Source organism: Tetrao urogallus (genome assembly GCF_951394365.1).
Source record: "Tetrao urogallus genome assembly, chromosome: 16".
Lineage (NCBI taxonomy): Eukaryota > Metazoa > Chordata > Aves > Galliformes > Phasianidae > Tetrao > Tetrao urogallus.
The window spans coordinates 10,997,380-11,059,717 of NC_136829.1; the positions used below are offsets into that span (position 1 = coordinate 10,997,380).

A 62,338-nucleotide genomic window follows, 5' to 3' on the forward strand; every position below is an offset into this window, starting at 1 on the left:
GCACTGCTCCATCCACCCCAGACTCATCAGCCTCGTCCCACGTGGCCTCTGGCAGCCGACTGAAAGTTTGATGCTGGTAACACAGAAGGGCAGATCTCTACTCTCATTTCAGAAGCAAGCTCAGAAACAGAAAATGCAATGAAATAAATGGGTTGTTACATGGGACCAGCTTTGTGTGTTATTGCCAGGGATCCTGGCTGAGCATCTGGAGTGATGATCTGAGGTGGTTTCTCTCACCTTGGTTTTGCTTAGGCTTTGCTCCTGGTTGTTTTTCCATGAGGAACGCAGCTCAGTGGCTTTTCACCAAGAGGTCAAGGCTGCAGCTCAGCTTTTACCCTTCGTGCTTCTTCCTAAGTACACACAGCACTTAACATCAGGCTGCATTTGATCCGGGGAACCTTTCAGAGCTGATCACCCAATGAGGGAAGGCAGGAGAGGCGGGTGGGCGAAACATTCCCTTTAGTCTCCAAAGCCCTCCTGGGATTGCTGCAGGATTGCTGTAGCACTGCTCAAAACCCATTGCCCAGGCACAGCCACCAAGCCCGCCTGTGCCAGAGCCCTCGGTGGCAGCAGTGCTGCTCCTCAGTGCTGCTCCTCAGTTACCCACCGTCTGGAGCTGAGCACACCGTAGAGACCCACGAGGCCAGGAGGCACCGGCTGCGGCCACCTCACCTGTCTGTGATGCAGAACAGAGTGAGCCTGCACACAGGTGGCAGTGCTGTGCCCGCGGGTGCAGCTCCCAGTCCCGCTGCTCCCCTCTCTCCCCGCTCCATCTCCTGCTCCCAACGATTCCCATCAACTCGGCGAAATGAATCTCTTCCAATAAAAGCTGTTATTTTTAACGGCCTGCCTCTAGGTTTTGCAAATTGCCACGCCAAACAGCCATTTGTTTGCTCGCCGTTTGAAGTGATTTGCAGCCTGCTCCTCTCCTCAGCGCAGCCCCAGCTCTTCCCTCTCCTCCTGCAGACGCTTATTACCCGCTGGCTGATCCTCCCCTCCCACCCTGACACGCATTCCCTGGCGGGGAGCAGCCGAGCACGACGCGCAGAGATGAGCAGAGCCACTGCTGCCCGTGGTGGAGCAGAGCTTCCAGCAGAGCCCCACGGCTGGGGCTGCACACATTTCTGCCCCGACAAAGTGCCGCTGTGTTTACGGGCTGCGGTGCTGCTCACTCGATGCGATCGCATCTCCTGTCCGTGGCGAAGCCCCCAACTCCAGCTGCATGCCCCCGGTGCTGCTGACACCAGGCTTCTGTTTCTTCAGTGCATGACAAATCGTTTAATATCAGCACACCGAGAGGGAAATGGAGCTTCACGGCTTAATAAACAGCAGCAGAGCCGAGCTTTGCCAACAAGAAGCAGGAAAGAGTTCCTCCAGACCACAGGGCAGAGCCCACCCAAATGCCTTCTGCTCCAGCGCCCACCCCAACCCCTCTGCCGCTCCCGGTCCCACAGTGCACAGCAGCCCCAACAAGGCTCAGCTGTGCTGTGCTCCCTTTTATCCCCCCCCAGCCCTTCCAAGGACAGAGACGCCTGCAGGATTCGTTAAGGAGCTTTATTAGCTGCAGGTGGTGCAGGCTGAGAGGGGGGTGCGAGGGCAATAGGACCCCAGGCCCTCTCCCCTCTGCAGCCCCCTCCCCAGCGGCGGTGCCCCATGGTGGGGTCCCAGGGTGCGGGCAGTGGGGTGGCAGTGAGACCCCCCCCCCCCCCCCCCGCACCGTCCTTCCTGCACTGGGCTCAGGCCTCGGCACACTGGGGCAGCTGTGGGGCAAGCAGGGGAGAAGGCAGTATATACAGTCCCTAAAATGGCCGCTGGGATGACAGACGGGCTGTGAAGTGGGGTGAAAGGGAACAAAGCAACTAAACGGGGCCTCCTACGGGGGGTGCGGATGGGGTCCGTTCTGCAAAGCACGAAGGGGAGCAGAGGGGGGGGGCGCGAAGCCAGGAGGGGCAAACCGGAGCGAGGGGGGGGGGTTGGGGGGAGCCCAGCATGGAGGTCAGTCCGTGGGGCAGCGGCAGTCCTACAGCACGCAGGAGGCGTCGGCCGCGCGCTTCCTGAGCTCCCTGCCGGCCTTGTGCTGGTGGTGATGCAGATGCGGGCCGGGTGGCTGCGTGTCCTGGGGATGCCCGGCGCTGCGCGCCGCCTCCACGCGCAGATACGCCTTCACCTTGTGCTGCCGCGCCGAGCCCTCGCTGGCGTCGATGACGCGGCACTCGTACGTGCCTTCATCCGCCGGCTTCACCCGCGACAGCCGCAGTTTGTGCGAGATGTTGCTGCCGACCACCTTCACCACCTGCGGCGGAGCGCGGCGTCAGGACCCCCCCCGCGGCCCCTTGGGGACCCCCTGCCCCAATCCCTCGCTGCTGCCCGGAGTTTTGCGCCGGGTGAGACGGACGCTCGGCCGCGCCGCTAATTAGCTTTTCTACCAAATTGATTCGCTCGCGGTATTTATCGCCCAATGAAATTTAAGACTTATTCACCAGCCAGCGCCGCGGCTGCCGTGGGGTTGGGTCAATAAATCAGATTGATGGCCCGCCCCGAGGCCCCCGGCTCCGTTCCCTGTAATCACACGGGACGGCACGGGCCGTTTTTCTACTCGCTGCCGTGTGTGTTGGCTGAGGGCTTCGTGTTTGGAAATGGGGCCGGAGCTGCTGCCAAAGAGCCACAAGTGCCCATGGAATGGGAGCAGAGAGGGGTGGGGGGTCCAGCATCACGGCGCAGGGCTCCTCCAGCACAGGGAGGGATGCTGCGGGCTCCAGGCATTAATTCTGGGAGTGTTGCGTGGTCCATCAGGAGGAAAGTGACAAATGGGCCTCAGAGTTCAGGAAGCCACGCGGCGAATCGATCAAAGGGGATATTGTCTCCCCGGGGCGTTCATTACCAGCAATGGAATTTACATGTGCTAATCCCCACTGATGAGGAGGGACAGCAGTGCCCACACGGTGCAGGTTGGGCTCGGCGCCGCCCAACACCTTTTTGCCCTTTTGCTGGGATGATGCAGCAGGGCCAGGCAGCAGCACACAGCCAAGCACGTGTTTAATTGAACTGATTGGTGTCTCCTCATTCTGATCCCATGAGCACCACTGGATCGGGAGCACCGGGGAGGAAATCCCACCGCTCTGCCCAAAGGATGGCACCCAGTGTGGCACTGCTGGGCCCCGCATGGGGACAGAAAGAAGCCCCCGGGTGCAGCAGCCCCCCGCGTTCCGTGCAATGGGTGCCGGCGTTGGGGGCTGCGGTGCCCCCAGGCACAGACCTCATCAGAGCCGCGATTGGAACTCACGCTGATTTTTGTTGCGTCCTTCCCAGCCTCCTCCTGCTGTGATGCTTTTAGCTGCTGGGAGAGAGGGATGGGGGGAGAAGGGAGGACATCAGTTGGGCTGGAGCACGGGGAACCATGAGCCGATTCCCACCCCACAAGGAGCCGGGATGGGAGCGGGGCCAGGAGTGACCCCCGTGGCCTCAGCACATGGCAGAGCCCGCACAGCTCTGCCAAACGCACAATAATGAGGGCTCATTAAGATACCGAAAGCCGCCCTCCTTTTATTGGGCCCTTATCTCTGTGCAAACAGAAAGGGAAACGGAGACAGCCGTGTGCCAAGGCCGATAGACATGGAAGTGGGGGGAAGAACGGAAGGCCGCGCGATGTGCGTCCCCCCCCCAGCGCCGGCAGCGGCGTTACCTGGCCAGAAGCCCACGTCTGTTTGTCCGTCCAGTCCTTGTGGGTGCGGACGTACCACCACTGGATCTCAAGGGAGTACGACGGGGAGCCGCTGCCGCGGAAGGAGCACGCCATCTCCACGTCCTCACCCGCCTGCGCCGTCACATCGTGCGGGGTCTCCGTGAACAGCGCTGTGTGGGCAGAGCGGGGCTGCGGGCACCGTGGATGTGCTGTGCCCGGAGCCCCAACCTGTGCCCCCCATCCCTGTGCCCCCCGCCTCTGGGACCCCCCGAGCCCTCTGCCCCTGCGCAGGACCCGAAGGGGCGATGAATGAACGCAGCGCGATCGCATCCCCGCTGAAATGGGAACATAAATGAAAAACAAATCCTTGTTTAATGCGGCCCCCAAACAGTCTCCCACATGCCATATGGTTTGCTTTCCTCTCTCAAAACAAATATTGTTCAGAGATGTAATTAGAATTCTTTTCATCTCCTCTGGAGAGATCAGCGTTCCTCTGCATATCGGTCTCACTGCGGGGGTCACTGGGAGACGGCGCAGCCACAGCACGGTGTGGGCATGGGGCACCCAGGGCTGGCACGGTGCTGTGCCCCCTCCCCACAGGCACTGCTTGGAGTTGTGGCAGTGCTGAGACCCCCAGCTCAGCTCCACACCCGGGCCCAGGAAGGATCTGTCCCCACCAGGGGCTGCTGTGGCTCCGGCGGCCATTCAGTCCCATGGTGCCCACACAGAACTCCCTGAGCATCAAGCAGCCCTGGGGCTCCTTACCGAGCCTGATCCCATCAGAACACGACTTATTATCAGCATGACAGAAAAGTTAATGCCTCTAATATCGCTCCGTCCCCCCGGACGCGTGGCAATCCTATAGACTTATAGCTTTCCTTTAATCCATCTTAGCAGGGAACAGAGGAACGCACGCGGTGTGGGAGCTGCCTGTGCCCCGTGTGGGCTCAGCACTGCAGCTGCAGTCCCTCCATCCCTGCTCGGCAGTGGCAGAGGTGCATCCCTCCACACTCCGACTTCCAGCAGTGGGCTGGGAGCAGGAAGGTCCTTCGTGAGCAAACCCCACAACAGCCCCAATTCTGCCACCCCGGTGCTGCTCTCCCCATCACCCCACAGGGCCCTGCTGTAATGGCACGGTGCAAGGTGCATCCCCATCCCCATCCCAACCGCCTCCCCGTCCCCTTCCCCAGCCAACAAGCAGCTTGCAGGGCTTGTTGGAGCTATGGCACTACAGGGTGTTGCAATGGGGCAGCCCCCCTCAGTCCCCAGCCCATCCATGTCCCTGACATTGCACCGTGTCCTCACAGACGGAGGGAGGGGGGGCTGCAGGGCCCACGGCTCTGCTGCTTTATGGCCGCTACCTGTCATAAACTGAGCAAATCAGGATCGATAAATCTTCCAGGAAACAAAAATCAGGGGAAATAAAATGAACTCAATGGGGAAACACAGATAAACGGAATTGAAAACGCCTGCTGGGACGGCTCCGTGCGCTCGTAAACCGCAGACAGAGCGGCTGCTGCCCCCCCACCGTGGGGCAGGATCGGCCCCCACAGCCCCCACAGCCCCCACAGCCCCTACAGCCCCCTGCCCCATGGCCACGGCCACACCAGTGCCTGGAAGCAGCTCAGGGCTCCTCTCAGGGCCCGCAGCCCCAAGCCTGGTGCTCACAGCAGCGCACATCCCGGTGCTCAGGGCCGTGAAGGGGCAGAGGAGCTGCAGACCCCAGACCTTCAGTGCTGGGAGTGCTGCGGCTGACACTGCTGTGCTGTTTGTGTAAACACGCACCGAAGGGCGATTAAATATGTATTGGACATTGGCAAAAGCATATTAATTACTGTGTTAGTGCACCAGCTCGCTTCGTGAATTATTTACCCCTCTGAAACAGAGCAGCCCCCATCGCACCGCTGAACTGCCAACGCTGGGGATAAACCCAGCCCTGCTCCAGCCCTGCAGGGTGTGGGGCTCAGGGATGGAGATCTGGGGCCGACGGATGAAGATTTGGGGCTGATGGCTGCAGCTCTGTTCTGCAGCCCCTGAGCTGGGCTGGGCCTGCAAGGAGAGCCCACAGACACCTCCTGAGCCCCCATGTGGGGGTCTGGGCACCACCACCCCCCATCTGTCCCCCAGTGCAAAGCACAGAGGGCAAAGAGAGGGGGAAAAGGGGTTTGTGGAGGGGGAGAAGTGGCCCCGAGGGTGCGGCAGGGTGCGGGGTACAGGGGGTGGGGGGAATGCAGGGCATGCACGGCTGCTGTGAGAGCTGCTGCCCCCCTCACCCCCCTCCCAAGCTCTGCTATTGTGTTTCGGGCAGCGATCAAGTGTGGCTGATCCTTTCTCTTCATAAAGCTCCAAGTCATAATTCACGGTTTATTATGGCTGGGTGAGTCAAGACACTCCGAGCACTAATTGCCAGCAGGGCCACGCGCTCCGCTCATCCTGCCCCTGCCTCCTGCCCCCCTCTCCTCCCTCCCCAAAACCCCGCAGCAGAGCGCAGGAAGGGCAGCACAGGAGGGCACACAGCTGTGTGTCCCCCGCTTTGTGTCAGCACCCCGGTGACGACCGACCCCAACCTCAGTGGGACCGACAGCTGCAGGGGCTGCGGCGCAGCCGTGTCCCCGAGCAGAGCCAGGTGCTGCCCCGCACTGCAGGGTGAAACCGCCCTCCTGCTCCCACCCACCAAATCTCCTCCTGACAACTCTACAAGCAGCAACGGCCACCCCTGGGTCACCCAAACAGTGAGGAACCAACACCATGCAATGACCGCTGCACCCGCCCAGAGACCCCAGAGCCCCTCAGCCTCAGCCATGGCCATGAAGTGAGACTTCTTCCCGCTGCACGGCCGTGTCTGGCCCAGCCCTGCAGCACCGGGGCTTCACTGCTGCAGGGCACTGCTGCACCTCTGCCATCGCCGTCCTGCAGAGCTCGCAGTGCCTTCAGGCCGAGCCAACCCAGAACCTGGGGGGATTTCTGCCATTGCAGCCCCACTCCCACCCGGCACTGGAGCTCCCTGCTCCCACAGCAGCCGTGTGGGGCTGAAGCTCTGGCCGTAGCACTTTGCTCCCAAAGGGAACAAGGAGGAGCAGTTATTTGATAGTAGAAGTGGCAAAAAAAGAATTAAAAAATGGGCCTGGTCCTGTGGCTCCTGGAGGGACCCCGGCAGCATCTGGCGGCCCGTCCTGCACACATCATGCACTCCTGGAATGCATCTGTCTGTTACGGGGCGATTTCCCCACTGAGGAGAGCACAGCACAGCAGGATCCACCCGGGGGTCCCTCAGCACAAGCGCTGCAGTGGGGAGCTGCCAGTGGGGCCGAGGCGAAAGTGTGCAGGGAGGGGATGTGGGATCCACAGTCCTGCATGGAGCCCAAAGCAGCCGACACAGAGGCGGTGCCCAATGTCCCCAGCACAGCCCCGGCAGCAGCGAAGCCCCCGGCCCTGAGGGGGTCCCATCCGCAGCCCCACCTCCTGGCACCGTTGGCTCAGCTTAAAATCAGCCGTCGGCGTCCTAACGTAGTAATTCCCAGCGCCTGGCCGTCGCCTGCCAGCATTCTTCAAGGGAAAGGAACGCGCAGACATTTGATGAGGAGAGGTGTCAGAAGTAATTGCGCTGAATGACTGCACGAGCAGCAGCAGGAAAAACACATCGGATGGAGAATTCCCACCAGGAAGCATGAAAAAATCCGGCACAATGCAAAGTGTTTATGAAAGTAATTGATAGAATAATCATTGGCGTGTGAGACAAAGGAGCGGGGCAGCACCCCGGGGAGCCGGGCCGGCGCTCCCGCAGCCCTCAGCCATTCAGCCAGCGGTTATTGATGGGAGCCGCTACCGCTTGCAAATGATGCAGGGAAGGAGACGGGGCTCTCCCGCCCGCAACGCGCGCTGCTTACCGAGCGGCTCGGGGCCGGAATCACCACCGGGCAAAGCGCGCTGCCCCGGGGCCACGGAGCCTTCGCTCAGCCCCTCCTGCGCCGCCTGCGCCCGGGCCGAGCCCAGCGCTGACGCCCCCCGGGTGGCGCCCGGAGCTCAGGGGGAGCCGAGAGGCCGCAGGGAGCGATCGCAGCCCCCGGTGGCGGGGACCCATCCGCCTCCCTCCTGCCGAGCGGCGATTGATACGGCACACGGCTCTCCTCGAATTGGTATTCACCTACTGAACACGGATGGCTTATTATCCATGACCCACTTACTCACTGCTTTTCAGTACCGTTAATAAAGGTTTCTGTTGTGATTAAGGGAGTCGCTGCGGAATCGCTCACAGCCCAAAGCCGTAACGGGGCTCCGAGGTGCGCTCCCCATCTCCACGTCCCTCCCCTCGGTCCTTTCTCCTTCGCGGACACCATTTCATCGTTTTTTTTTTAACGATTGCTGAATTTCTGAGCGGTGCGGTGCGGGACCCGCATGCCGCTCACCCACCTCACCCAGCCCACGGGCCGCAGCCCTTTGCCTTCACCCCACGGAGCGGGGACAGATCCTCCCCCAGGGCCGGCTCCGGCCCCGGCCCGGCCCCACCAGCGGCTCCCGGGGCCGGGAGGGACCCCCGACGGCCCCGAGCATCCGCGGTCGGTTGGGGTCTCAGCCCCCCGCGGCGCGGGGCAGCGCCCGCTTCCGTGATGCCGCGATCCCACGGAGGTCCCGGCGCCGTCCTCCGGGCGCTCCTCCGGCGGATCCGCGGGGACGGATAACGCGAGGGGACGGAAGGAGCCTCGAGGGGAGACGGCGCTCCCGCTGCGAGAGGCGTGCGGCGGAGCGCGGGATGCAGACGGGGCTGCACCGCGCCCGGCGGCGGAGGCCGAGGGAACGGAGCGGCGGAGCGCAGCCCCGATCCTCCGCCCTCGCTCCGCGGAGCCGCCGCCGCGACGGAGCGCTCCGTGCTGCCGAAACCCGGCCCCGCCGCGGCCCCCGGGACCCCTCCGCCTCCGCCGCCGCCGCCGTTCGGTCGCGCTCCGCCGCGCCCCGGGCAGCCGCACCGCCGGGACCGATCCCCGGGCGCGCCCCACCCGCCGGCCATCCCCCGCCCCGCAACCGTCCCCATCCCCGGTGCCCGCCCGGTGCTCGCGCTCACCGCTGCCCTCCGCCGGGGCGTCCCACGGGGGGGGCCGGGAGGCGGCGCCGAGCTGCAGGTAGAGCCCCAGGTAATGGAAAATCCCCACGGCCAGGCCCAGGGCGCCCATCGTGCCGCCTCCGTCCCGGGGGGGAGCGGCGGCGCCGCCGGGCCGAGCCGCGTCCCCGGGGCTGCGCCGCGGTCCCGGCGCCGCCGCGCTGCGGAGCTCTTCCCTCGCTTTGCGGAGGGCGCCGCTCGCCGAGGCGGTGCAGCGGCTCAGCCCGGAGCCTCCCCCGCCCGGCGGAGGGATCCCGACCCGCGCACACCCCCAAAGTTTTTTTCCCACGGTTCATTCTTAAAGTGCGCGGGGCGGGGCTGAGCGAGCGCGGAGCGGAACGCGGGGTCACGGCGATCCCCGGCACCGGGACGGCGCCCGGCGGCAGCGGGAAGGGCCGCGATCGCCGGCACCTTTCGCTCTCCCGAACCCCCCGCCCGACTCCGTCCCCCCCTGGACCGCAGCGGCGACCCCCGGACCCCCCCCTGGCTTCTCGCACCTCCGCCCGCTGCTGCGCCCGCACCCCGGGGCTGCACCGGGTCGGCCCGGCACCGCCTGCGCCGTTCGCGTTCCTGTGCTGAAACGTTCAGAACGCGAAGAGCCCGAAGGCGGCGGCCCCGCAGCCTCAGCCCCGCACCGCTCGGGGAGGGGGGCACAGCCGCACGAGGGGAGCGAAGCCGCCTGAAGGATATTTCCTCCGCGATAAACAGCGGCAATCAGATCGTTCAGGTGTTCCCTGCACCGAGATGACAGATGCTGGCTGCAAAGAGATTTCTTTACACTGGACTTGAAAATGCAATGGAAACACAACACTCCTCGCTCCCTCGCGAGGATCCTCGGGCAGCGCCGCGGTCGATTTTTCCATCCCGGCCCTGCACGGAGGGCCCGGGGGACGCAGCAGAGCCCCGAAGCCGCTCAGCCGCCACCATAAAGCAGCGGCTGTAAAACAAAACAAAAAAAAAGTTCTGTGCGCTGCGGTGCTTTCCGCGTGTCAAAATAAAGCCCACATAAGAGCAGAACAGACAGCATTGATCTCTGCTCGAGTTCATTACTCCCTCTAGAGTTACACGCTGGAGGAAAGAGGGAAAGAGCGAGGTGACGGATGGGCCGGGGCGGCGGCTGCTGCGTGGATGGGGGGCTCGGTGTGCAGCGCTGGGGGCTCACACACACAACCCCACCGTGGGACCCACCTCAACCCCTGCCAGGTCCCCCCGTGCACAGCGCTGTCCCCACGGCTCCACGAAGCACCGAACCGCCGCAGGAGAGCCATGGGATGCGGCTGTCCTGGCGCCCCCAGCACAACCAAGGCTACCTACTGACCCCCTGTGCTTCCCTTCCCCTCCTGTCATCGCACACACTTAAATCACGCCCCGAGGAAGCAAGGAGAACATCGATTTCTCCCGGAGCTGGGAACGTCTCCGTATGCAGAGCCAAATGAAGCCCCAATTCCAGCCGATTCCTGCAGCTGCAGCGGGGTGAGGAGCTGACAACGACGCGGCCGCGCAGAAAGGAAGAGCCGCGCGTCCTCGTATCTCGTGCACACGTGGAAGGTTTCATTTTCCTCCTCAATTTTAATTCATCAGCGATCAGGGCCAAAGCAGATGCTGCCCGCTATCGCTGCCGCGCAGCCCCACCGAGCCCCACACACCGGGGACGGCCGCTCACTCCGCAGCCGGGAGCAGAGCCGGCAGCTGCCCGGTGGGGGGATGCTGCACAAAGAGCCCTTATCTGCCCACTCCGAGCCTCCAACGCAGCCGGCAACCCGCGCAGGGCTCCCGCTTCAGAGGAGCACGCCCAGGGCCTCGCTCTGGAGGATGAAGCGTTTCTTATCTCCGCTCCTGCCAGCCTTTCCGCTCGCTGTTTCTTTTTGCGGACGCCGTTCCGCTCTGCACGGCCCGGCCACCCACCCCGGCTCCGGGTGCCATCCGCCACCAGCGCCGCAGCACCAGGCAGGCGCTGAGGGGGAGCAGCGCCCCACACCTCGCACGGATCGGAGAGGAGAAGAGCAGCACGAGGAGCGGTGCCTCCCAGGTTGGGGCTCAGCCCCACTGAGGGCTGCCTGCTGGGGGAGCAGATGGGGCCGTTCATCTCGCTGGCGGGCAGAACAAACGGAACAAACGCCCTCAGCATCCGTACGAGCGCGCTGCTGATGCTCGCTCGGAGATTTGGCAATCCTCGTATAAAAAGGATTCCCTTCCGCTGCTGAAGTTTGACAGCCCTGCATTATTAGATTATTTGCAAAGGTCTGCGTGCGCTGCAGGAAAACAATGCCACCGACACCCCAAATCACAGCCTCCTCCTCCACAAATCGGCCGGCAGGCGCTGAGCTGCAGACAGCACGTGCTGGAGGAGCGCAGAACTTAAAGGCAGCGGGGGGGGGGGGCACAGGACACAGCTCCCAACCCAAGGGGAGCCCCACACCAGGCACCGTCACCCCAGGCAGCAAAGGCAGAAGAAAATTACTTGGCAAGAATTATTACTTTCGAGAACAATTCACGCTCATTTCCAGCCCATTAACTCCTTCCTCCTCTGCAGAGCCACCGTGGGCTCCCAGTGCACAGCAGTGCCGTCACGGGTGCCAATCATTGCTGCAGCGCTCCCAGACCACTGCTGTAAGGACCAAAGTATTAAACGTGCAGGAAGAAATAAGACCCCCTTTGCCCCCCTCCTTGCTATTTACTTCATTCATCTTAGATACAAGAAGCTAGAAATGAAACAAGTATCTTCAGTGACTTTTACTTGTGCTGCTGAAGGCTCACTGCCCAGTTCTGACAGCATCTCCTCAATTCAGTGCCTCCTGTTTCCTCCCCCACCTGGAGCCCAGGGGAGGAGCAGGGCTGTGGGCCGGGGCTCGGTGCCACTGCTGGGTACCACAGTGCTGCGCAGGGCGGGGGTGAAGGTGATGCTGCAGAATCTCCCCCCTCTCCTTCCTTCCTGAGCACGGACAGGGCGGTAGGAAACTTGCAGAGTGCCTCATCAATCATGTTCTTTCTAATTAACTTCTAATTTACCTCTTTAGTCAAATCTGTTTACAATCAGAGACAAGAAAACACGGCCCAACGAGAGGTGCGGTGCAGATGGGGCTCCCTGCCCTCATGCTCTGCTGCCTCCATCCCGTGCCTGATCCCCTGCTGTGAGCCAACCCAGCCCCAGTCCTGGGTGCCTGAGGCTGCAGCCCACGTGTGGGGTTTTGCCTTACAGGGGCCTGGGTTTACAAGCAGGCAGAGCAAGAAGTTGACATACAGAGACTGCCCAGCAGAGGATCCCAGTGTGTGCGCAGGGGGTCTGTGCCTCTTAACCACGATGGAGATAGGGAGAATAATTTATTGCCTGTTCTGTAGAAGCCTGGTGGAGCACACTGACTCCTGTGAGCCATCCACAGACCGAGAGGCTCAGGTGGGGTGGATTGAAGAGCTGACAAATGGCAAAAAGGGGGGAAAAAGCAGTGACAGAAATGCTGCCTTGCAAAGCAGGAGCACCACGGCAGCCTCACTTCCTCCAGCAGTGCTGGAGAGCTGGCAGCCCGGCCATTAGAGCAGGGAATTATTTCCAGTCTAGCCTCCATATTAAGTAATTCAGCTAATGCATCTGGAATGGAAAACACTGAGGGGAAGGGAAAGGAGCTTTCTGAAAGCAGAACCCAGCAGAGCAGCGAGGGGAGAAGCAGCCACAGTCCTGCACAGCCTGCGAGCCAGGCTGACACGGGCAGACACAGAGCGATGGCACTCACAGCATGCTTACAGCCAAGCCAAAAGCAAACCCCACAACCTCATCGGGCACTCAGGCACCTTCATGACTATTTTCAACAGCTCCCCACTTTTTCCTCACCCAAGGTACGTCCCCCACTTTTCCATGTTGCTTCACGTTTGCTAAGTCCCTCCTGTTCTGCCTCAGAAGCGCCTCCTCACCTCCCTTCCCTTCTCCTCTGCCTTTCAGGTGTGGTGGCACAACACCGGAGTGCCTTCCAGCAGGGAAGGCAGCAGCTCAGCCACACACAACGCTGCATGGGAGGGAGGAATCCCAGGAGTCGTGCAAAGTCAGAAACTGAACAAAGCTGAAGGGTAGAAGGAAAAAAACAACAAACCAACCTCTTTAAGGAAGAGGTGAGGGGTGAAAATGATATTAAAAAACAAGGGATGAAAAAGAAATGAAGAATTCAAATGATTTCGGCACCAAAAATGTGTTCTGCAGCTCCCCGTGGCTGCTGGAGCCACTATTTCCATACTGATCCCCTGAATAACAGCATTTGATGCCACCCGGGCCAGCAGTGCCTGCTACAGTCATGATTGAAGGCAGCCTTTAAGCTTCCCTGACAATGCATTTTTCTTGGAGATAAAAAATGAATGCTGCCAGCATGCAAATCTCCCTAAATTAGGCAGGGCCCAGCTTGCTGGAGCAGCGATGTTTTGTGATGACAGTCATTAACTTTAGCAGAAGGAAAAAAAAAAAGATGCAGGAAAATAGTGTCAGGCACTTCTCATCCCAGCTGGGAGCTGCTGCTCGGGGAGCGGTGGGACCTGGCAGGCCAACGTCTGGGATTACACTGCAAGGGCAGCAGGGCAGCACAGAAACAAGCTGCAGGCTGCCATCACTCAGATCATTCCGTCCTCCCCCCGTTGCCCCCCGGTGCTGGTGGGGCTTTTCAGGCTCTGCTGCTGCAGGAAGTCAGACTGCCACTCCCAGATTCAGAAGGCTGACTTTTGTAGAGCGCACACAGACGAGACCCAGTGGCTGCTGCTCTGGCAGTGCACCGAGGAGCGGCCAAACTGCACACAGACCCAAGCCCTGTTCCTCCCCATCTCACACCGGCGCAGCTCCCTGCCTGGTATCACACTCCTTGCAAGCAGATGGTTGTGTTCCTCCACGCTCTGGTCACAGCAGTCTGATTTGAAGGAAAAAAGTCCTAAGCTGCCCTACAGCAAGGTAAGCAGCTGTAACCCAACTCGCAGCAGACGCCTTACAGAACGGACAAGGGAATAAAAAGAAAAAAGCAAACTGATCTTTAATATCTCCAACATCTCACGTAGAATAGTTTCATAGAAACATGGCTTTCATCGTGCAATCGAGGCTGGAAGAGAGCAGCAGCAGGAGGGGAAACAGAGGCCGTGGGAAGCGCAGAGCTCAGCCCTGAGCCTCAGAAGTTCTCCAGCAGGTCCACGATCCGCTTCTGCTCGCTCTCACGGAACTCCTGGTTCTTCCCATCCCCGATGTTCTCTGCATACTCTGCAGGACAGAAAGCAGCACAAACAGGCTGTGAGCGACACAGGCAGCGACGGCCGACCTCTCCTGCCAAATCCGTGTGCACCGCAAAAGACCCGATGGGAATTTATGTGAGATGATTTTCTTTCCCCGTCTCCAAGAGTTAAAGCTTTGCCTAACAAACATCCGCCGACCCTCACTAAAGCTTTTGTAGCAAAGAGAGACTTTAAGAGGAACACAATGCTCTCGTCATTCAGCAGCACGAGCAGACAGAGGCACTGGGACGTGCAGCGCCCCAAGGGCAGACTGTGAGGCCGCCCCACCTCCGGGGAGGAGCAGTCAGCAGCGCCTGTGAAGTGCAGAGCTGTGGGGCTGGCTGCTTTCAGCCCGAGAAGCCCAGCACAGAGCCGGTCTCCTCTGCCACCAGCAGTCCCCGGGGAGGTCAGGCTGTTACACATTTGTTAAACTCCCCTAACTTCAGGTTTGATGTGTCCATTTTCCAAGCAACCTGAAGGAGGAGTTCTGTAGAACTGGTCCAAAGGAGATCAATTCCCCAGCCTACGAGTGTTTTTAACCCTATGGAAGGAAACAAACCAATTAAGATTCAACTATAAAGCAAACGCCTTGCCTTCAGCTAGATCCTGATCAAGGCTTTGCCAGCCCACATGGCCAAAAACAGCACGACAAGAATTCCCCTGCAGCTCTCTCCTGACATCCACCTAAAGCTCCTCGCTCTCATTCCCTCCCCAGCTTGCTCCTTTCTGTCACCAGAACCTACACATTCAAAGATGGCTTAAAAAGGAAAAACGAAAAGCAGGTTTGGAGCTGTAAAAAAAGCAGGGATCTGCACAAATCTCAGTGAATCAGGTGCAGCCTGCCTGGTTAGATGGTGTTTTCCAGCCTCCGCCCTCTCTTTTTCTTTCCCTTCTTCCTAAACAAACTGAACAGCTTGTATTCAGCATCTGAATGGTAAGTTGCTGGAGAAAGTTTGCTTTAATATTTATACGTTCAGCACTGCTACATGCCTCTGAGCTCTATCAAAGCCTTTATTATAGGAGCACTGAAAGGAGTGAGGACAGGGAGAAGTTAGCTGATGTGGGAGACTTCCCTCATGTGTGCACTCTCTCTCTCTCTCTCTCTCTCTCTCTCTCTCTCCACATACAAAAAGCAGAATTCTTTGCCAACGCCTCAGGAAGAAGTCCTTTTAATATTTATCAGCTGCTACAGTACCTGTAACAAGAGCAGGCAGTTCCTCTACACTACAGCTTGCTGCGGGTGAATCCTGCTTCTTCTCAGTCCTGGAGAAGGGGATGAAGGCAGGGAAGTCTCCCTCCAGGTGATGGAGCAGCTCGCCGGCTCGCTAACGAAGCAGCAGCAAGCTCCTGGCTGTGCTCCCTATAGCCACCTGCTGAGCTGCCTGCAGGGCAGCCCAGGGGCAAAAGTTTGGCTGCACAGCGCAGGTGGGAGCCGAGCCCCAGCACAGCACAGGATTAGGAGCCTAGGAGATGAGGTGAGCGCTGGGCTCAGGCTCCCCTGTCCCCTTGGGGCGGTTATCAGAGCGCTCTGTGTCACACAGATCCCCAGGGGGAACAGGCACTGTCCACAAACACTTCTGTGCTTTGTCACTGTAAGTGCCTCTGAAACAGATGCAACTGCCTTTGTTTATTGCAGCCCAAGGGCGACGCTGCTCCTGGCTGCTGCTGCTGCTGCTGAGCGCTTGGAGGGAGGACAGCGTGGCTGCCTGGTGCCTGGCTGCTCCCGGTGGCAGGGAGGCTGCCTGCAGTGACAGCCACCAGCTGTGGGGGCACGGCACACTGGCAATGGGGCTGCTGTGTGCCCCCAGCATCAGTGCTGTGCTGCTGGCCCGGCAGGCACAAGCAGGACATGGATTCCCTTCGCCTTCTCCAGTAGCTCCACATTTTTCTTCCTGAGCATTTTGGTTTCATGGGCCCACGAGCCCAGCGACTCCCAGGGCAGGCTGTTATTGGGGTACCAACAGTGGTTGATATTGATTTGACAAGAGCAGATAAAACCCTCAGAACTGGGCTTAAAAAAGAAAATAAAATCACCATTGAGATTTTCTGTATTTACTTGCTTATTTAAAATTCCATCACTTCAGTGAGACAGCAAAAATCAGACATCAGCTCCCTTTGCCTACAGTTAAACAGAGCTTACACATTGCTGTAGCTACACAAAGGGAAAGGACCTGAGATCGGTTTCTGCTTCATTAGACAAAATACAATGGTTACAGAACAGTAAAAATCAATAAGGAAATATTGAAGCTTGTAATGGATATTGGAAGCCATAAAGCCTGCACATACAGAGGGACCACAGGCCAAATTTAGCATTGTCCTTACAGCATCCCTGCCACCCCTTGCTGGTTACACACGCTAACAGGTTGGCTCAGCTCTCCATAGGCCCCAGAGGTGCCCTGGGGTTTGCAGGGACTGCTCCCTGCCCCAAGCAGCCCTTCCAGCCACGGCATGCACTGCTCAGCCACATCTCCAGAGGATGAGCTGACTGTCCTGCTGCAGGGATGCTGATCTTCAAGGGAAAGAAACTGCAGGGCAAGTGGTCAGCCTGCAGGAGTGCAGCTGATGAGCCTCCAGCACTCCCTGCCTGCTCCTCCCCCTGGAAGTCCTACCATACAGAAACAGTCCTGCTTCCTCGCCTGCATCATAAGTAATTCTGAGCAACCCCAGGGGATCCATCAGCTGTCAGGTTGCCAGAGAAACATGGAGAATATGTAGGCCATAAAATCAAACTAAAAACCAAGCACCTAATTAGTATGCAAAAAATAGAAAATAAAACCTGAACGGAAGCGAAACACCGAACGAAAAGTAAAAATAAACTGGCCCTCACCTGTCCTGAGAGCAAGCTGCAAACCAGCTCAGAAACGCTTCAGCCAAGAGCAAGGCTCCCTCATTTAGAGCACAGCCTCCTCTGTTTCACTTCCAGAAGCTGCTCAGTGCCCCCAGCAGGACGTGCTCGCAGCCCCCAGCCAAGCTGTGCCCAACGGATCAGCTCTTCTGGAGAGGCAGGGCTTTGACTGTGGTGTAACCCCAACTACAGCTGGCCCAGTCTTTGCTGACAAGGTACTCCATAACAGGGCCGTAACTACTAACAAAAGCTAAACGTGACCAGCAAAGATGGCAGATGAGCTCTGTGCAACCCCTGCCTGGCAGGAACCTCGGGGCACCCCAGCCCTGCGCTTCCCAAGGACCCACCAAGAAGTTCCTTCCTAAAGTTACTGACAACTGTGACGGCACGAATCTCAAAGCTCTGCCAAGTGTGACAGCTGGGGAAGAGCTGAAGAGAAAGCCCCAAATAATGCACCCATCATTCCTATTATTAACGTGCCATTTGAGGTCTCTATAGAAAGCAAACACATCCCTGCTGACACTGCTGTACGATCTGTATTTCTCTAAGCAGCTCACCAGACACGATAACACCATTACAACAGTTTCACAATGCAAGTCACTGTCTGTGAAAGAAGGAATGGGATGAAGTGTTCATGCAGCTGCCCCCAGTCAGCATGTGAGCCAACAGGCACACAGGGGAACACGGGGTGTGCTGGCACACGAGGTGCAGTGCAGGGAAGGCTCTCAAGCACCTGTGGCCTTGGTCACACATGAAAGGAGAAATGTGCCATGTTCCAAGGTGCAAATGGGCATTTGGAGGCAGGAAGCATCAAACGTTGCTTCTGGGGAACTTTCTGGGGAAGAATGAGGCCAAAGAGCTGCCTGTAGCTCCAGGTAATCTCATGCTGTCAGAAAATCACTTTTTTTTTTTTTTTTAATTTTTTTTTATACCTGCTATCATTGCTATTCCCAAAGAAAGCAGAGAGACTGAAACAACACGGCCCCAAGCCCAGAATCCCAAGCATGCTGACAACTTTTCTTTCTCTTCATGAGAGAAATCCTCCTCTCCAAGACCTGCACAGCCCCTCAGGAGCACAGACCTCTGCTACATGGGGAGAGGCACCCCCAGGGGCGATGGATCAGTGCTGGCAGCTCAGGTTGGGCTGCAGAGAGAGCCCTGATCCCTGTCCCCTCCCCCTCAGTCTCACTGTCTGCTTCTGCTGAAGGACAGCAGGCGACAGATGAGAGACACAGCTCAAATAAGCACTGCTCTAATTCAACATAAGCATTCAAAATAACAAGCAGTACTTTAGAATCAGGACTGCAAATCACAACAGCTACATTTTAAAGCTACAGAGGATACTTTAATGCTATAATCCATATTAATCTGACACTAAGAACAAGACAAATACACCGTGGATACCAATGTGGTGCAGATGGTAAAGAGCAGGGCCATGTTAATGAAAGATGAGACTCCACTATTCTTTCCTCTAGCATGTGTATGCACTTCTCTTAAATATTTACTCTAGCATTCTAGCATGGGCCAGTCAGTCTGCAGCTGACAGCAGCATGAAGTGCTGTAGCATTACGTGACAGCAGACAACAGCAAGCATCTTAACTCCAAGGCAAGGCTCTTATCAAGGATTTCAGCCCTGGTCAGATCTCACATCATAACTGCTGCTCAGAGATGCTCCTGAAATGTGGGAGAATGGTGTGTGAAGGCTCATCCTACAGAGCCCTGACCAAACTGTCCCTGGTACAGAATGAAACACGCACAGGAATATCTCAACTCACCCTTCAGTATGTGTCGAACGATTTTAATGGAGCTGCCCCTCATGTTCAGAATCTGATGGACTCTCTGACGGATCTGATCAGGAAAGAGAAGGAAGGAATCTTCATCAGAACACAAAGCCATGCACAACCCCACTTTTTCCACTCTTTTTGAATGGAAACCACAAGAACCACAAAACCCAGTTCAGCCTTGCTGGTCTGCAGTCCCAGAGCACTTAAAACATTCAGGAAGGTACAATGGCATACTTGTAAGTAACCACAAGATACAGCCACAAACCCCAACACAGCCATGCTGAAAAAAAATGCAGTATTTCACAGAGGTCAGGAAAAGTCCCCATCTGCAGTCTGTGTCTCTGAGAGGCCTTCCAAGAGATATTCCCTTTCAGCACTCAAGCAGTGGTATAAACAGGGCCTTCCAGTTTCTAACTGTGACCTTGTTCATGGCAGTCTGCATGAACTCAGTGGTAACCATCAGCTCCTGTACCTACTACTGCCCTCCTCACTGCTGTAACTTCACAAAGCTGCACGGACACAGGGCAACAAGCAAGATTCCTCCCAAAAAAAGGAATTAAGAGGCAATATTTGCAAAGATAGCCTTGCTTGTATCATGCAATATTTTTCATTATTATATCATGCGACCAATATTTGCAAGGATTAGTCTCATTTGTATCACAGATGGAAACACGGCGATCCATCAGCTCTGTACACAGCTTTACCTGGGGAACATTGGCATTACAGATTTCTGCCATGATGTAGGAAATGAGCTGCAGAACAAAGAGACCAGCATCCAGGCGGCGGAGATAGAATTCGTCTTCCATGTCATCATCTATTATCTCTCCTCGGCGCACCATGTCCTGGAAAGCAACGCACAGAAAAGGGGTCAAGGCTGCCTCTCAGAGAACTTCCCATTACTCACAGTGATGAGTGATGCTGGTGATATTTGCAGTTCCTTAAGAAATGCTTTGTTCTCCCAAAACATCCATACACTTCTTGCCACAGAAGTACTCCTTTTGATCACGTATTTAAATCCACAAAACATTTCACTCAATTCTGAACACGCTCTTGTCTCTGCTGGTGTGAAGTGTGTCCATCCACAAGCTAACGTTTTAATTTCAACACAGAAATTACACTTCTAAACCCAGTGATCGGAGACTGTGAATAGGAAACAGACCAGTCCTTTGTCAAGGTGGAACAAAGCCCATGCTCCTTTACTGGCCATCTGAGGGTGCTGTTCAGCAGTGCAGAACGCGACTCCAGCAGCTCAAAGCCCTACAGACCTCCTAACTTCATCACTGACTGCCGGATAAGAAATCAGGTCTCAACTTCTGCACGGTACAGTTTCACTACTCACAGCCATTCTCCTCCAGAGCCGTTGGCTGGGCACAGCGATGGGGCTGAGCCTCCAGCTGCAGCCAGCACAAGAGCTCTGCTTCCACTGGATGGTTCTTCCTTTGCCTGCACAGAGGGTGCTTTGCTAGAGGCCACAAAGAGCCCGAAGGCAGAATGCAGGAGGCTGCTCCATCCTCAGACAGAGCACTTGCTGGTTCACAACAGCAGCAAAGCAGCCCAGCAATGAGCCCTGAGCAGCTCCCTGCAGAGAGAGGCCTTCCACGTCACAGGGTGAGCCCACCCTGACTTTTCTCAGCGACCAACAGAGTGCAATCACTGATGTCACATACGACCTTTTGCATTTCGGGGGTTTGGTTTTTGTTTTTGTCTTTGGATAAAGGAAGCAGCTTGTCACACCCTGCGAGCTCGCTGCAGCCCGTGTGATTTATTATGCAGCAGGCTGGCAGGTGGGCACGCACCAGCAGAGCAATATTTCCTCATTAGAGCCATCACCAGTGAGAGCACTGTACCTGTAATGCTCACAGAGCTTCCTTCACGCACACACGCTCCAGGCAAACACACACAAGGTCACCAGCACCAAAGCTGATTTCAGCCACCAGATCTTCTCGTTTCGTCAAACCAAACCCTTCTGTCCGATCACAGGGAGAGTCTTCCAGGCACGGGAAGGAACATCAGCCCTGCACACTGGGCTTCACCATACACACATCTGATTAAGTGACTTTGAGCTGCCATTTTTATTGCTGCCTCCCAAAATTGAACATAGAAAGCACAGGTGATGAAACGCTTTCCCATTCCTCCTAAGAACCCAGTTTGCCAATGAGAGGATGAGGCAAGTTTAAGGAACAATGCCTAGATACCAATGCTGTAAAGCCAACTGCACAGGCTGCACCTCAGGATGCCTCAACACTGGTATCTGCACGACTGCCATTCACTCCAGACTCTCAAAATCACAGGCACAGGCGTGACTGGGCAAAACCTGCAGGCAAGCTCCTGCCAGAAAAGAATAAATCCAATTTTGTGCAAGCAGCAACTTTCCTCACCCTAGGATGCCAAACTGAACGAACCTGGCCAAATCTAGGCTCTAAAGCTGAAGAATGTTGAGTTTGGCAACCAGAGGTAGGCAGCTATTCAATGAAACATCCAAAAACCTTGTTCGAGGAAAAAGACAAGGCACTCACTCCCCAAACCACTGCTTATGCTCTCAGTGCACACAGGCTCAATGGCTGTTCTTCTCAACAGCACTAAACTCCTGAACAGAAAAACATCGAGAGGCAACGAGGATTCTGAATCGCCAGAGCAGGAAACAAAGGCCATTTCTGCTCTGCATTCTGATCCCAACACTGTGATCACAGGAGCAGAATCCAGACAAGCGCCGATTTGATTACGCAGGGAAGGCAGCAGCCTTAAGAGCCCCTCTCAACAGAGAAGCAAAATAATTTTGTGCCAGTGAATTAAGCAGATACGAATTAGAACACAGGTAGAGTTTTAGGTGCTTTTTTCCACATCCTTTTTATTATTAAAAACAATAAAAAACCACCAGCAGCCTCTAAATGCTAATCTGCCTCCGTACAGTACCAAATAGCCACCTTTCCACTTTGTCTCTCTTTCAAAGCTGTCAAGTCGCTAACCTCCAAATGAGCACTCAGATGCCATTTCTAATCTGCCAGCAATATGTGCTGAGATGCCCCTTGCTGATGGGAGAAGACAGCAATGAGATGGGCTTCTGTGAAGCTAAAATGAGCTTCTCTCGCACTAATGAGGCAGGACTGACAGGCCTCAGGGTGTCAGGTAAAGACTCAAAAACTGAAGATACAATGGATCAGCTGCTGCTGCACCAGGGATCACATCTGCTCCACGCAGCCAACGCATCAGGGCCCAAAGCATTCTCTGCATCCTCCTCCTTCCTCAGGCATCAGCCACCATTCCTCAGCAAGGCTGAGAGCAGACTTTGCTCGCAGCAAAGCAATCCTTCTCATAGCAATTAGGCTAATCGTGGCCTTATCTTCTCTGATCGCTTCTGAACAGGTCCCACGGAAGCAAACAGCCGGGTAACAGGAGACGAAGGGATGCTCCCCTGCTGGACCACGTTCTGTCTCGTCGTCCAGATTCATGATGCCGTTTTACAACAACTGCTCTTTGCAAAAAGCTAGCTTAAAAAATTCCTCCCCTCCCTCCTACTCTCAGCAATTCCCACGCCTTCACTGCCAGTCTGAAGGGCTGAGCCATAAACCAGATCACTAAAAGAAAGGAAAGGGAAGAGAACTGCAAGGGCAGGAGCTTCTTATGCCGGCTGCACTACTGAAGATAAAACTCCAGGTATGATACCTTCAATCATTCTTTGTATAATCAGGTTTCCACTTCTTGTAATGCAAGACTTACACCAGGATACTCTGTCCATCAGACTCAAATCTCTCTTTCTCTCTCTCCTCAGGATAGGCTGAACCTGTAAAATCTCATTGTCTCTCTTTTTTTTCTTCTCTCCTTTGGGGCAGCATAGGATCCGTATTCCTGGCTTCTGGAGTACTAACAATGTCCTCCACCACCAGAGGAATGTCAAAAGCCCCCCAAGTGACAAAGCCTAGCTTCTGCAGGACTGTGTTCACACATCCACTTCAATGATTCATGAGCAACAACTACAAACACTAAAGCAGCCCATAAATCCTATCAGAGGCAGGCAGCTCCCTGGGCTGATGGGCAGAATGACAGCTTCTGCCCGCCTCTGCCTGAGGAATCCACCAGAGCCTCTTCAAATCTCAGCAGACCATTTCCCACTGACCATTTTAGAATGCTGAGTACCAAAGAAATCCATAACCCCAGGAGTGTTCCAAGTGAGAAGTGAAGCTCAACATCATATTTCATGAACACCGTGCCCAATATTCTAACCCCACTCAGGATGTTGGGAAGAAAAAAAAAAAGGCAATTTATTTCTGGAAAGCAGAAACATACTTCATAATGACTGCAAATAACCACTAATGCACTCTGAAACCCTGGGCCCCAATCAGAACTGGAAGGCACACAAAGCAGAGCAGATACATTTCTGACCCCTTCTGATGGAGGAGTTCACCAGCAGCTACCAGAACAGGGCGATTCTAAGTTCCTGGTGCTTTATGTTATTGTCTTACAAAGGATAAGAGTTATCAGGTAATATTTAGACAGACCTTATTCTGTACTATTCAGAGAGCAGCTTATTCACCTGCTGTTTACTGCCCTGCCAGCGCACACAAAACAGAATAATAATAATAATAAAAATCTAATGCTGCTTTGGCACTTCTCTGTCACTGGGGACCTGTGCGTCGGAGAGCCCAGAGAACATTTGTGCTGATGCACTCCCTGCTTAAAAGACCTCACAAAGCAGCTCTAACAATAATAACAAACTTTGAAAGACTCTGTTCCGTGCTGGAACAGACGAAGATGTTAGTTCTGCTGGGAATTACTTAGTTTGGGGAAAAGTGGAGCAGTGGGACATGTGATGATAGTACTGGATGTAATTCAAGTTTATGGACCTGTCACCAGAACACAAACAACACGGTGCACATATTTTAGGGCATTTAATCTCACAACTACTCTGAGAAATAGGAAAACATTTTATCTCCCAGCTGTGGAGTGGGGACACAAGTGAAAATAGTAGCTTGGTGACACGCTATCACCTGTGGTGCTTAGAGGTGATCGGGATTGGAACTGGACAAACTTCCAGTCTAGTCCAGCCCAGCCTCCATGCCTTCTAATCTTTACCACCAGGCTCTGAACAGTGCTTTGAAAACCAGCGTCCTTCACATGCTGAGTACAAATCTGCTTCTCAGGGGTGACATGCAGCATGAGCAAATCTCAGCACAACACTTTGATATTTTCTGTTGAAATATATTGCAGAAGGTCAAAGCACATGTGGGATGTTTCTGCCAAATCCCATTACTAGCACTAATAGGAGCAAAGAACTGAGATCCATTTATGGCAGCCAGGCCAGCCCGCAGAGCCCTGCAGCAGGGCAAAAGCACACTGGCTTCTGGATACGAGAGGAAAACCTGAACGCTTATGTTTTCCCTTCTCCTGTGTCCCACTAAACATGAATGGAACATTATTATTAATCAAATAGTTTCTATACAAGCTGCTTCACACCCAAATGACTCCCTTCAACCCAAACCCCCTGCTCTGTGCTGGCTGTTTGCTACAGGTGTTAACATCTGTAGCTACTTCAGGACTTCCTTGGATACAGAGTACACACACACTCGCTCTGCGTGCTGCCTTTAAGAGCTCTGTACAGCAGCTGCCCAAACACTGTGAGATTTCAGCCAGAAGAAAAAAAAAAATAGCTCTGCTTCTTGAGTTCTAAAACCCACACAGCAACATCGAAACACAGAGAATAAATAATTTCTTCTGTTTTGAGGTGGATGAATGGAGAGCAGAGGGATAGCAGAAGAGGGTAAAGGCCGTTTGTCTCCAGGCCACCGTCTGTTTGCGAGGCTGCAGCTGTCCATATGGAGCCCAGGCGCTGGCAGCAGCAGCTCCATTCATCTCTCAGCCCCGTGCCTTTTGCTGCTGAGCTCCGGTGCCCCCCTGCATGTCTGCTGGTGCTCAGAGCAGCAGCCTTGGCAGCGTGGGGACGGCTGTCTGTGAGGCTGCTGGGGGCTGCAGCCGGGGCACGCCGAGTGCCCACAGGGGGACGGCGCTGCGGTGATTATCTCCGTCAGCACTAATCAATCTCATGCCCTCCTCTGTGCTGATACAGATAATCTTGTGGGAAGCATGCCAAGCTCGCTAACAGCTCTGCAAGCTGCTTCCTGACTCCAACAGCTCGTTCTCTTCCACCAAGTCTGCTCCAGACTCAGTTCCAAGAAAGTACTGTGCGATACCCAAGCTCGTGTCATTCAAAACGATTTGCTGCCGGTGTGCTCAGAGAGCACCAGGCTTTGGCTCTGGCCTCATCTAGCTAATCAAAATAGAGGTTTCCTTGCAGGCGATCAGAACTCTGCAGACCAGGGTAGGAATCCTCGCACATTACCATGTAATTGTCTCTCTGCATTTCACTTACTCTCCATCTGCCAAAACAAGCAACATCTCAGCCAAGTAAAAGCGAAGGCACAGCAAAGCACAGACTTAAGCCCTCCTAGTAAAATTCACCCTAAGAAATGGCAGAAACACTGCTGAGAGTGAATTCCCAGCCCATCTCATCTGAGGGAACCAGAAGCTGGAGGCAATAAAAGCTGAGGGGTAACAGCATGGGGATGAATCAGGGAGGGCAGCTGGCAGATCAGCAGCTCTGTGCAGTGCAGTGCCCATGCAGAAGCAGCAAAGATGTGGTAGTACAACTTATGCAATACATACATGTTTCTCTCCATCAATCTTCTTATCAGCTGCCTGCATTGCATCCAGGTACTTAAAATACAGTTCCATCAGCCTATCAACCTGCAAGGGCAGAAGAGATAGACCTAAGCAAGAGAAAAAGAACAATGCAATCATCTTATCCTTAATGCTATGCTGTTTTCCTCCCAGCTGCAATCTTTGCAAAATAACAGGTAATTCTGTCAATCACAGGAAGGAATGCACTGGAAGGCTGCTGCAAGAGCTGGACAGATGAGCATGCTGAGTCTGTGAGCATCTGAATGTAATCCCATATCACAATACAGCCTCATCAGCTCCAGCTAAAAGGAAGCAAACAGATGTGTTCCTGACTCTCCCTCTTTCTCTGTGTTCTGGTTTTCCAGCTCTCCTGCTTTCTTAAATGAACTCTTCTGTCTAAAATGAATGCAATTGTCAAACTTCTGTTAAACGCATGAGATACTCTGGCTTTCCTGCTCCCTGTATCAGGCAACTGAAACCCTTCCTAGTGACAGGGAACGTTCTGCAATTGGCAGAATGAGTTATGAAAAAACACCTTTAAAACACACTGATGAGAAATACAGAAGAACCAGCTTTTCCCCAGCGGCGGAATTTACAAATCCCCTGAGAACTACTGGTTTGCAAAAGCTGCTGTTACTGTTTCACAGCTATTTGATCCATCCACTATCACGTAAATACTTTGGATAGAATTTCCCAGACTAAACACCACCAAAGCAAGGCATTTTAGAAGACGAATGGAGAATGTTAAGTGTGTACTGTTGGAACTGCTACAAAAGAGCTTCACTAGATAAAACAGGCCCCTTTCCCTGCCTGGTCCTGTCAGAGGCAGCACAACATGTTACAGGGTCAGCCCTCAGCAGAGAGACAGCGCAGCACCAGGAGCCCCTGCTTCCACACACATCAGGAAACAAGAGTGCTTATGATGCAGGAGGCCAAGCACTAGAGGCACTGCCTGTTCTCCAGTTTGCAGGCAGCAACACGAACAAGAGAACAACGCCATATGAGCGTACAGGTCTCCACGTGCAGGAGCAGGGGCTGCTTTTTAGTAACTCAGCACGTGCCTGCAGGCACCCGGCCTTAGCAGGCACCCTCCCAGCACTGCTGCCCGTTGGCTGCAGGCAGGGCAGCAGGCACACAGCAGCACACTCGCTCGCTCACCTTCTCACTGTCATTCTCTGTAAACTTATTCAGCAGCCGCGTCCTCTGCTGCCCTCTCAGGTTTCGCAGGAGGGAGGCCAGGATGGAGCAGACATGTTCTGGAGAAACAAAATGAAAACTGCATGCTGAGATCAGAAGTAAGGACTTATTTTCTCTGTAACATGCCATCAAATTTACTATTACCACTCCCACACATAGCCTCGATGAGCTGGGTTTCCTTTCCAGCACAGTGAGCGGGAGCAGCACAGCAGTGCAAGCAGCAAACTGTGTTTGTGGGGTGTGTGGGCAGCTCCCATCCACAAGCAAGCCGAGAAGGCTTCCCCAGCCCTGCTGCACTGACTCTGCTTTTCCTCAGCCACCCTGGAAAAAGTGACTTAAAAGGAGCACAGATTCTGTATCATTGCAAGCACCCAGGCTGGCGTGCAGCCCAAGAGCATGACACAGAAAGTACCACCTACATATAACCTAAGCAAGACCTCAGGGATATTTGCTACTGACAGTTCCAGAGCTCTGGCACCTCTGGCACAGGTGGCTTAGTGCACCCAGTATGGGGCCATGGGGGTGACCCTGAGCTCCTGCACAGGTGCCAGATGCACACACCATACAGATAGAGGCTGCACAGCACTGCCATGGAACCACAGGAGATTCCATTCCCATGCTCTGCTGGTGCTCCAGTCCCTTTACAGCATTACTGCAGAACCAGGACATGCTGCTCAAGTGCTGGAGCATCCTGCAGGCTTACCTGCTTTCACACACCATAATAACTCACATTTGTAAGGAGAAGCCCTCTAGGTATCTCAAAACATTTTGCAAAGAAAAATCTTATTTGGAAATACTGACAGTGGCATGAAATAACAATGTTACCAATCTGCAAATGGGGCCTGGAAAGGTCCAACCCCAAACGCAGAGCCCAGCAAGCAGCAATCAGAACACAACGCTTTGCATAGGACAAAATTCCAATGACTGAGAAAAGCTCATTTTTGTGATTTCTTGCAACAAAGAATGCTAACTTTAACTGATGCACATACAACACTGCACTCTGCATCACGGCTCATTCAAATACCAAATTCCTGTCCTGTTTGGAAAAGCTGATGGCAAAAGTAACAAATTGGCACAATAAAGGCCTGGTTAAGCAGACTGATGCACACCCCGGGTGTTCGTTTCAGTAGGCCACCAAACAAAGATGCCTCCTGCCTTCTGACTGAAGGTCTTTCTTTCACCAAAGACATTTGCTATCAGGTTGCTGTTCTGTTGCTGCCCTTTCAGTTCTCCATGCTCAGGGAACTTATCTGTGCAGGTATTCATTCCCAAGGGCTTTGCCAACTTTCAACGTGCGTCGCAGAAGAGTAAGAGCACACTGACTAAGGAACAGGTTCTGCTGCCGTTGGTTTTAAAGGTTGTGTGCAGCTGACAGGCTCCAAGGGAGGCTTCCTTCCTGCTGGAGGGTGAATAGGCAAAAAACCCACAGCGATAGGAATTCTCATTTGGAAATTGGCTGAACTAATTTCTCAGGTTATCAAATTAAGTATTCCTAAGTAAAACTGACATCTAAGTCAAGAGAAGGCATTTAAATTAAGATGAATTGAACAAACATCCTTTTATAGTTCATTAGACTCTCCAAGTGAGCAAAACTAGACTGCAATAACCGTATAGAGAAAGAGCAGAACATGCAGCCCATCAAACAAGCTCTGATTGCTTCGCCACAGCCTCTCTAATTCAGAAGGAATTGCTGCTCTCTATTTTTAGCTCACTGAGTCTGCTCAAGAATTTCAAGTTGGAATCCAGCACTTGGATCTGACAGTTGGCTTGGGAAGTCCAGAGCCCCAAATCCTTCTGCCTTTATGGACAGCCGAGATATGCTGACCAGCTCTGTGAGCGGTTTCGAAACACAGCATTCAATACCACATCACCTGCATTCCAAAAATCTGCAATACAGAAGCATTACTTCCAATCTCACCCCCAAACGCACCTGAAGAATTACCCAGAGCCTACGCACACAGCACTGCTGGGGAATGCATCCAGGCACCAGGGGAGTCCCTGCCCCCGGGGTGCCCACATCCCAGCAGAGCCCTACAGTGCTGCACACAGTGCTGATCCCTCAGAGCTGCTTCACAGCAACCACCAATGCCTCCACTACAAAGCGACCCCAGTTAATCCTCTAAGGGGATGCTTCTTCATCAGGCACACTGACACATACAGGAATGCTATCCCAGCAGAAGAACAGTCTTATTCTTATAAAAAAGACCAGATTTGGCACCGCAGCGTTTGAGTTTATTTTAATAAAACTCATTCTGAAATTCAATATATTAACGCCCAGCATTTCTTCTGAATATTAGTGAACAAACATTCTTCTGAATATTAGTGAAGGCCATTTGCACAGATAACCCCATTTTCCCAAAGGCAGATTTGCTTTTTTCTATTACAGAAAAAGGTCCCTTCAGGGAACTATTCCGATCTCTTTATGGCTCCCCAAGCTGCTACCTGATGCTCGCAGCAGCCAATGCTGCACATGGATGTCAGCTGCAGATGAAGCAGAATGAAAAGTTAAGTCAGTGATGCAGGCTGCAGACCCAGATCTCACTACTCAGCAGCCCATATTCTAGCTCGAGCCTTCTGTGGGTAAGAAGAACCAAATAATTGCATTTTCATACAACAGATGAAGATTTCAAAGCACCCCCAGCCTCCATCACTTCAGCGCAACCACAGAACCATCCCCTCAGCATCGCCTTCCAGGAGCTGCCTTGCCAAGCCATTACCCTCATTAATGTAATGTTAGCAACTTTCTGATGGTGCTCCAAAACAAATGCACTGTTTCCAGCTCACCACTGGCCATGTTGAGGGACATGGTTTAGTAGGAGCTATTGGGAATAGGTGAACGGTTGGACTGGGTGATCTTCTAGGTCTTTTCCAACCTTAGTGATTCTATGATTCTATGATTCTATGATTTTTCAAGAAGAAAACAGTCGCTTGCTGAATCTGTCACTTCTCCTCAGCACCCTGCCTGCCAGGAAGGAACAACCCGCTGCAGTCTGCCTAACCTGCCCCAGCTCTGCTGCTGCCTCAGGCAACAAGCTCCATGTTGCAGGGCAGCAGGAGGCATCCCCTCCCCACCTCTCCTCCTGGGGACACTGAGTGTCTGATTCCAACTGCACTGACCTGATGCCAAGGTTAAGAGCTCCCTTTTTGTTGCTGTTTTCCAGCTGCTCTCCCACGGCTTGCTGCAGCAGTTTAGGATGGATACTGGGCAAGCCTGAGACCCACTCACACCTCATGAGCTCTTGACAATATTCATCTCTTACAGAACCAGGAGGAGTAATGAACAGGCACAACATCTCAGGCATCACTGGAAGTATTTACAGCTTCTTCCAAAGAGTAGTCAAGGATTAACAAAATGGAAATGGTGATGTTACCAGAAGCAGGCTGGCTGTGACCCCCGATTCACAGGGTCTCGCAGTAATATTCCAGAGCACATTTTTGTTTAGACAGAATTTTTCAGGAGAGAGAGGGAAGAATAGAAAAAAAAAGCTACTTCAAAAGCGTGCAGTTTATTTCTGCAATGCTTGATGTTCATCGAGTCACACTTCAGTGCCCAGAGCCACGAAAACACTGCTTTTGAGGTGACATTTGTAGTTGCCTCATTACTCTTTTCAAAAGAGTTTTGCATCAAAGAGTTAAGAGCTTCAAACAACAGACCCTACAGGAGTAAAATAACTTATTAACAGCACATGAAATGGAATTGCCAGAAACTGCTGATACCAAAACAAGCAGGGCAAGCGTGTCATCAGCAGCCAGCACAGCAGCAGTGAACAGGCAGGCTGCACGGGGCTGGGAGCTGCAGCAGCAGCAACGATGGGGCTGGCAACAGACCTACCTTCATGCTCTTTTTCAGTGGTTCCAACCTTCTTGATCTTCTTGGGTGATTTCATGAAGAGTGGAAAGATGGTCCTCAGGCCAAGAATGTCAACAAATTTGTGGCAGTTATCTGTGCCCTCGGGTCCAATCATGGCGTGATCCAGCACCTTCAGGGCACTGCTGCGGGAAATCTTCTTTTCTCTGTGGGGAAAAAAAAATAAGAAAGGTGCAACTTAAACTTCCCAGGGACATGAAGAGCTTTGGACTACACTACTTCAAAGACACGGCATGAAAAGGGAAATTAATGTGACAAGGGAAGTCGCAGAGAGCCAGAGAACAAGCTCTGAGCAAGATTTCCTTCAAGGAGCCAAAACATTACGCCGACAGATGCTCTTTTCACAACTGCAGCTGACGACAAGCTATTATCTTCTCATTTCTTTCCATTATTTTTATTTCTACTTCCTATTTTCTTTTTATTTCATTTTATATTTTACATATATATATATACACACACACGCATACATATATTTATTCTCTCTCAACTACCGAGGAAGTTATTGCTTTACTACCTTACAAACATTAGCACAGAACAGGCAGGGGAGCCTCGCTGGGTACACCAGACAAATACTGTCCCTCCACAAGGACCAGGACTTAGAGTTGGCAATAATTCACTTTAATAAAGGAGTGTGCCTGATGAGCGCAGCCTGGTGGTCAGCTGGAAGGAAGAAACCCCCACCTTCCCTATACAGAAAGCTGAGCATAAAGTACTTCTCAGGCTAGATAATACAAGAAATGTTTTCAGGGGAAGTAATTGCATATTGATCAGCATTTAGGAAGGTTGCACAGAGCTGATCTCTGGAATATTCATTGGGTTTAAGTTCAGGCTTTTAGAGATCAATAGTTGCTTGACTGGACTGTCTAGAGTTGATTTTATTTGAAATATTTATTCTGCTGGAGGGCAAGTCGTTTATCTTAGTCTCATCTCAGTTTATTGAAGTAACTTTTAGCTGAACACTAATTCAGAGACAAGCACACGAGTAGCACCGAACAGAGAGTGACTTCAGTCTAATAGAGAACCCTGAATTACAGCTTTATTTACAACCATTGTTTCCTCCTTTAATGCCTCCATGTCTCAGGGAATTTATTACTCTAAAAAGAAGAGGTGCTAACATTATTTGGACTTCCCATATTAGCACAATCTCTCACCAACATACAGGCAAAAATTACCACATTTCATGGGAAAGCTCTGTATAAATTGGCTCTGTTTAATTAACCACAAGACTTCAAAAAGAGATGGTCCAAGTTTCCAGAGGGTCATTAGGAACAGCAGGACAAGAAAACATTAAAGCGTTTTAATAATCATGAAAAATAGACCCTGAAATAATTATTGCTGAGCTTTGAGGAACTGCACAGAGCTGTCCATTTTCACCTCGTTTTTGCTACGCAAGAGCAAATGTTTTTGTGAGGGTCACAGCAGAGCTTCAGAGCAGGAGGTCACGTTGCCCAAGCGACGCACTTTCCCGTGAGCTTCAGATAGTAACAGAGAGCCACGCATTTTCCCTAGGCAACAGAGAATCTTCTTGACACATCCCCCTAGGGAATCCAGAGGCTGCATCCCCTCCAAACCCTAACACAATTTTACAGCAGAAGCAATAAAAGCCTCATGTCAGCATGCACAGAACTGACACTAAAAGCCTGCTCTTCTCTCTTTTGGCTTTGTAAGGCAAACTGCTTCTAGGTTACTAAGGCAAGGCTGGAGGACTGTGTGCAAAAAAAAGTGTTTCCTAACCCCCAGATAGTACTGAAATTAATTCTACGTGACATCTGCAAACTTTCCAGTGCTGCCCAGCCCCCGCCAAGCCCTCTTGCTCCCCCCTTGCTTTGTACAACGATGCTCCATCCAACACCCTGCCTCCATGGCAGCAGAGATGCAATCAAATAATGGGAGACGTCACAGCTCTCACCCCAACCCCAAGCTGCTGCCTGCCCCCTGCCACAGCCCCATCCTCACAGACCTCTCAGCACCCCCTGCAGCTGCCACCTCGCATTGCAGAGCCGCACAGCGCTGCGTTCAGGTGCCACCACTGCCTGCCCAGGAGCCCACAGAGCAGCAGCACATCATGCTGATGGCCACACACTTGAAGTCTCAGCATAATGGGCAGTGGTGCTGCTTTCATTACTGTCTGGAAGAATCTCCTGAGCACGTTAAATGTTTGGCTGAAGGATGCTGTGCTTGCCCACAGTTCTGTGCACGAGGCCATCAGCAGAACAACGTGGCGAGATGTATTTGGTCACAGCTGATATAGAATCCTGTGTTCTCTAAGACAGTAATGGAGATTCTGGCCTGATATCTTTATTCTCACACAGCTTATCTATCTCGAATCGTTGTCAATAAACTTTCAACTCTTTGTTCCATAGTCTGTGCAGATGAAAGGACAATGATTAACCGTCTTTAGAGGAAATACAAAAATAACAGATCTTTCCCCCCAGCCTTCAGAGGGAGAGAAAAATATTCTGCCCTGTTGTGGGTAAGGTGGTGAATCACAGCTGAATGACATCTCTATTCTTTGTTGTTTATCATGAACATATAAAGGTACAGAAGTGTGATACTCGCCGGCAGCTCTCCAGATAACAGCCATCAAAGTGTTCTCTGTACGTACAAAGTAGCCTGCAGGCTCCACAGCCACACTGTCCAAGGAAATGGGAGCACTGTGCAGCACACAGACTGCCAGCGACAGAAATTAACAGAATCGACTGTCATCTTAATGACCAGCAGACACTAAACACGTAAGAAAAAACACAAGTGCACACCGAATGCCCGCAGCACCAGTTCTTTGTCTGAATCAGCAACAAAAGTACCAGATTAACACTTTCAGCTCCAGTCCAAAAACACCATTAGGAGCAAGAAGCTTAGCATGTCCTGCTAGGCACTGCTCTGTCTAGATGAGTTTTTCCAAATGTGGAGTCCCACCCACATGGCACGAGAACTCCAAGTAATTAGTTCTGCAAGGCTAGCTCAGCAGCTTAGTACTTGAGTCAGAGGGAGGCTTCCCTCTCATCCTTAGTTTTGGAGCTTTTCTTTAATTAGCCTCAGGAAAACTCAGTGTTCCTATTTGAATAATCCACACTTGGTTATTTATTCAGCTCCCTGCTGCTGCACATTACCCAGCCATGCGCTGCAGGAATACATCACTTCTCGTTGGTGTTTGCTAACCAGCCACTGCATGCAGCTCAGCACACTGAGGAAAGCGAGACAGAGCCCTGCTGTGCCCAGTCCTGAGAAGTCTCAGCTCAGAAGACACAGATGCAGGCTAGGAAGCAAAAGTTGACACAGCAGAGAACTCTAGGGATGCAAGGTGTGACAAAACACATCACAAGGAGAAATGAATATTTATGCCTATTTCACAAAAGCAATTTTTGTATCAATGTCCACAACAACTTCTCAGCTTGGATGACAAACAACACAGTGAAACCTGAACTGGGGAACAAAAGAAAAAAACATTCCTCCTACAGACATCCAAAGGTTCTCTGTTACCTTACAAAGGTCTTGAATCCTGACAGGATTAGTGGCCTAATGTATAACATTCTCTCATCTGGGTGTCTGCTGCAGACCTGTAGCTTACAGCAGCTATTAAATCCACTTGTTATGAAAATTTAAAAAGTAGAGTTTGCATCTCTGAGAAGGTGCAAGTAACGTGCTAGAAGTCAAGCACACTGAAACACAAATTTTATAAACAGAAAAGTACAAGTATCTTGCTAGAGCACATGGTGGTGGGTCAAAAGCAGGCAAAAAAAAAATCACCAAGTGACACAGTACCTAAGCATGAGATTCATCAGCTGGAGACCCTCGCCTTTTAGGAACCGATCCCGGTTGGAACTGAGCATCAGGCAGGAACAAAGAGAGTCAAACAGGTTCTCCATCATTTCCTGTTCTTCTGCTGTACTGGGGTTATGTCGTTTAAACACCTGCACGACAAAGAAAACGATTTCATCACAGTGCAGGGCTCAGTTTGACCCCCACTGTTGCAGAGTTTTAAGCATCTGACATGCATAAGCCTGCAGTCATCCAAACAGCAACCATACACCTGACTGATGCACTGTCTTGTAGCTCCACTGCCCCTTTTGCTGTCCTGACTGTATACCAACAAATGAGCAGCAGCCTAATGCATGACTTGAAAGATGATGCACGGCCTCTGAAGAGAAACACAAACTCACTGAGAACATAATTCACAAAACTACGTGGATAAGCTTGTTACAAGAGAACCCCCAGGCTAATGCACACCTGAAGGATCTGCTCTGCAGCACCCTGCCCCACCAACAGTGCTACTGCCTGATTAAGAAATGTAAGCAAACTAAGAACACGTTACCTTCAGCTAGCTCAGTGCTAGAAGCAATGCACTTGGAGTGCTCAAAATGAGCAAACTTGAGCCATCCCTCCCACTCTCCTCACAGCTGCAACAAAACAATTTAACTTCTATGTAATTCCACATTAATGCCTTTGAAACAGAGATTGCCTTCACTTACCATAGACACTACATTTATTTGGCAGTTACTCAGGAATTGTGTCATCACTAAGATAACGTGCTCCCCCATTTTGGTACCCACAGACTGCTGGGACAGCACTGCACTCCAGCTCTGTGCCACCTGCCCAGCCCCAGCCTGTGGGTCTCCTGGCAGCAGGGAGGATTACTCACAGATAACTGCTGAAGCAGCACATCGATCCCATCCAGCTCCCCGAGCAATTCTCTGTTGTCTAGACAGGAGTGGGGGAAGGGAGAAAACAGAGAAAAATGAAGCTAACTGTCAGATTTTACTGCCATCTAACACTGATACATCAGCAAACAAAATCGATACGGCTTGACAGAGTACAAAAGCTGCAGAGAAATAGTGAGCGCATGCGCACACAAAAGCACGCATGGGAGTGATAGCACAAGCAAAGGGAAGCCAAAGGCAAAAGGATGCTGCCGTGATCTGAAACCAGCCCAGGGCCCATCCTAAAAGCACATCAATGCCAGAGGCAGCTCTCACCATCATTATTCTGGAGCAAAATAGCCAGCACCTCACTGCAGTACAGCTTGTTGGCATCAAAGGGCATCTTAGCCTGTTGGGGGAAGAGCGAACAAAAGACTCATCAGGGACTGCTCAGTGTTCCATTGAACTGGGGAATGCACCAGTCAAATCACTGAGTGTATAAGCAATGCTAAAGCAAAACATGACAGCAGTAATTTTGCAGTAAGAACCAACAGCAAAACAGTAACGAGCCGTTCTGATTCGGGAGCAGTAGGCTGCGTGCATATGTAGAAAGTCACCTCCAATCCTTCACACCATCCTACATCATTAGCTTTGTCTGAGTTGGCTCAAAAAAACCTCAGAACATTCTCCAGCTGTGGGCACCACAGAGGCTCCCTCCTGTGATAAGACCTCCATGTTGTGCATATGGCTTATCCCTATTCTGATGTCTGCACCTGCCACCAAGAGAATACGTCACAGTAACGTTAAACAGGAGCTGCCAGTTGGATACGAAAACCAAATATCATAGTTGGGTTTAGGCTGCACAATCACATAACGTCCATTTCATACGTCCCCTCCATTTGCAAATACATTAAAAGGAAAAAAAAGCAAATGAAAAAAACAGTGATTATTGCTTCTCTCGGAAGAAAAAAAAAAAGTAAAAATCCCTGAAATGGGACTCTGAACAGGAGCCAGTGTTCTTGTGTGCTGCTTCATCTACAGGAGGAGACTGATCTTTAGTCAATCAACTCATGATTGCTACTGGTTTGCTGCTACTATAAAATTTAAAAACTAAAAATGCCTTCTAAAAATTGCCAGTAACCGGCCATTTGGATTCACTGTTCCAGAAAAAAAAGGTACAAAGTACTGAGTGCAAGGCTTACCCATACCATTTGTCACCCACAATTTTTCCCTCCAGCACACAACTACCTGCAGCTTGATTGAGTAACCCTGGCTGCACGGGGCGACCATGGGCAATTATCTCAGCCTGCAACCAAAAGAAAGGGCACGATCCAAATGCCTGCAACAGGAAACGTGAGAAGCAGGAGGAGCCCAAGTGTCACAAGTATTGACTTTAAATAAAGCTTTCCATTGCAACAAGCCCTAATCACACCACGGCTGATGGTGTTTATAGCAACCACGCGGCGCCTCCAAGCAGCTGCTGGCACATCGGGCATTGCAGCAGGCACTCGGTGGCCACCAGCTCCCATTACAGCACACACCAACCGCTGTCACACAACAAGCATTAGGAAATAACGTCCCGTTCTTTCCAGGCTGCACAAAGCAGCACCAAGCCCTGCTCGTGTTTGGAGAAGCGAGCTATTATGCCCTGCATCTGAGCTTTCCGAAGCAATTCCGACCGTCAGAACACAATTATGCAACTCGAAATGTTGTCAGCAAACAGAAATTCACACCCTGCGCCGTGTGCCAGATGTCCTCATCAACCTCCAGACAGAGCCTTCATTTTAAGAGTCGCCCTAAGATGGCCTTCAGCTGCACGGTGCTCTGCCCAGATGCTGAGATACCGCTTGCATCCTCAACACATCTGTCAGGGCGAGAGATTCAGGACCAACACTGCCAACAGCAAAGGCTTCTGGGCAAGGGTTTTATTAGCATGCATCTCCCCACAACGACAGCTTGTAAGCACGAAAAAGCGCTGCCTGATCACACTTCCCTGAGCCCAGAGGGAGTTAACACATGCCAGGGTGAAGGGAACGCACGCATTCAGCGCCGAGTTTCGCAAGCCTTTAACATTCATTCGTTCATTCGTTCTGGTGCAACAAGCAGGGGAATCCAAATTGTGATTATTTTGCTTTCCCAAGTTTCTAAGTCTTTCAGCTGCAAGAGTAATTATAAGGCAGGCAGCAGACCTGCACTCAGTACATACCTGCCTGGAATAAAATTAACTTTGCCTTTTGTATTTAAGCAGAAGGAATATAATTATGTTACTACCTGTAGTGAGAAATTGTGGGTTACTCCTGCTAACAAGTATATGAGGGGCACAGAGGAGTCTATGCATGACCACAAAGCTGTATTTCTGTGATACAGAGGGGGCACACTAGCTGTACAGACATATAAATGTGGAGGTACTACTGCCTTGCTAGCAGAATTCGGACAAGGCTCAGAATCTATTTGCTGTCTTTTCTTCACTAGCTCTGCAAGACAGTTAAACTATCAATTCCTTTCCTACATCTTTCTATGGAGTATTTAGGTGCCTCTTCCCAAAAGACAGAGTTCAACTGTGTAACTCACTGCCACAGGATGCTAAAAATATCAACACGTAAATGCACAGTCAAATGCAACCTACTTTACAGCTGGAGGAGAGTCCTGAATTCGCCATATTCACAGATGTTAGAACTTGTCACAGAGATACCCGGTATAAACTGAAAGAGCCAGTAACATCCCAGGCTTCTAATATTATGCCAAACACCTCCTCCAGCACATCAGCTCCCGGTCCAGTGGCTTGTCAGTTTTCATTGTGTGTCTCCCAAGTGACAACAAGAAAATAAGCTCACCTTCAGCCTCTTGAGCAGCCACTGCATGAGGCCCTGCTGCGCAGCTTCTGTGCACATCTCTGGTCGGAACTCTGCCATGTTCTCAACGATTGCTAAGAAGAAAGGCACAGAAAACATCCATTTTTTCCCCCCCGCCTGCATATCAGCTCAGACCTTTATCAACACAGCTTTGGCAGGCTCTTCCTGCTCTTGTCAAAATAGCATATTTGCAAAATCATCTTTTTTGAGCGAGACGTCAGCCCAGGTAAATAATACTGTTTCAGTTTTTACACTGCCAACACAGTCCACCTTCAGATGACACGACACCAGCTCCTGCTGGAAAATGCTTGAGATACCTTCCCTTTACTGAAGGAGCAATTCTCATTGCAGAGAACAATTTTAACAAGATTTTACTGCTGCTGCTATGCAGGAACACAAGTGCAAGCCCCTTGCTTCCAGTCCCTAACGCATTCCTCCAGTTCCCAGCAACAGCAAGGAACCAGAGGGATTCCAGTCCTGAATGACTGGAAGGTGTGGATGCTGGCGTGCTAACAACAGGAACACACTGCAAAACAGTTACTGTGCTGTGCAAAGGCTGGTGAACAGAGGGGTAAGGATGTGCTTGTATGAATTACAAAAAGTTTTATTATCTAAAAGTCAAATACATTGCTAAGACACATACAGCTCTCAACTGGGTAAGCAGAGCTCACATACAAGCACGGAGGAAATACAAGGTCAGCACAAGGCACAGAAATCCATCTGTGTATCAGCACGCTAACATAACAGCTTTGGGTAGAGGCATCCCACCAGCACACACGCAACAAATGTTAGCTGAAAAGATTACACTTTACTGCAATTTACAATTGTGCTTGAAAGAAATTCACCACAGGTTCTCCACCTCAGTGCTGGCAGCTCAAGGGCAAAGCATGTGAGAAGGAAAGAAAGGGGAGGGATAACCCACCCCCCTTTGTACAAAACACAAAGAAGCGAGAGGCTGCGCAGCAGCCGCTTACCAAGAGTGTTGTGGACACCATCAGCTTCCTCCTTCACACTTTCATCCAGGCGCTCTAAATTCTGCACCAACAAGGCCACGACCTGACCCTCCACCTACATTGCCATGGTCACAGGCAAGATAAAAAACAGGAGAGCAAAGTGAAAAAGGGAAGATGACAAAGGAAGGCCTACTAGACAAATAAATATCAATAAGTCCTGCTGAAACATCCTGCCAGACGTGATTCTGATCAGGTGACATTAACAATCCTGCTCTAAAATCTCAAAGGTAGCAAAAGGATTCGCCAAGTAAGTCTGACACCATGTTTGTCCTAATTAATTAAACAGGTTTTAGGTTTCAGATTAAACAGAAAAAACATCTGGAGGGAAAACATGAACCCTGTCAGTCTCATTTCCTGCATCAGCCCTAATTGATTCATAATCCCACAGAATTCTTAAGGCACCACAAACCACCACGTTCTAGCTGTCAGCTCCACGAGCAGCGTGCAGCTGGTCTGCCTGCACTTTGTTACATCTCCACCTTCCTGGGCATAAAAAGCTGAAGGAACAATGCTCACACGTGGAGATTCAAATGTGAAAGATGAACGATCGCCAGCTGAAGCCTGACATTTAAATCCTGCTCAGATGAACGCACCAAGCTGACTTCAGAGAGTTAACGAAACCCTGACAGCAGAACAGGAGCAGAAACCCACGCCTGCAGCTGGGGTTGCAGCCCCTCACCACAAGCAGTCTGCACTTACAGCTGCAATTGGACAGAGGCCAGATTGACTTTGGCTATCTTCCCACTGTGGATGTGAGCTGGGAAAAGTTAGAAAAGTAACATTTGCAATGCAAAACACTGAACTGGTTTTGTGTTCAGTGAAACCATGGAAAAAAAAAAAAAAAAAATACAAAGTACCCTAAAACATTAGATTTTTTTTTTTTTTTTTTTCTAAAAAAAAGTAATCTAAAAAGTAGATATCTAAACATTTCTCCCAAGAGATGCCTGACCTGCTGCTTTCAGGGAGAACAATACAACAACTAAAACTTGGCCATTACCTGTGGGCTGGCAACAAGGCAAACAGAGAAAGGACTTTGCTTCATTTACTCTCTCCCCACACATTTTACAGAAAACACCTCCTATACCAGCTCCTCTCTGCCATTTCATTCACCCAGAAACCTTTCCACAAAGGCAGAATAATTAAGAACAGCCCAGAGCCAGCTGGAGGGACCCAGCTCCAGGCCAATGTCATTAACCTCTGGAGGTAGCAGTGACTGGACAAGAGGGGCTGTAGGAGAAAACACAGTCACCAAACAAAACAATCAGAAGAAAACAATGATTTCCTGTCTTTCAATTTCAACCTAACAGTTACAGAACAAGACAGAGTCACAAGGTTTAACAATTGCAGCAATTCACCAACAGCTGCCTGAAGGCAGAACAGACATGGAGATCTCAATCCTTGCTGGGCATTGCTTCTCTCAGCCTGGCATCCCCCTCCCCCTGCCGAGGGACAGGAGGCAACCAGCAGAACACCAAGCTGCAGGGAAGCCCATCAGCACAATACAAGGTGCTCGGATGCTCTCTGCCTGGTAAACTCTCTTAAGACCAAGCAATGTATCTTCTATTACACGTACATCATTTTCTGGGGCCACTTCATCCCTACAGCACAGGGACTGTTAAACCTCTGCCACCCTTAAAATGCATTAGTTCTGTTGCATGGAAACATCCAAGCTTTTTACTTCGTGTAAAGAAAAAAGCATAACCTCAACATAGTGACACATTCCAGTTCAACTGCAACTAGGCCTGAACACACACCTGAGCCAGGTAACTTCAGCACGGTGCTGGCACTGTGTATGCACAGCCACGGCAAGATGGCAGCTCAAAGGATTCACTGCTCAGTCATTAAAATAATGTGGAGTTTACTACTTACCAGAGCGTCTATGAGGACTTCAGCTCCTTCTTCACTCTCATGGAGAGTATCTATATCAGTCAGCTCTTGGAGCAAGTCTACCACAGCTATGGAAACATGTGCTAGATGTTAAGGACAATCAACACAGCAAACACATTCAATATTATAAAAAAACCCAACACATTGCTTTCAGGCCAGTGAGCTCATGACATGACACAGAACAGTTAACTCATTATATAGGTGGGGCACAGGAACACCAGAACACCAGAATGGGGGAATCTAACAAGTAGAAATGATGAAAATGAACGTAACTGTGTGCATCCTGTGCCAGGATATTTTGCTGTACTTGATAGTACTAAATTTTTTTATATTTTTCAAACAAAAATTCTATAGTTGGCTTAACTAGGCACCATCTTGCACTCTGAGACTGAGCACAACCCAAAAGAAAGGCATTACAATAACCTGATTAGGGTACAGTGCTCTCAGTGCTACCCAGCTAACCTGATCAGCAGACACCTAACAAGGCCATAGCACAAAGCAGAAGCACCAACCCCCTTCTGGCTGGCCCAATTAGGACAGCACACTCCTCCAACCATGTACCTCTCAGGAGCAGCAGAGCTTCTGCCAGCCCAATTTTCACTCATTAACACTGGACTGCATAACACATGGCTCCCCTGACTGCTACGCAGCTCTCTGGTACTAGGAGACGTATTCCACCTCATTAGAGCCACTTTCCTATTCTCTCAGACACTCCGATCAATCTTGCCCGATTCCCACTAGGGCAGCACAGGGTATGCAGTTTTCCACATGTCCTATATAACAACTTTGTGATGAATCTCTTTAAAATTCATAGGCTAACAACCCAGCCTCCCAGTTCCTCTGTTTGTGCATTTGCTCAGCCATACACGCAGTGACAGGAAGAGTATTTTAAAACATCTTTTACAGCAAGGTTACAGACGTGACTTACCAGGAAAGACTGTAAGAGAGCTGCCTGTCCCACTCCCAAGCTAGCCTGTGTTGGGCACTGCTGAAGATGCTTGCCAGTACAATTACTGCTCTCATCATACTCTACAGCAATCCTCAGACAAGCCAGAGCTATCTGGACATTTTCATGATAGGAAGATGCCGCTTCCAGTTGCGGCTGCCATCAGGAACCAAACAGAGGGTGGCTGTGACTTACTGGGCAGGCAGTCACCTGCACTTACACAAAAACATGCTCAAAAGTGGCAGAGTATAAGTTTTGAAAGCAAGCTAAAGCATGTCTCAATAAGCAGGTTGAGTGAAAATAATCTGCCTTGCATTTATGCTGCAAGGAATCAACTTCTAAGCAACAAAAGCTGGAGAAACGGGCCATTAGGGACCTCGTGAAGTTCATCAATCCCTTTTCCTCCTAAAATTGCTAACCACAGGGCAAATTCCTACCTCTCCATTAACTGACAGGCAACTTGCAAACCCATTTAAAAAATTCAATGGCAAAACTGACAAGTCCTCACCTGCAGCTGTGACTCTAAGACAGCTTTTCATGGCTGAGGGGACAAAAGCTGTGCTTCTGTGCATCCCAACCACAATCACTGCCATGTGAACAAGAAATTTAGGATAGCATGCTATACACAGTACTCCAAAAGACTCTGGTTCTGGCAAAAAAAAAAAAAAAGCAATTAAACTATGGTGACCACGGAACTGGTTACGCATGGTAGGCGTCTCCTACTGTACACAGTAAATTGTTAACAACCATTTAATTGGAAGTAACTCTCATTACAGATGGCAGATAAGGAAAGCAGTGGTGGGTGCTGTTTGTCAGGGACCAGTACTCTACCAGGTCAAGGTTAAGCCAGACACAAGATAAAACAGCCAAACACAGAAAAAGATTTAAAAACTCAGATGTGCTTTCTAATGGAAACGGTGCTCTCTAATGGATATGCAAAAAAATATTGATGTGCTGTTTTTACATTCTGATCATTGCACCCACTCAGGAGGAATGAATTATGACTTTTCAGTATGTAGTACTACAAGGAAAAGTGCTAGAAAAAAAGAAGAACCAACATCTCTACCTCAGACCACGACATTTTCTTCTTAACGGTCCTTTTAAAATTGCGTATTTCAAAACACCTCAGAAAGACTGATGAGTACTGTCCACTTCTTTACAGATAAAGAAAAGTCAAGAATTAATGACTTTCCCAAGGCCACGAACAACAAAAAGAAAAAACACAAACCTCCTGTGGTCCCAAGTCAAAGTCCAGTGCCCTTCCCACTCAGCTTCAGCGCTCCTTTCATTCACTAACGCTTGTCAACACAAGACCTCTTCAATCATGTCACAACATTTCAGTTCAATCTACCGTAGAGCGTTTTACAAGCAATGCAGATTGAGCCCTATTTAAAAGGCTGCACAATGGTAGGCAAAGCACAGTTCTATTTATCAGCTGAAGGCTGAGCACGAAGGCACAAGGATATTCAGAAAACAACAGTTTTTAATACCAGACTACTAGAACTTCAACAGTATAGAGTGAAAACTCTCAGACATTCTCAGAGGACACACAGGGGTGAGGTTCAGTGACACAAGCAATAACTGCTCGTGGAACTGCCATTGATATTTACACCAGAGGACCTACCCACAAATTCCAGCTTTGAGAACATCACACCAAAGCTAGGGGCACATGAAAGACTTTTCACGTGTGTAAATCAGGGTGCAGCACTGTGGTGAGACAGTCCACGGCAAAGAGCTGAAAGCATGAGCTCAGCCCTCTATAAAAACGGGTAAATTAGTCTCATTTTTACTAGGGATTGTTCCAGACAAAGGCTGCACGCAGTTCAAGGTTATATGCTGTTAAGCCCATGCTTCAGTTTTTTGCTGTGTTGTTTTGCTGCGTTGCTTCAGCTACACCATTTGTCTGTTCATACCCTAGCACAGCCACTCAAACTTAGGCAAAAGGTTCATAAAACAAGAAAGGAGAACAAAAACACTGGGGAAAAAAAAAAAAAAAATCAGAATCAATATTACTTGAACAAAGAAGGCCTCGTTTGAAAAAGAAAAAAGAAGGCATAAATTCAGTGCAGCGGAAAAGAAAAAACACACAGCAGCAGCCTGTGAAAGCAGGCTATAAGAGATTACAGAAAAGTGCAGAAAGCCTCTGGCAGGAGAGTTGCTTTAACCACTGGAGGATATCTGTGTTGTCGTGTCCAAGCAGCCCGAGGAGAGACTGCACTGCATTCAGCTCCACCAGCAGGTGGTACAGGTCCGGCATCGTCGCAATCACATGCATCTCCTGAATGATGTCATTTAAATCCAGTTCGGATTCCATGAACCTGAGGCAAGACAAGAAAAGCACATCGTTTGTGCTCCACAGACACAGCCCTCCTCCAAAAAGAGAGCAGCAGCCTCTCATAAGATCCCCCATAAGCCCCAGTCAGCCCAAAGCTACACGTTTAAAAACAAAGCGACTTCTTCAGATATCTAAAAGGGAAATCATGAAACCTCGTTTCATTTCTGTGCTCCCAAAATAAAAGCAACATGAACTAGAGTTTTAATGTCACAGTCTTTTGTACAAACAGCAAGAATTTCATAAATCAGAACATTCCCCTTGGTTGCAAATTACTTTTTTCATGTCAGAGTTGAAAGTTTTCCCCCACCATCTGCAGGTCTCCATCAGAAGTCTCAATAACGTCATTTTTAATTAACAAAGTTAGTTTCAAATGCAGTTTCTGAGAACTAAATGGCAATGACCGTTGTTACATAAGTCTCATGTAACTGAAGACAGTTAAGTGTCAAGAAGTCAGTTTAAGGCTGGAAGAAAAGGCAAGGCTCAGCAGTGGCACAGAGGGGCCAAGCGCAATCTTACTTCTCCGGATTGTCAGGAAACTTGATCCGCAGCTCCTGGTTTTTGTAAGATCTCTTCTCAAAGGTGAGAATCATCTTTTTCACCGAGCTTTCATCCAGAGGTTCCTCCTAAGCAAATTGGAAAGGGCAGAAGACAGAGCTTAGCGAGGTAACCTTCAAGGGGTGCACACAGCAGTGAGACCGTGCCGCCTGAAATGAAGCATCAGGGAGAAAAACAGCCGTCTGCAATGGCCCTATCTGGCACCATCAGCCCCAGTGAAGCTTTCTGCTTCTGACAGAACATAGTAAATTTACATTAGCATCTTAAGCCCATGGGCAATTTCTTTCCAGAAGTTCATTGCACCATGTCTTTCCACAGATCTACATTTAACTGCCCTGAGTTTATGTTCTTCTGTATTTTTCTCACTTGGATAAGCCTTCACTTCTATTTTAAAGTCTTTTTCAAAAGAGGAAAAAAAAAAAAAAAAAAAAAAAAAAAAAAAAAAAAAAAAAAAAATCAATATTTTACTCTACTACTTCCCTTTCATTTCAGAAAGTCTTCTAAAGCATTTCTCAATTGGCAGTGTGACACCAATGGTACATCTTTAGCTCCCTACCTGTTACCCACAAATACAATCCTGTTATTTCCTTGTTTCCTGATTTTAAGGCACCTCTTTTATCACCATCACTACTACAGAAGAGTTCTCAAAACGAAACAGAGCAGGCCTCCACACCCCTTCCACCACGCTTTATATCCTGCTCATGGTTCAATCAAGACTCGCTCCTGGTTTTAAGGATTCTGCATGGAATGACTTGAAGCAACAATCTTAAAGCAGATAAAGAATTTCAATTTCAAACTCCATTACAATAACAACAGCAGTCCATGGGAAGATAGTTAAAGTCTTCCACTATTACTGGATTTTCTACTGTCTCAAGTCCAACCTGCCACAGCACTTCAGAGTTATGCCACCCCCCCATTCTGGTAACAATACTGTGACACCCAAACCACGTTCTTCCCCCAGCGGTACAATTTCAATCCACAACAGCACTATCACAGGTGCTGACATTGCTTCCCTTTATTTCATTTGACTCTGCTTCCTCTTATACGTATTACTGTAATGTCTCCATTAGAATCAGCTTTTCATGCGTGCCATATTACGGTGCCCTACAGATTAGCTTGCCTCCATCACATTTACTGACACAAAGAGCCTTTTGATGGCGCTTGGATTAACTGTGTTCCAAGATAATAAGAAAGAGATGGGAGTTCTAAAGGAACACTGGACTCCCAGCCCTTCCAATGGCTGGGTGGGAGAGCTGCACCTGACAAAGACTCACACAGTGCAGGAATCCACACGACTCAAGCTGCTCAGCAGGGCTTCTGCCTGCAGCCATTCATCCTGGAGCTCAGATGCTACAGAAATCCAGCATTATCTTCCTCAGCTACCAACTACCAGCAGCTAACTGCTATGGCAATAGCTCAACACCAGAAACACAAGGGAGATTTTCAGACATGAATGCTAGCAACACCATTCGCAAAGGAGGGTGATATTATACAGACCTACAAGATTCTGCAGCAGTGTATTTATTTCAAATTAAAAATATAAAATCAAACAGGACACAGACAGGGAACATCTTTTCGATTCTACCAATCCATGTGTCACGCTTATAGTGATCTCTTCCCTGGCCCTTGGCAGAAAGGCCAGTGCTGCATTGGATTTCTGTCTCCAAGGCTTGAAGTCATTTGCCCTTGACAGCTGCTACCCCCCTCCGCTGACCCAAGACCTTTCTTGTATAGAAGAATGTTTATTTGCAGCTGCTGCACAGTTAGAAACAGAAGGAGACGGGGAGCAGCTGCATGCTTGAGAGTACTGATGAGAATAAGAGTTAGAAAATATTTTCTGGATTCTGTATAGTTTTCTAAAAATACAAATTAAAAAGTAATTCGCACCTCCTCACCTAAAACAGATGAAATCTTTGCTCTCTCCCCTCCCACTCCCCCCTTTAAGAAGATACCCTTATGTTGAAGGAATAACCCCACCTCAGGCTGGGCATGGCACGTGCCCAGCCAGCCTCATCATCCCCGCGGTACGAAATGACATCTCAGGGAAGCAGTTCAGTTTTCGCTCGTTTCCCACACAACACCCACGATTTACCTCCTCGTCCTCCTCTTCTCCATCCCTTTCGATTATCTGAAGAAGTTTCTTCTTCTCGTCATCGGTCTCCTCCTGCACAGCCGACTCCTCTTCCCTGTGACGCCCATGCTCCCGTGCGCTCACTTGTTTCCGACGTGCTTTGATTTCTTCCTCCTCTTCATCACGGGGCCGCTTCGTCCCTCGGTTGGGCTGCAGTCAGAGAAACAACGTGAGCACAGCCCTCCTGTGACCCTCACAAACCGCAGCACCAACACAACCAGGCGTGCTGAGGAAATTCGGACAAGTCGCTTAAAGCACTTCCTTACACAATGCCAAACTCTGAAAACCAGAAAGGAAATGAATTTAGTTAAGGGGAACATCATAAGACGAGATGGATGGCTCTGCCAAGAGCTGTGTCAACACCCTGCCTCGTTTGATCTATGAACGTGATTCGTGGGAAAACATCTCCATAGGGAACAGCCTGGTACTTACAGATGAGAAGTGCCAACACGCACCGCTCTGCGGCTGGGCAGCCTGAAGGCTCCAGAATCAGCTGGGAGAGCAGAGAGCTTCTGAGGAACAGCAGAGCGACATGCTTAAGCACACAGGAGGGAAGTATAACCTTCTTACCCACCTACTCCATGAGCTCATGGAGAATGCTGGCGTGCAGCTTAACTGCCCTTGATTTTCCCCATCCCTTTGCCTGAAGTTTGCGAGTGCTGTGTGGAGATCAAAGCCCAGTTTATGGAATGCAGGATGGGAGCACTGTTGCTCGCTGCAACTCTGCAGGGCTCTGGCACCAGAATAAGCAACGGTTTACTTGGAACAACCTACCATTTTATTCTACAATTTCCATTTAATTGGCAAAATTAAACATAATTTGCCAAGGACAAGAAAACATCCATTAACCCTAATCCCATGTTTTAATTTAGACTAGAGGGGATGAAAGTATTTGCAACAGAAGGAAAAACTCTCCAAAAACGATAAGGATATTACATTTGGTCTTGCTCACTCTTTCTGAAGGACAACCAAGTACTTTATGCTCTGTAGCTACAGGAAAACAGAATTTAACTCATTACTATTTAACAGCAGCATGTGCATTAAGAACATTGACAGCAGAATGCAAACACGTTCACACTTTCTGTCAGCCACTCAAGTTGCCTGGAAGATGGTTTCTTATTTTATCAGGCCTAACATTTGTCCAACCTATTTGCTAAGGTGCCATCTGCAGAAATACCAACCCTCTGCTGGGTCTCTGTCTGACCCACCGCAGTCACAGCAAACTCACACGAGTGCAAGGCCAGCCTTTAAATCAAACCAGAGCTGGGATCAAACCAGAGAGGAATCCAAAGGCTCACAAAGAGGAGTGCTGGCAGTCACAGGAGGAAGCCCTGCAACATTCGCCTTCCATGTTCCTCAGTTAAAGTTCCAGAAAATCATTCCTCGTTCTCATTTCTAAACATTAAAAAAGGAAAATCCAATGAGACCGGAGCAGTAATGAGGGACCAAGGGAGCTGTGCTTTGTCAGATGCAAAGTAATGTACCACGGGCAGGGACTACATCAACAGAACAAAACCTAAATTAAAACTCCATCACGAAACCAACCCCATTTCCTCTGAGTACACAATCCACAGCAGCAGCATTTACATCCTGTTTCAATCTCAATTATTTTTATCCTTTTTTGTATTTATGCATTGTTGGGGGGGGGATCTTCTATAACACATAACAGAAGTCATTATGATAAATTATGGAAGTGCCCAGCATGCAATTATTAATGCTGCCAACACACTGGCAATAGACAGTAATTGAATTCCCAGGCAAGCGTTATTAAGCAGGCATTAAGGTTTTTCCTTTTGTTATTGATGTTATGCTAAACCTTACTGAGAATACTGCAATTTCTCCACCCGGTGCTATTAACACTAAGAAATCAAGGCAGAAGTGAAGCACCTGCGTTCCTGCCCGATACACCAGAGATGCACAGCCACGAGCAGCTGATTTAAGGCAAGCATTAAACTTCCGCTCATTGATTTTCAGCTTTGTTTTGCACTGCTACTTCCTAAAGGACTGTTAGCAACCAACAGGAATTAAGCACGCGCAGCGCAGCGCTCAGACCGCAGCGTTTTGCTAAGCAGCACACGCTGAGCTTAAACACATTTCTTTAAATCACCGCCGAGCTGCACGCACCCAACTTCCAGCTTTCTGGCACGAAAAGGGAAAGTTAATTGTTTAATAAATAAAATAGCGGATTTTTTATTTTATTTTATTATTATTTTTTTACTCGGTTGTGCCAAGGTGCGTTTGGCACAAAGCTGGAATGCATTGGAAAGCGCACAAGAAAACAATTGTTAAATTGCTTTATTAGGTAAGCTTAATTTTGTTCCTACTGAATGCAGTGCGCTCACAGTAATTTATTCAGAAGACATTTCCATTTAAATGCAACACCGAGATCAGCACACACACACACACACACACACGAGTACAAAAGGTTTTTAATAAGAAAGCTGATGTTTATCAAAAGCAGTGAAACAACAGCTGCCCAGTGGTACAGAATTCTCCTCCTGTGTCTGTGCTGCACCACCCGCACTCGGGGCTCCCCAGCCCACACAGCACAAACATGCACTCCTTCGTGTGCTGCACATGTGAAGATGCCCCAAACCTCAGAGTGAGGATCAGCTCGGGGCTGCCTTGCCCTCCTTGGGGTAGCGGCCGCATGGAGATAAAATATCTCCTTCCCTAGAGCTCACCTTCAGCACCAGGGAGCTTTGCAGAAAGCTTGCCAAAGGAGTTTCATATTACCAAGGCATTTACTTCGTAAGTAACCTTGTTACCGTGAAGCTCTGAAAGTATTAGTTCATGAAATCTGAAATAAATCTTCATAAGTGACACAGCTGCTGTGTGGCCACGCCAGCCAACTGCAACACACACAGAGCAGCGCTGCAGAACGCAGCTGTTGTGCTGGGGCTCCAAAAACACACCTCACACCTCCACAGCCATCTTCTGGATCTTGCTTCCAACCAGGCTGCTGCCAATCTCACTTGCACCGAAGCACAGCACCTCTCGGTGACCCATTACAGACTGAGGCAACTGGACCCAGGACAGCGTGGTAGCCTCAGGAATCCCAAGAACTCCAAGTGAAAGACAGGAAGAACAGAGCTGCACCTGCATGGGCAGTTTACTGATTTAAGAGAATGGATCCCTTCCCTCTCTACCCTTCCACACTGTAAGGCACACAAGTCCCCGAGGCAATGTGCTGCTATGAGAAGCACATGGATAAGGAAAAGACACAAAAACAAAACATGAAGTTTCACCTCCTTGTTCTAAATTACAGCTACCATATGAAAATATGAAACAAAAATATATACAGTGACCAAAAGCTGCATGTTTGTTTGGAGGGTACAAAGACCATCCCTGGTCCTGCAGGTGCTTATTTGTTCTTAACTAACGCAAAAAGGGATGAGGAGAGAGATGGCAGCCACTACAAACTGCAGAGGGACTCTAATGGAAAGCATCAGAGGAATAAACACCAGAGCTGTGCCAAGAGCACGTACGTGGCCACTGCACAGCTCCCTCACTGCCTCCTCTCAGTCTCTATAGGAGCTAACATGTTCATCAGCAACCCTCAAAACTGAAAACTTGCCCCCTACAATACCAAGTATAAGCTGTATCCAGAAGAAGCAGCTGCTAAAACTACCAGCCCTGCAGCTGCCCACCAGGACACCTTTGAAAGCTCAACACAGGAGTGCTGTGTCCCAGCTCAGCTCTCAGCTGCAGCCACCTCTGTGAGGCCAGAGCCCGATGTGCCACACAGCCCCAGCAGCAGGGCAGGGAGGCACCCAGGTTTCTTTGGCTGATTTTTCCACACTTCCCAGTTTGGTGGCCAAAGACACAGGTGGAAAAGAGAGCAAAAGGTCTGCACGCAGCTGCAGGAACCACACCAAAGAAACTCCCAGCACGGGGTCACAGGCAGGAGGCCATCATACTCTGGCTGGGAGGCGCAGTGAGAGCAGCCAGCAGCTCGGCTGCCTCTGCCATCAGAGGCATCCATTATGTCACAAATCCACAGCAAACTGCCTGGGCCAGCAGCTGAAATCACCGTATCCCTCCAACACGCTGAGATCCATCCCACCACAAGCAATGTTCCACCAGTTCCACCGGCAGGACAAACCTGCTGCACAAATCGCACCCCGCTACTGCTTGCCCTTTTGTTCTTCCATTTCACAAATATTTCATTAAAAAATTAGCAGTCATCGCTCAGTGCTGAAATCTGCATTTAACGAGAACTGAAATAATCTCCTTTATTCCCTCCCACGCCAATTGAAAGAGATGCCTGAAAATAACCAGAGCTGGCTTTGTCCCTGTAATTACCCGCTGTAATCAGAAACCAGACACGGAGGATCTGGGCACAGTCTTTCCGGGCAGAACAGCAGCAATATTTAATCATCAGTTTAGACCATCTGCAACTGTTTTGCAGCAACACATAAAGTTTATGGATTTCTGAGCTTTGTGTAAGCTGCCAGGTGCCAGGTCTGTTTATTTGTCCTTTTTTTTTTCTGCTGCAGGAGGTTCCTTTCCTCATTCTGACAGATACTGAGTGCCCAGCTGGCAGCACAGAGCCTGAAATCTTCCATGCCAAATCTGGCACTGAGGGAGAACATCCCGATTAAGCAAGGGCACGGATGAAGTGTTCAGAGGAGAAAATTTTGAAACAATATAAAATTGGGCTTTTTTGCTGAGGGAAGCTGAGAAGACCAACTCATTTGCAGCAGAAGATTAAAATCAGACAGCAGCCATCATCACCCAGCCCTCCCTTGACAGCCACTGCTGCCCTGCAGCGAGGATGGATGAAGCTATCCCAAAGCAGCACACTGCTCCATGCGAGGAGAGCATCAGAACTCACACTGGTTAACCTCCATGCAGGCAGAACCAGAGCAGGGTGGCAGCTGCCTCACGAGCCATCCTTCAGCCTTGTCTTGGTAGCAGCAGCTCTGTCACTGACCCAACTCCGTCCCACCACACAGCAGCACGGACACAGGCACAACACAGCTCTGGTAGCTCTGAATTTTATGAGAATGTACGCAGGGCGGCCCTGCTGTGCTGCCTGTGGGACAGCAGCTGCAGGCAAAACCCATCACTCCCCGCTTCCATTCCAACATTTCAACCACAGATACCCCACAGAAGGGGACTGTGTCCCCCCAGAAACAGAGCTGTTGCACTGCTTCCTGCTCCCCACCCCTCTCACCTCTGTTCACCTTTCCACCTAATTCCAGATGTCTGAATCTGGGGACACGTGAAGTTCAGCTCTTACTCTAATGCCCTACCTCACCTCCTGACACAAAATCATTTATGTCCTGGGAAGAGATCTGGAGAGCACAAAGCCAGGACAACGCCTCCAAGAGCCATGTCAGTGGAAATTTAAGGAATAACCTCAGCAGCAAGAGAAGCTGCTGCTGCAATGCCTGGCATCCACAAAGCAGATTTCCACCTCCAGCTTCCACAGCACCCACACCATGCTGCCATGAGCAGCAACCTAAGGGCAGGAAAAGAGCCCAGCACAGAGCTGTAGGGAAACCAAAGAGATCAAAACACAAGCATGCACTTTGCTTCACAGGAGATTGGAACTCTGAGAACTTCAATATTTTCAGAGCAAGAGAAAACCAAGAAAAATCCAAACTAGAACTTGATTAAAAATTTATAATGAACAGAAGTTCAATGCAGGTTTACCTTTACGGGAACACAAGAAATGATCATTCTAACTTAGTACTTAAAAAACACGGGAAAAAAAAAAGCAGAAACCAAATGTGAACAGAGCTCAGAAGAGCAGGGCAGCACGGCCAGCACTGCGTGCACACAGCAGGAAGGACAGAGTGCAGACAGAGTGCAGACAGAGGGCAGACCCCAGACTTTAAGGGAGGAAGAAAACATCGTCCTGGAGCTGACACAAGTGGAAATCTGTTGGAGTTCTCAGATAAAGCCATTACGATATCACGGAGAAAGAAAAGAGAGGGGAAGGTTTCTCAGACCTAAACGCAGTTTAACCTTTTTCCTCCCAAAATACCACGCTCTGAAGCTACAGCAGCAGCCGAGCAAAGCAGCAGCCGAGCAAAGCAGCAGCCGAGCAAAGCAGCGCCGCGCACACCGCGAGGCCTTCAAAGAGAGCCCAGCCAGCCGGGGAGCAGCCGCACCGCCAGGCAGCTCCACCCCGCCCGGTCCCAGCCCCGAGGCAGCCGGAGCGGCAGCCGCAGCTCAGAGTCAGCGGGGTCGGGGCCTCCCCGGTGCCATCCCGCCCTGCCCGCCACACCTGGTAGCTCAGCAGCTCCCCGACGTCCATAGCGCCGACCGGGCCCCGCCGCCGCCAAACTGTCGCCAACCACCGACAGAGCGCGACACCGTGCCGTAAAGCGAGCGGCGCAGGCGCGCCGCGAGGGCGCCACTCTGCCGGAAAGTGAGGCGTGGCGAGCGCTGCCGGAAAGTGAGTCGCAAACCGCCGCCTCGTCGCAAAGCGCTGCCCCGACACCTGCGGGATCCGAGCCCGGCTGGTGATGCGACTGATACAGGGGCGGGGGGCGGTTCAGCTCGGCGCAAACCTCACGGAATGTTTTTCAGCTGTGCCTGAGCGCCTTTGAGCAAAAATCGTTATTCGTGGCCCAACGGCGGCTGCGGTGGCGGCGTTAGCTCGGCGGGAGGGCGCGGGGAGGAATTAAAGCCATCCATCACGTGTGAGAAGGGCCCAGCGCCCCGCCGACGGCGAGAAGTACTGGAGCTGCCGGCCTGCGAAATTACAGCCACAAATCTGCGCTTTGGGGTTGAGATAAATAGCAGATAATTGTTGGCTCATTGGCTTCCCTTCACCGAGCGCTGGGAAAATGGCTGAGAGCTCTGGGGGGCTCTGAGGAGCTCTGAGGAGCAGCAGCAGAGGCCCCAGGGGCTGGCAGTGAGCACAGCGCAGGGCTGTGCGATGCGGCTGCCACTGGAACAGCCTTTGGCTGCTGCCGGCTCCTCCTGGATGTGCTCCCGTCTCAGCTCCAACTCAGCCTTATTGCAGCCCAGGAAACCCAATTCTCACTGAGCTGCTGCAGGGCAGGATTCAATAACACAGTGTTTTCATCCAGTAAGGGCAGCGGGAGCACAGGGACAAAATATTGAATTAAAAAGCAAAACCAGAAGCGAGAAAATACAACAACAACGAAAAACACCCAACCAACTCCGATAAACAAAAGGACAGACAGGAACAGAAGCCCTTGGCACAGGGCATGGAGCTGCTCCAGCACCCAGAGCTTCAGGAGGGCTGTGCTGCACCCCTCAGCCAGGGATCGCGGCCCCGTGGCCCCGTGGCACTGCAGAGAGAATCCCTTTCTTCGTTTGATTCCTGGTTTGGCTTTCAATCCAGATGCCTCCAGATCTAATTCCGAATAAATAATTGTACTGAGTAACCCTGGTCCCCCGGTGATTAACTAAACACACGGAGGCTTGCTGAAATTGAATTAGTGGTGTGCGCTCAGCCGTTATTGCCCTCCCCACATCATGCATATTAATGAGGGGTTATTAAGAAATGTAAATGGTGCCTCAGGGGGTTGGGAGTGCAGGGGGGTTCGGGGCGGCGTGGGTTGATATGACAAACCATTAGGAAAACAGCCTGATTGAAGCCACTTTTTAATTATGTCAGATCTTGCTCTTTCTTGGGTGCAGCGGCGTTTCCGGATGTTTTCGTTTTTATTAAAATGAGACAAAAAAGAACAAGTCATAACTGGAATGTTAAATTAGCATTTGCAAAGCAGAAAATCCGCTGGCGCTGAGCAGCTCTGGGGTGAGGTGGGGGCTCTGTGGGGTGGGGGGTGTAGGGCTGTGACCCTCTGGGCCGAGCCCAGCCTGCCCTGTGCTGGTTTGGTGTCACTGGCCAGGGAAGAGTGAGTGTGCCAAAGCTCATGCATTTTAACAGGCTCTCTCAAGCACTCCCCACACCGTGGAATAAAAGCTGACAGGTGCAGCTGAGTTAATCAGAGTGGATAATGGAGGGAAAGAAAGAAATCTCACACCAAATTGCTGCAGGAATCGTGAGCCTGGGCTCAAAGGTATCCAATTAAATGAGGATGAAGCTTTAAGGCAAAGCCTGCCCTTCCCCTAGCCCTCCATGACGCACAGGAGGGACAGGGGCCTGGGGTTTTGCAGGGAGGGCACAGGGGGTCTCAGCCTGTCAGTTCTGCGGGGTCAGCCCATCCCAACGCTTTTCCCTGCAGCCAAAGTCAGGTCAAGGTGTGTGGAGTCCAAATGCCCCAGCCCTGCAGCCAGTCCTGTACCAATCCCACCCCTCCAGTGCTGGAGGAAGGCTGTGCCAGCGAGCAGCTCAAAAATGCACTCTTAACGCAGCCACGCTGTGGCTGATGCCATCCGCCAGCATCACTGCCACTTTATCACGGATAAATCAGGCGGCCCTGGATGGCAACTGCATGCAGGAGTTTGTTAGTATTCAGGTCTCTCCACGCTGATGGCTTCATAACTCCAGACTTGCCTCTTAATTGCACCCATAAGTGTTGAAATTACTGAAGGGTAAAATGCAGATGGGCTGTAACCTTTCTGCAGCTCAGCACTGTGCGGGACTCAGCACTGGCAGGGAGGTGTGAGTGGATTTTTCCTCTTTCCTAAAGGCTGGCGGAGCTGGGAACCATCCAATACCAAGGAGAAGAAGAGCCCTGCGTGGGGCACGGGCAGCTCTGCCACGGGGCTCCCTGGAGCTGGATAGCATATGATGGAACAGAGCAAAGCCACGGAATCACGCTGGGTGTGCAGGGCCGGGCAGCATGGGTGTGCAGGAGAGAGGTGCTGGGAGAGAGTCCCAAGCAGCACTGTGCTCCCCCCACAGCCCCCACAGCACTGCTCATAGCCCCGCACAGCTGGAGCTGCTGCAATGGCACCTTATTTATGGCTCTGCTTCCCCGAGTTAAACTCCACAAAGTGTGACAATCAAAATTAAGGATTTCTCCAGAATGTCAGCCTGGGGGAAGTAGCTGGCGAGGCCGGTGGAGATTTCCCAGCGGTGACTTTTAAATTAAAGGGGAAAAAAAATTCTTTAATTTGGCGGCGTGCTTGGGATGCAGCTCACTGGGCGCGTTATTATCCGGCTCAGCAAACACTCCCGGAATGCACTCATTCCAAACCATCCTCCATCCACGTCCATGTCCCCACATCCCTCCCACCCCACTGCTGCAGTGACTGACTTCTGCCCCACATTGGGCACTGCTGACCCCGCAGGGACCGTCGTGCTGCTGCTGTGGCTCCTGCGTGGCACAAAGGGCCAGGAACGTGGTGCAGCCGGCCCCGGAACAACGCGTCTGCCTCCCCCGATCCTTCCAGATGAGGCAATGAAATTATTTTTCTACTTGAGTAGTTTTCAATTTAGATTAAGAAAAATCTGTGCTCCGTTAGCGGCGTCGCAGTAAATCACGAGCGAGAGGCACGGCACGGCTGACAGCCCGATCGCTTATCGGCTGCAAACCTTTCTCACATTGACAGGCCCAGGGGTGTGACATTGAGCCGGGCTGGGGGCAGCAGTGCCTGGGGCATAGGGGTCCCATGGTGCCCGCATGGTCTGGCAGGGCCAGCCCTCTGTATCGCATTGCAGAGAACTGGAACAGCTCAAAGGATGCGAGGTGCAGCCCTGAGCCCTTAGCGTAGCATTCTGAACGTCTCATCTCCAGACCTCAGGGATGTCTCCGCCTGCACCATCATCCCACATTGCCTTCCTGCATGGAGCTGAGCAGCTCAGCCACGACTGCACTCACCCACATGCAGCAGCCAGTGCAGCAGAGGCTGCCCCCATTGACGGCTGAGCTGGGGGCAATCCCCAGCACAGGTCCCATCCTCACGCACGTCTCCATGCTGCTGGCATTCTGCAGGGAGCACCTGGCCCAGCACCATCAGAAGGAGCATTTGACAGCAAACAAACCATTTTTTTCCCTCTGGCTCTTTCAGCTCGTTTATCGCCTGCACAGGGCAAGCAGAGCTGTCATTGCCTGAACCTCACTCATCCGTTTAACCTTGGGGGAAGAAACACATTTGTGGTGGATAGCATGCATCAGATGGTGGCACGGGAAGCGCCTGTAGCTGCTGCGCCTGATGGATGGGCTACACGGGCCTCAGCTGACCTGTGCTTGTATGTTATCTGCATTGCTGCAGGAGGCTTTTCATCACGCCGACAGCTCCGCCATCACCTGCCTGGCAGAGCTCCTCGCTGGGCAGCAGCCACGCAGCTGCGGTGCCACCACAGCACCAGGCAGGAGACGGTGAGCTGCAGTGTGGGAAGGCTGTTCCATATGCCCAGCACGGATGGCATCACCACCTGCACTTCCATCTCCTCTGTATGGGCTGTGGGGAGCAGCCAGCCGTGCCCATGTCATGGGGAGAAGCCAGCCCTGTGCCACACAGCATTAGGAGATGCAGTGTCTGTGCAGGGCTGCCTCTGATTCCAGGCAGAGCACCCATCCATTCCTGGGCACAGACACCCATCCTTCCCCGTGCTGCGAGGTCCCTGTGGCTGTGCCTCACCAACACATATGTTGGGCACAACCCATCACACAGCTCAGCACCGGGGCCGCAGCACCTCGGAGCAGCAGCAGGCACAGCTCCCATCCCCGGAGGCACTGGAGCAAAGGCTGGGAATAAACGACTCTGTTTATGAAGCCCATAATGGAGCCAGCAAAATCAGTCACTAGGCACAGCGGCGGCGCTGCGTTAATGGGATGTTATTTATGGCACTTCGCTGACGGCGCGGGAGCTCGGTGCATCCCACTGCCAGGCATCGCCCCCTGTGCCCTACACCGCATGGCACAGCAGGGGGCAGGAGTTGGGGCAGGCAGTGGAGCTGTGGTTCTGAAACCGGGGATGATACAGGGATGGCACACAGGGAGCAAGCTGCACCCACAACGCTGAAGCTGTAAGGCCATGGCAGTGCAGAGCCGGGGGCCGTGGGGGCCGTCACCACCAGCAGTGCCAGCAGAGGGAGAAGCCAGGCTGTCACACGTGTCCTTTGGGTGACATTTTGCCAATGAGGGGTCCTGTGACAGTGATGGAGAGGGCATTGAGCCGGGCAGCGCCGTGCCCGGTGACGGATGAGCGCTGCCAAGTGTCGACACAGAAGCCATTTGGTGTGGGGAGATGATAGATGCTAACACTAATTTTAAACACAGGCAGCCGAATTCCTCCAGACAGGCACGGCACTCAGGATTTAGGGCACAGCTGCTGGGTTCAGATAAGGTGTGAAATCAGCCCGGCGTATGGGGTGTTACCCAATAACGAGCACCTCGTGATGGATGGGGGCATCTTCCTACTGCAACCTCACATCATCATGTCTCCTGGCATCAATTCTTCCTGCTGGGGGATGTGATTCCCCCCCCAGCCCCAGCTCCTGCATGCAGGTACCCACAGCCTGGGCACTGTGCAGGACTCATGGCTGTGTCCCATGGGGTGACACAGTGCCGTGACTTCCGTGTCCCCTCCCTGTGATGCAGCCTGGGGACAGCCCCACGCCAGGGGGCTCTGAGCCACATGGCAGCGCCAGGACACAGCTCAGTCCCAAATAGTTATGGAAAAGTGATGCTTGAAATGGCAATCGCTGTGCTTGTCTGTAGCATTTAATCTTTCTTCTGACCTTATAAAAAAATCTATTTGTGTTGCGATTTTAAACCCAGTTCTTAAATCACCCACTACAGGCTTCACACTGTATTAATTTCTCCTCAAGCAAATGAGTTTGGTATTTGCTCTTTTCCAGTAGCATCAGCACCGGAGAGCACAGCAGATGCACGGCGCTTCTGTCCCTCTGCTCAAAGCTGAGTATGACACATGCACCTCCTTCTGAGAGCTGGATTGGGAAAAGCAGCACCAGGAGAGCCATCCCCTCCACCCCATCCCATTCCACCCCCCTTAATTCCATCCTATCCCACACCCTCTCCTCTGCCAGGAGGAGCAGGAGCTGCACTGGAGGCAGTGGGGCAGTGCAGGGATGCACAGCTGCAGTTGGAGATGACGAGCTGCCGGCACACTGCCATTGATTCAGAGGTGATCGCTGCAGAGGTGATGCGTGGTCAGCTTGCCTCATTATTGTGCAAATTGCTGGAAATGCAAATCTCTGGGTGCACCTGGGGAAAAATGTATTAATAATATTACTCCTGATTAAGGTCACAGGGCACTGTCTGCTTATTCAGTGGTGTCTAGGCTCCCTTTCCTCTTCTGAATCTAATACTGGGTTTATTTCTATATCAATGACACTGGAGTCCTTAGGAGATATTTTATCATTGAAAACTCTCTCACAACCACGTGCCAAAGCTCTGGCTGCAGCGTGGGGCTCCCGGCTCCAGCACCAGGATCACAGACCTTGCTGGTGGCAGCCTGGGGTCACCAAGTGACGCTGCACCGGGGATGGCAGGTGGCACCTCCACAGCCATGGGGCCCTGCATAGCTCTGCAGACACTCAGCCAGCAGCCTTGGAACAGCCAGCAAGGAGTGCCACCAGCTGGGCTGTCAGCCTTCCACCTGGGCACGGCATGGCACAGCTTGGCACGGCTCAGCGTGGCACAGCACAGCATAGCATGGCACTGCTTGGCACAGCGCAGCCCCAGGTGGCTGCGGGTCTGACCCCCATGCAGGCAGTCAGTGGGAGCCCTGAGCTTGTGATCAGCTGAATGGGCATGAGCAGAATGCCAAAGAACTGCTGATTTATTGCTGAGGAAACGCTTAATTTAGGCAATGTACTTAAAGGAACTAATTAGAATTGCATTAATATTTATGGACCTTATGGAGAAGCTGATAGTCACTATTTGTGGGTATTAACTGTTATCTTACACCAGGCAGGACCGTGGTGTTTGGAGGCAACTCTAATTGTGGTGAGGGCAATCAAGATCTCACCAAAAAACAGCCAGCCTGGAGCTGCACATCCACACCACATTTGCAGTGCTAATGAACATCAGTCGCAATTAATAACCCTGCTCAGAGCCACTGAGTATCACCCCAGGAGGAGGATCACAGCCGCTGCTCGGGTCAGACGTGATGCTCCCATCCACCTGTGCAGGAGATGGGCAGTTACTGGGACTGCAGAGGGGCTGGTGGCTGTGAGTACCTGTGGGGCTGGGGCTGCTCCTGGGGCAGGGGCACACCAGGCTGTGTGAGCAGGCTGGGGCAGAGCCCCTCTGCACAGTGCCCAACACAAGCACAGCCATCTCCTTGCCCGCATGGCCAACCTCTTGCTATAGCAAAGTTCACATCAATTCTCCTTCCCCTCATTTGTCTGTAAACCATGAAGAAAAATCACCTCCGTCTGCCCACATCGGGCTGCTGCCGTGATGTATGGCTGTAATAAAAACCCCATTTTGGGAGGCCGCCTTCCTATGCCGCCAGCCAGGCTGTGCCACGGTCCGGAGCTGCAGCCAGACCTGCCCCATCCCCCCGGCTCTGTGCCACCCGGCTGGGGCCATTACGGATGGCGCTATTAGAGCTGTATTGAGCCGCGCTGCGGAGGTGGCCACAGCGCTGCTGTCATTAGCCCGGCATCCGCGAGCGATGCCCAGCTCTCCCACTGCCGCCCTGTGGCCCCGGCCCCATCCCTGCCCCAGCGTCCCCGCAGATGTGTTGGGAAGGCAAGACAGAGGCAGTGGTGCTGCTCCAAGCCAGGCGTCCTGGCGGCTTTATTGTGTGGGGCAGAACGGTCGGCTCTGCAGATCTGGGCGGGCTGTGATGTCCTGAGGTCAGCGCTTATCCAGCCCTGGGGAGAAAGGCAGAGCAGTGAGCAGGGCTGCAACCGGCTGGGCTCTGCCGGGTGCTGCTGCCCACCGCAGGGCTGCGGCGGCACTGCCAGTCCCCCCAGTCTGCTCTCCTAAATGTGCACACAGAAATGGGAAGCCGCCTGCAAAGAGAGCCATTTCTTCCTGTGCAGGCTGAGAGCATGGCAGGATTAATATTTTGATAATCAGGCGCAATTATTATTGCTAAGAGCATCGCCTGCTTCATGCCGAAGACAAACCCAGCTCCCAGGATGGAGCCGTGTGCTGATTGGAATCACCGAGCAGGAACGCTTCCAGTCCCCGCGTGGCACCCACATGCACAGCGGCCGAGCAACCATGGCTGCTGCTGCCTGGCCGCCGCAGCACAGCTCTGCACGGCAGGGCTCCGGGCAGACCTGCCAGCAGCAGCCGCAGCAGCACTGGGTGCTTTCCCTCGGCATGTGCTGCCCTGCGCATCCTTCAGCCCGCTCTGTGCTCCCACCCGTGCCCGGCTCTCACCGTACTGGCAGACCTGCCGGCACTCCTCCGCCATACGGAAGTTGTTGGCATTCCCCCCGCAGCCGCTGTACACAAACACGCGGCACGACCTCAAGGCAGGGATGTAGGCGTAGCGATAGATGCGCCTCCTGCACGGGCCGCGCTCCGGGGCCAGATGGCACAGCTCCCTGGGGTCAGAGCACCAGCGGCAGCCCAAACCCAGCAGGGACAGAGAGACAGCGAGCCTGGAGCTCCTGCGCAGGGGTGGGCAGCACAGCGGGTGGTTGGGGCACTTGGTGTCACCGCTGCAGGTGCTGTTGCGGCAGCCGATGGCGTGCGGCGCCTTCTTCTTGGGGGAGGTGTCCGGTGTGGCTGCGGATGGGGAAGAAGGGCTCGTGCCCATGGGGTGCATCCCAGCCGTGGTACCAAGCCCAGAGTCCTGACTGCCCTTACCTGGTACTGGCTGCGGGCAGAGGAACCGGCACCTGATGCGGCAGCACTTCCTGCTGCCCCTGCAGTTGCCGTCATCTCTGCATTTGTTCACACAGTTGGTCATTGAGTCGGGGTCAATCCGTGGTTGGAAATCTTCATTCGCTGGGGGTGACAGGGGGTCAGGGCCCCATCAGCCCCTTCCCGTGCCCATCCCTGTCCTATCTGTCGGGTGGGGAGCAGGGGGCACAACAAGACCCTGCACCAGAGGGACTGAAAGGTAAGAGAGGTGGGGTGCAGGGGCCCTGCAACAGCCCTTGTGCGTGATGCACAGGCAGCGGACAGTGATCAGACCTGCCCAGACCACAGCATCCCATCCTTGTGCCAGGATGGGACACAGAACCCCCAGCTCACCCCCCAGACAGCAGAGCGCAAGCTTCTGTGGGGCTGCTGGGAGGACGGGATCCCTCACCTTGCTGGCACTCTTGTCTGCATCCTGTGCTCCCCGCGCACTTTGAGGAGCAGACGTTGTTATGGGGGCTCGTGGTGGTCATGCTGGTCTCTTGGCACTTACCAGGCTGCCCTGGGAGGGAGAACAGTGGAGGAGTGACAGAGTCACCCGCATGGCCCCTACAGCTCAGCATGGGCAGCAGATCCCAGAGCTGCTCAGCCTCACTGCAGGTCCCACACCACCCTCACACCCGCTGCCCCATCCCCAGTTCCCCTTCCCCCAGCACAGCCCAGCAGCAGTGTGGGCACATGGAGCATCACAGTGCCCACAGGAGCACCAGTGCTGTTGGGATGCACTGAACCTGGGACAGAAGTAACGCTTTCCTGCCACCGCCCCCAGCTCTGTGTGCATCAAATCTGCATCATGGCCCTGGGGCTGTGCTGGTTTTTCTTCCTATTCCCCTCGCCATGTGATGTCCGCTCTCGAATCCCATGGCTCTGTGACCATGCCCTAACCGGGACACACTGGCACTCACCGGGTCGCA

At 51.7% G+C, this 62,338-nt stretch overlaps 2 protein-coding genes across 2 annotated transcripts; both read right to left on the bottom strand.

Moving 5' to 3' along the window:
- Nucleotides 1-2,020: 2,020 nt before the first annotated feature.
- Nucleotides 2,021-8,850, bottom strand: VSTM2L (V-set and transmembrane domain containing 2 like; the record flags this gene model as incomplete). Its single annotated transcript, XM_079543359.1, has 4 exons — nt 2,021-2,293; nt 3,284-3,334; nt 3,683-3,852; nt 8,742-8,850. 4 exons carry the CDS (start codon nt 8,848-8,850, stop codon nt 2,021-2,023), a joined length of 603 nt encoding a protein of 200 aa, XP_079399485.1.
- Nucleotides 8,851-13,909: 5,059 nt separating this feature from the next.
- CTNNBL1 (catenin beta like 1) lies at nt 13,910-53,078 on the bottom strand (the record flags this gene model as incomplete). Its single annotated transcript, XM_079543611.1, is given in 17 exon segments — nt 13,910-13,998; nt 18,630-18,702; nt 19,343-19,480; nt 25,296-25,376; nt 26,469-26,566; nt 30,340-30,521; nt 34,138-34,286; nt 35,015-35,073; nt 35,349-35,421; nt 37,847-37,938; nt 38,839-38,932; nt 40,747-40,832; nt 43,879-43,886; nt 43,888-44,028; nt 44,562-44,668; nt 46,693-46,881; nt 52,970-53,078. Coding segments are annotated over 17 exon segments (1,689 nt in total). The 5' UTR covers nt 53,000-53,078.
- Nucleotides 53,079-62,338: the final 9,260 nt, after the last annotated feature.